The sequence below is a fragment of the Anomalospiza imberbis genome, chromosome 18 (genome assembly GCF_031753505.1).
Source record: "Anomalospiza imberbis isolate Cuckoo-Finch-1a 21T00152 chromosome 18, ASM3175350v1, whole genome shotgun sequence".
Lineage (NCBI taxonomy): Eukaryota > Metazoa > Chordata > Aves > Passeriformes > Viduidae > Anomalospiza > Anomalospiza imberbis.
Window position 1 is genome coordinate 1,779,174 of NC_089698.1, and position 50,680 is coordinate 1,829,853.

At 45.0% G+C, this 50,680-nt stretch overlaps 2 protein-coding genes across 2 annotated transcripts; one reads left to right on the forward strand and one right to left on the reverse strand.

Moving 5' to 3' along the window:
• Positions 1–855: 855 nt before the first annotated feature.
• AACS (acetoacetyl-CoA synthetase) lies at positions 856–37,423 on the reverse strand. Its single transcript, XM_068208344.1, has 18 exons — positions 37,217–37,423; positions 34,018–34,121; positions 30,831–30,951; positions 27,891–28,004; positions 21,919–22,016; positions 17,572–17,686; positions 17,004–17,085; positions 16,751–16,898; positions 12,708–12,788; positions 11,562–11,686; positions 8,843–8,907; positions 8,542–8,664; positions 7,157–7,270; positions 6,873–6,998; positions 5,289–5,358; positions 4,551–4,609; positions 3,594–3,796; positions 856–1,013 (listed from the first exon to the last, which is right to left on the reverse strand). The coding sequence occupies exons 1-18, from the start codon at positions 37,332–37,334 to the stop codon at positions 876–878; spliced, it is 2,004 nt and encodes a 667-aa protein (XP_068064445.1). The 5' UTR covers positions 37,335–37,423; the 3' UTR covers positions 856–875.
• A 5,866-nt stretch (positions 37,424–43,289) lies between these two features.
• Positions 43,290–45,698, forward strand: BRI3BP (BRI3 binding protein). Its single transcript, XM_068208345.1, has 3 exons — positions 43,290–43,568; positions 44,410–44,512; positions 45,164–45,698. Exons 1-3 carry the CDS (start codon positions 43,365–43,367, stop codon positions 45,580–45,582), a joined length of 726 nt encoding a protein of 241 aa, XP_068064446.1. The 5' UTR covers positions 43,290–43,364; the 3' UTR covers positions 45,583–45,698.
• The last annotated feature ends 4,982 nt before the right edge of the window (positions 45,699–50,680 follow it).

Below are 50,680 nucleotides of genomic sequence, written 5' to 3' on the forward strand. Positions count from 1 at the left end.
CTCTCACTTTCAACAAGACATTTAGTAAAAAAAGTTACAAAACCCATCAGCTTTCAATAAAGAAACACCCTGGAATTCCTCAGCTAAACTTTGAGCCAATAAAGGACTTCAACCAAGGAAGCAAAATGTCTTCTTCAAATGTAATTTTGTTAATCCACAGTAATGTCAGTAAATTCCATGAAATAACCTGGAGTTACCCCAGGAATAAGGAGGAGGGAATGCTCCCTTCACCTTCTGAGCCCCCAGAAGTCTCTCAGCCAACAGCTCTAAAGAATGAGAAGGCTACAGCACAAAGTGAAGCAGCAGCTACCCTCAAAGGTACCACGAGATATTCCAGGAAATGATTCCGAGTCAAGTCAAATGGGTTTAGTGCATTATGATTTGGCTTCATAAAAACATCTTAATGCACACTACACAGAGAACACTTGCATGGTTCAGGGGCAAGGGGTTTAAATCACTGTGTATTCCCCTACAAGGGTCAAACACAGGGACTGAAAAATGTTGCTGTAAATCCAGTTTTTAAAAAAGCAAATATTTTATGAAAGAAATATTCTATCTGCAACTATTGGTGCTCCCATTTGATGGGCTGCTGATGTAAATCTAACCAGAAAAGATGCATTCATATATGTAAAAATCAAAACAGGCAGATGTTTCTCCTGCCAGGCTGGAAAAGACTCCAGAATATATGGCATATTTAACCAATAAAAGGGAGCTAAGCTTTACCCAAGCCTTTCATAATGCACTTCATGAAATATTTTTTTCCTTTTAAAAGAACCACTGGTATTAAATAGAGGTTTTTCTTTACATACAGTATTGGTATATACAAAACAAATACAGAATAAAGACAGACACACAAAAAAAAAAAAAAAGTGACTTTAATAGTCTTGAAGCTCAGGAATATTCTGGTAGAGGTCCAAAGCCTCTGGGTTTGAGAAAGCTCCCCGCTGCTCAACTTCTTTCCCTGCAATTATTTGCTTCACAGCTACTTCCACTTTCTTCCCATTTACTGTATACTGAAAAACAAAACCAGCAAAGATAAAATGACTTTTTTTTTCATGTAGTGGTTTTATGAAAATATTCATGAAGCCCCCCACCAATTCCAGAACTCTCTCAAAATTTAGCAGAATGCCTTCTCTTTTGTTACACGTGAAGCACTTTCTTCTGAAAAATCACTTGAAGAGTAGGTAGAATTCAAAGAGTTTGTGTCAGTTTATTACTCCTACTGGCAATTCTGTGAGAACATGATCAAGCTCCAATATATAAAACAACAAAACCAGATCAGAATCATGGTATAAACACTAAAAATACTTGGTTTTTATGTTCTGACACATCCAATGTTCAAACAATTTTTATTTTTTTAAGGGTGGACTCAAAAAACAAAGCCCAACTGCACTGGGCTTTGGAAGAAGAAAACCAGGATTTCCTTATCTGAATTGGACAGTTTTTCTAAAAGGGTGAAGTGAAACTGAGCTTAAATGCTCCCCCTACAGCTAAGCATTTCAAAACAAACCGTAACAAATAAAATGAACTGGAACCAACAGAGGCTTCACCTGCCCTTATGAATCACATGAATTCTATTACATTGTGAGACTCAAAGGAAGGACCCTGCAGAATAAAACCCTAATTCTTCTCTTAGGATCAGAGCTGTAATTTCTGGCACAGAAGGAGGATGGGCTGCAGTGTGAATAGGAGCAGCCTAAGCCTAGCTTGGATGATCTCTGTTTTTAGAGGCACCAAGGCTTTCTGAGCCCCTTCCTGGTGCTGGTACCACTGAGATTTTGGGGGTGGCAGCTTTGAAAAGCTGACACACAAATCCCTCCTCAGTGTTTCTGCCTGCTCTGGGAACAGGACCCCACCTGCTTTACTGCTCAGTCTCCTGGGGGAGGAACCCAGGTTGGTCCTGGCCTCCAAAGCCACCGAACCTCCCGAGCTCCAGGCACCACCACTGACAGATGGTGGATCTGGAACTGGACATCATTCAGACCAAGTGAAATTATCCTCAGCACGCCCTTACAATATTGTCTGCATACAAAAAAATCCAACTTTTCTTCATTAGATCTGCTGAAGTCATGTGCAACCCTACCCTCCTGAGCCACCTTCATCTCTCTCATCAACAATCAGCAACCTCATTTTCACACCAGAAACCACATCAGCTCAGTGGCCTGCAAGGGAACTGCCCCTTTTACAAAAAGATAAGGCTGTTCCAAGTAAATTAGTTTACTTTAATCAGTAAATCCTGGGGATGATGACCAGAATGTTTATCTGGGCAGGACAGAACTAGACAGACTCGCACTGTGTTTTAAATACTAAATATCCTACTAAAACCAAGTTTTGTGCTGCTAAATCACCTGAGCACAGCTGTACTGTTTGTACAGGACACAGTGTCAGGATCAGATTGTGTTTTCAGATGAGGAGTCAAGCACATTTCCAAAAGTAGCAGAAAATAGGCAGCTTCCCTTCCAAGCAAAACTTTTAAAGAAAGATGAGAGACAGCTTTGATCACTTCACCACTGGCAGATTTACCTGAAAGGTAATTAAAATTCACTCAATTCAGTCAATGTGTGAACTAATTAACGATCTAAGCAGGCTCTCCTGAGGGGCAGCCCATCCCAAGCACCTCCCTGCTGTACATTCAGGTGATTCACACAGTTCAAGTTCAACACTCCACACAGAAGCTGAGCTGCAGCCCAGAAAATGGGAACTTCAGTGAATTTTGCACTCATGCAAAGACATTTTGAGCCAAGGACTCAAAATCTGCCAACAGCATCCTGAAACAAAACAAACTCAAGAGATCAGGACCAGACAATCCCTCTGTGGACCACACAGTACTGCTGAGCCCTACAGAACTTCCACATGGAAGCCTACACTGCCAGCAGAGGGGTACCAGGTTCAAATGATGGCTCTGAAGTCTCAAGTCTTTTGTCTGGACACACTCAAGTCTGGGGAAAACCACACTCTGCACCCCCATTCTGCTGCTCAGAGTCACTGAGGACACTGTACCATCAGAGAGGGCAATAGAACAGACATTCCAGCTGAAGAGCTCACACAAAGAGCTCCAGCAGAACAGCTTCAGCAGACTGAGCAGGAAGAACCTTCAGCTGCACACGGTTCTCCCCCTGAACAAGCACAACAATTTCATTTTAATTACTGTTATAGTTAAGACAGTGATAGAGCTACATTTAAGTGGTTAAACAGATGTAAAAGTGAAATGGTTTACAAAATGATCTTCTGAATTCAGCAAGCGCTCTCAGCTTTTCTAAGAAAGTCACTCGTAACAGGAAAACAAAAACAAAATATGCTTATGGATAGCCAGAAAAGCTCAAGTTAAATGACCTTTTTAATATTTTCTTTTAAGAGGCTGAAAAACACACTACTGAGAAAACGCAACTCATTTAAAAAACAAAAAACGCTTAGCTGAAGAGGAGATGAAAAGATGTTGCTAGGCAACATAGACAAACTATTTATAAAGCTCGAATACACTTTTGAGATGCTAAAATTTCCACGTATGTGGGTTTGAAGAGCAGTGACAACTGCTCCTTAATTACTATTCAAGGTGACAAAGAAAACAGCAGGCAGCCTTTCCCCTGACATACCGGGATGCCTTTGGTTTCCAGGATGAGGCTGGGGACGTGCCTGGCGGAGAGCGCCACGCGGATGGCGTCCTGGATGCGCTTCACCAGGCTGCGGCTGAAGGCGTGGCTGGAGGCCATCTTCAGGAACAGGATCACCCTCTCCTCGCCGTCCTTGTTGTACTGAGGGACGCAGAGGCTGTCAGACACCTCCTCAAAGGCTTCCACTGCAAATGGAATCTTTGTTAGAGCTTGGGTTTGCGGAGCGTCCTGGACGCGCGGCTTTTCTCTCGTATCGAACAAAACCATCACCTGCATGGGCAAAGGGAAACAGGCATGCTCTGCCTGGGTTAAGCTTCACCTCTGCCTGCTCTGGAGTTTTAGGTTTAAAAAAAAATCCAGGTTTAAGGACCACTGAGATCCGTAACAAAAGTTTACTGCTGCTTTTGGGACAGATAAAAGTTCTATGCAAAGCCGTTTTCTCCAGCTTTCCCCACTGCAGCACAGACAGGACACAAAGTCCTGGTGACACAAGAACAAGGAGGCAACAGGTCCTTAAGTCTCAGATGAGCACCTCTGCAGGGACAGTTTCCCCACCTGTCACAACACAGGCTTTGAAATACAAAGCACAAGCTCAAGAACTCCTTCTAATTAGCAGAAAGGTACAATAGAAACAGTGTCAAGAGCTTGCCTTGAGGGGAAGAAGAAAACCCTGGTTAGGGGAAAAAGAAAAACCTGCTCCATAAAGTGTTGCTTTTGTATATCCCAATGAGTCACCTCCCACCCTACAGACACTTCAGGAAAGCAACCAGTTTCAAGCTTACAAAATCAAGTTTTACTGATACTAACATACTCTGTACTGTCTCATTTGAAAAACAGCAAGTTTCTTCTTACTTAATCCTTCTAAACAGCTTTTTAATGCTTAAATTTCAGATTTAAGGCAACGTCATAGTCGGAAGAGGTGGAAAGTTGATTTCATACCTATGTTATAGATTTCAGAACTTCCAAATCTTACTCCATTTGGATTTAATGTACCATCACTGAAAAATCACAAAGAAAACAAAGAAACATTAAAGTGTGATTACAGCTTGATCAAGAGGAAAAATTGATGCAATTAAGCAAGTCTCTCTAGTGAGAGCAAAACCACATTAGAAACAGAATTTTAAGTGAATTTGAGTCAAAAAGGCATTTTACTCATTAGAATGAATCTGTACAGAGAACAGCAACATTATTAATTCACCCAACTTTGTTTCAAACAGCAACTTTGAAATGCAAACAGTAAATTCAGCCTGAGTTGTGATCCCGAATGTCTGTGATCACTGACACAGGCACAACTTATACCTGACCTTCTGTAAGGAAGTTTTGCTCTAAAACAAGGTGGTAGCAAAGCCAAGACCACAAAACAAATTCCCCAAGTCACCACCTTGAATGTGCTGCACTCTCAATCCAAATTCCTGTGACCATTGTGAACCATGGAGCACAAAACCATGTCCAGTACAGTCTTGTGTTCAAAAACACAAAAGTGAACCTCAAAATGAGCTCCCTTCCCTCAAATCCAGCTGCTCTGATTGATTTAAGGGTTGAAATCCACAAGATGGGATTCAATAAAATTAATATAAAGCTAACAAGGGTGACAGAATCACGTGCATTTTACTCCTAGGTGCAGACTGCAGATTTTAACACTTGTTTCCTCCAAGCACTCCCACCAGAACTCAGTACCTGCGACCCAGCATGACAATTCCTCCAGTCTTGGGGTTAATTTTGCAGTAATCACCGTGGGCCCAGACACCTGGTGGGGAATGGCAAAGGTTAAGCAGGATTTCCTCAAGCAGTCACAGCAGATATTGTGTAACTCAACTGGCATTAGCTGAGTGAAATACACAGAAATACAACTGATCTACTCCCCCCAGGCAGGGTGACAGTACTGAGTACACCAACAATCCACACCACATTCACTGTAAGAACCAGCACACCCAGGAGCAGCTCAGAAATCAGGATCAAGCCCCAGGTTATCATGTGATTGCTTGTTTGCATGACTACACAGCACTCCTTACAAAGCCAGCTGCTCTGAACACCTCATTTTGAATTACTGGAAGCATTTCCCACAGAAGTAACAACATTCCCACCTCGATTCATTGTCTTTCTTGATCCTTTTTTTTTATTATGCACAATTCTGTACAAGAAGCTTTCTGGGCTTGTGTAATAGGTATCAACAATTCCCTAGAGAGCTTTTGTGCTTACTCTTATTTGTCTTAATGCAAAATCAGGTTTGACTTTTCAGTATTATTTAGGATTGATACTGCCACAGCAGCCTGCCAAAACCAGAAGTACAACCCAATTCTATTCAAGTTTTTCTGAGGAAAAACACCAACAACCTCAGTTATTTGCACATAAGACCATTTTCCAACTTAATTGTTACCATCTCAAGCCCACTTACAAGGAAAGGCAGAAAAGGGGTCCAGACAGAACCTCAATAATTTCAGTCTTAAAACTGTCACACAGTTTGTTTTTTTTTTTCTATTTGCTGCTGTCAGGCTTACATGCAGACTGCAACTTTCACATTCCTCAGTTCTCTTGTGTGATTATCTCCTGCTGCACATCCTGACTTTTCTTATGAATCCACTCTGTACTGTTGCTATTTATTAAAAAAGAAAAGCTTCCATATTCAAAAAAACAGCAGCTGGAGATCCTGCTCTTAAAAAATCCCTGCCCTAGAGGCACCAGGGGTTTTGGCACTGCTGTGCCACATCAGGAAAAGCCCTGGATGAGCAGAGTCCTCCACAATTACTAAGAAAAGCCTCTGGTCCACAGGTGCCTGTTATTTTATCCTGTAGAAGGCTAAGGCTGCATGTCTGAGGCAGCATATATCTAATACATATTTAATCCTCATGCTAATGAGGCAGCAGGTCAGCTCTTTTCCCTTGGGAGTGACTCCTCCAGGCAGGCAGGAGCAGCCTGGCAGAGGTGCAGCAGCACTCTCTAATAGCTGATTGCTGCCTGCCCTGCTCAGCACTTCCAGCTCACACCCGTGCCAGGAGTCTGTGCCTGCACTGCAGACTGGGACAGGCAGAGCTGCCTCATGACAGCAGCAGCCAAACTGGACTCTGCAGAGGTCCTTACTGCTTGTATGTGGATCTCCAGTCAAAACAAAGCACGAGAAAACAGAGTGAGGCGTTATGGAATGTAAGACCTCACCCTGGAAACTGGGACTCAAAGCTGCACCTGTGGCTGTCACTGGGCAGCAGCAAATAAACCTGGGCCTTCCCTTACAGTCTGCACCATCCCAAGGCCTTCATGACATACCTGGGAACTTGGAAAAATAAGCCTTTCTGTATTTGCTTCCATTCTCATCGTTCCAGAAGTGTGTGGGCTGACAGGGAATGGGCTTGGTGCAAACCAGCTCTCCACTTTCACCCCAAACTGGTTTTCCTGTTGACAAAAAAAAAAAAAAGGTATTTTCCACATTTCCTTTCTGTAAATAACAGTTACGAAGCAAAGAGCATCTACACTTACTACTTGTTGTTAAAGTTAAGATCACCTAGCAACTGTATTTTCTAAGTGTGCACAGTATTTTGGATCATAGTTACCTTCATCATTCCATGCTTCTACAGCCATGCCAAGATTTCTGGCCTGAATTTCTCCTTTGTAAACAGGAACTGTAACATTGTGACCCATGAAACACGAAATTATATCTGTTCCACCTACAACAGAAGAAATCCATTTAGAAGATACAGTATTTTTTGGAAAAAGCAAACCTGTAAACTACACAGGAACATGGGAACAGCCAACTGCCAACCTTTGCCAAAGGCTTCTGATCCACACTAAGCAGCACAGAACAAACAGCATTATCTAGCATGTTGTGACTTCTGTTAAAAGGTTTTCTTCCTTACTTGATATATCTTGTTATATGTGTATGCCTTTCATGCAGAGCTATCCCTTAAGGCATAACTTTTCTCCTTTCAACAGTCTCTTTAATCTCATTTAAGGAAATTTCCATTTATAGGAGAGAGAAGACAAACAGGGCCTGCTTTACAGACTTCAGATATTTACAGAATTACTTAGAAATGTCTTCTTGTTTGTTTTCATTAGTTTAAAGTAACCAGTCAAGCTACATTTACTTAGCTTTTATACCTTATCAGCATGGGAGGAAGGGAGTCAGGCCTTCAGGATGAACAGTTATCTTAAGAAAAATAGATACTGTCAAAGTGCTTACTTAACTGGAATATTTATAGTCTTTCTAGGACTTTATGGAAGAGAATTAAGACACAAATCAATCATGTTAGCTTTTCTCAAAAATAGGCTTCTGCATTTGAGTCTATTCATGTCTGTAGTAGCAAGTTCTAGATTCAGCACTACTCTTACTGAGCCCAGAGTCTGAGATAACTTCAGTAGCAGAATAGTTACACTTTAAAAATCAAACTGAGTTAAAAAGCTCTTTGAAAAAGTCAGCCTTTGTTACAAAGCAAAATGGGGAGTGCTGTGGTGGACCTTACGTGAGCAGGAGTTGCCTCAGCCAGCACTGCTCACAACAAACTGCACAGCATGGGGGCTTGATGTTTCCCTAATTATATAATCCACAAAAAAATCCATCTGCAGCGCAGTTACTTGGCACAAAAGAACTGAAATGGGAACTCTCCAAGAGGCATTTTCTGCTAAAGTCAGCTATATGCAGAACAGTATGTTCTGTAGGTTAATAGACTCTTTGCTTGATCTCACCCTGCCACCCCTAAGGACAGCCAGTCAAAATAAATGATCATACTCACAATCCAAAACATCCACCAAAAACACTTTGGAGTGCCTGAGTTTCATTATGGCACAGTGAATTATGCAGAAAAACCTCAGCACTAAAGAGACAGCTCATTCCAGTTTAACTATAACCAATCCCAAATGATGCAAAGCTTCCCAAACAAGCAGGAAGGAACTGCACAGGCAATCAGAGAATTACTGAGATGCTGCAGCATAAAAGCCTCACCTGAAATGGATCCCAGGAGGACACTGCTTTTTATGTGTTTGTAGACATACTCATAGCTTTGAGATTTGAGAGGTGATCCTGTAGACAGGATAGTGTGGAGTGTTTGCAGATTGTGTGTTTCACCTTAAAAAGGAGAAAAGCAACACAGGTTAAGGCAGAATTTTTCCAAGTGTTTGGAACTGTTTGTCACTACAATCCAGAATAATTACATAAAGGGCTGAGACAAGATAGGGAGCCAGAACCAGGAGAGAAAAGGGAGGAGGGAGAGGGAGAAGGGATTCACCAGCTTTTTGAAGCTTACATGGTTTTAAATTTTTCTCTTCTAGCACAGCCAGCCACTTTGCACCCGTTCCAAGGATGGTGATCCTAGAGGGAAAAGAAGTTTACATGTTTTGCATATTTAAATATGCTAAGATTCTAAAGACCTGCCATTCCCACTGCAGCGAGCTGAGGCTGTTACACACTCTGTACGTGGATTAGACAAACAATGCAGCCTCTTAGAGCTTTCCAAGTGCAATGCACATCCTTTTGAACTATCAAAATCAGTCAGATCAAATGTCATCTCCGCAGCTTTGAAACTTTTAACTCTATCTTTAAATATTAAGCAAAGCTTTCCCACCTCACAAAGACAGTCATTTACATTTACAGGAATTTGTAACTGCAGAACACTCCAAAGACATCACAAAATGTTATTGTGTTTACTTTATTAATGGGCCAAAATTTCCCCAGAGTGCCTTGGTACACTCTTACACAGGAAAACTTTGCCATTTCAGGGCACAGCTTGACAAAAAATTACTTTATTTTGGGACAGCAACCAGTGGCTTTCTGGAGACACCTGTTGAGTTTCCAGTGGTGAAAGCCTGAGCTGCCCATGCCTAAATGAACAGGAAACTTGGCCCCACTGAACAATTCCATCCTGCCCTTGCAAAGTGTACTCAGAGCTCTTCAACAGAATTAAAACTTGAAACAAAGGCTCTGTTTCTTCCATCTGTCAGTGGAAGTGCCAGTTTAATGCTCCTGCTGACACTCAGGAAATCCTCTTACCTGGCTTCTGCTGATTCATTTTACATTACAGCAGTGAACTCACTCAAGAAAATGCAGAGAAAGATGAAGATAAGGGACACAGCACAGAGCATGGGCAATACCAACACCAGCAGAGCTTCAATAAGATCCTGCTAGGCTGGCTTTGACTCCAAAGGCAGGGTGGGAGGTAGGACACTCTTCCAGGCAAGGAGAAGGGGATATTTCAACACTGCCAAAAGGGGATGCCTCCCTTTGCCATGCTGGTGGAAGATTTCCCTCTCAGCTAGGGACAGGCTCCTTGCACAAACACATCAGTGCACAGAGCAATTCACCAGGCACATGGGAAGGGCACACAGAATGGTTTGGACTGGAAGGAACCTTAGAGATCATGTAGTTCCAATCCCTGGCATGAGCAGGGAACCTTCCAGCATGAGAGCCCCCAGCCACCCTCTATGCCAACCATATGAACTATTTTTACTCTTGTGTAACATCTCACTTTCCTTCCATGCCTCAAACCAGTGCTTATTTTACATTAGAATACAAAATGCTTCTCTATTTTAAGCTCTTTGACACTTCCTCTACAGCACATGTAGAGCCAAATCTCCCTTTATTTCCTTCCAAAACTGCAGAACTGCATTTAGTCACCATCCAGCAATTCCCCTGCACAGATCACTAATGGATGTCCACTTGAGTCATTCCTGCCACGCAGGATGAGATATCCTGATGATACCCTGAGAATATGCTCTCTGAAGGAAAGTGTGGTGCATCCTCAGAGAAGAAGGTAATCTTCACATGTTGGAGCCTTTTTTTTTAAAACATATTTAACATATGAGTGAGCTGGGAACAGACTGCATGGTGAAGTAGCACCCAGATGGCCACCGCTTTTAGCGCCAGATTACAAAAGTGAGACATGCAGACACATTTATCTTCACTTGCTTTTGGCATGTGGAGACAATGCTTAAAAATAAGCTGGGTTGTTTCTCTATTCTCATCTTTTTGCCTGTTTTTGTACCAGGGTTTCTTTGGGGGTGAAGCATGGCTGAAGTTTGTGGGTTTCTTTTATGCTTTTTTTTTTTTTTTTTACTGGAAGCATTTTGACTTGGCATTAAGCTTCAGTTATAATAGCCAGAGACAAAATGTCAGTCTTTTTAAATATTACATCTCACAAAAGACAGTGAAGTTTAAATTATTAATCATGCAGAGTCAGAAAGTGAATCTTTTGTCATCCACTTTCCACCACAAACAATTTTAATTATCAATTAAAAATGGCACTTGTTTTACTGGTAATAAAACTCAAATTTACTCCTTACGTGCAGCTGGCAAAATAGGAAAGTTACAAAATAATTTTTTTTAAATCGAAGTTTAACAAAGTGTACAAAGCTAAATGCAATCATAGGGTTTTACAGCTGTTTATCTGCTACCTGCCATTTCTCTAAGCTTCAAGAAAGGGTGCTGTGAGCATTTTCAGGCACAAAAAATGGCATAAAACAATTACTGAATAGCTTATCAGTATGAATTAGGCATTACAGGTTAAAAAGCAAAATATGAAAATATAAGCAGCCCTGCTGAGCCTTTCCAGTCAATTTATGTCTTTAAGTCAAAGTTCTATATTAAAATCTTAGGTTGAGCTGCTTGAAAAAAGAATTCTTATTTACTAAGTTCTGAGTGTGCTGAGAAATTACTCTTCAGATTGCTCCCAATTACTGCCTTCTGAAAAGGCTGCTCTTGAAAACTATTCAACCAAAAGTCTTTGTTTGCCTGCAATTCTAATACCTGACTCCAATTTGAAACAATCAGCTCTTTGTCTCTCCTCCTCTCTCAGAAAATGTTTTAGTACAAATTTTTAAAAGCAGTTCCACCCAGAGCTGAGCCAAAAGATAAACTGTGTCCCGCTGTGCACGAGCTCCTGCCCAAGAGAACAGCACCTTCAGTGAGGCTGCCTGGGTCAGTGTGACAGAAGCCAGTGCCACCAGCCTTTGTCTACCCTGGATACGTACCCCAGTCTGTCAGTCAGGTCCCAGAGCACATTTGGTGAAGGAATTAGAGGAGATCCATCATACAGGACCACTGAAGCTCCTGTAGCAAGTGCAGTCACCAGCCAGTTCCACATCATCCAGCCAGTCTGGAGCAGAGAAGAAACCTCCATGAGTGTGTCCCTGCCTGCAGTGCTGGCAGCCCCAGCAGTGCTGTCTGCTGGCACAGGAGCCACAGGCAGCTCTACAAGGATGCACTGCTGCAGATCTTGGCAGAAGCTGGACCCAAGCACGATCCCTGCCCTCATGCAAGAGGTGCCACCTTCCCCTCCCCTTGCCCTGCTGCTAAACCCACACCACTGATGTTGTCTGATCATATCAGCAAGAAAGGCTGAAGCTCTGCTCATGCTCTCAGCTGTCCCAGGCTGCCTCAGCTGCATGTTCCTGATGGATGTTGATCTAAGTGAGCCTTACAAACACCTGGTGAGGTGGGGATTCCATGCCTCCCTGCACACACAGCTCTACAGCACGAGCCAGGAGACAGGACAACTCAAGACAAGGCAATTACCATGATCCCTCCATGGAGATACTGCAAACTGACTAGGCATGTTAAAGTTCACAAGGGAACTCATGAGGAAAGACATCCGCCTTCTCCAACTGCTACTCACAGAAGGCTTAGCAATCATTTTTCTTTCTCACAGCATTAGGAAGAACATCTCCCACCACATAACTGAGCTCCACACAGATGAAGTTTACCCCCTTTCCTTTATCAAGTTGGAGCTGGGCAGCTTCTTTCCTCACAAACAAAACAGACATAAATTCTCATCTTGAGTGTGACCTAGCCCTGCAGCAAGGTGGAATCTGATTTGCAGGTGACATTGATGAGGCAGCTTGATCAATACACCTAAGAGACTAAAAATCAATCCTTTTTCCTCACCAGTTAGGTCAGAAACATTTAACATGGATTTGACCTTTCATCGGAAAGGTCCCTGCTGCATTTTATTATTTCACCCGATTTATTTTTTTCATAAACTCAGATGGGACAATCCCTTGCAGTAAAACAATTTAACACACAAACAAGTATACTTGTGGATTTGTATGACAAGTTGTCCCATCTTTACAGGAAAAGGATGTTACAGTGTTTCTAAAAATGCCTTAAGCCCCACTTGCCGTTGTGTAGTACATAATCACATCACTGCTGCTCATGTTGCCATGAAGAATGTGTTCCTTCAGGTGCTGTATTAGGGTACCCTGCAAAAAAGAAAGCAAAATACAAGATCACATAAATGTAAAGCAAAACTCTGACAGCACATTAAGACTTGAAAAACACCAACACGGTCAATAGCTTGCAGGAGGTACTCCAGGATTAAAGCAAGTATTCCCTTTAACTACCACTGAAGTAAATCCCAGGGCCTATCTAACAGCAGCAGCAATTGCATTCTCCATTTTCTCACATAACTTTTCAGCCTCTCTCATTAGACCTCAGCAATTCCCACTGCACATCACTTTTAATCCATGAAATAAACAACTCCCTTCCAACTCCACACAGCCATCAGAGTTGCAGAGTACTCCATGCAGACCCTAATTTTAACAGCAGGCTTTCAGCAGTCAGACTTTCCAAGAGAAGCCCTTTGACAGTTTCATTTTCAGTGTTTTTGGGCAAGGGGAGGAGTGAAGGACTGAGAGCTGCCATCAACTGCAGCAGCTGCTGAACATTAGCACCATGTGTCCAAATTATCTTATCTATTAACATCTAGGAGACAAAAGACCTGACAGTACAGATCTCTTGTAAACACTGGAGGGACTAGAAACGCGAAATGTCTCACTGCTCAGAGCATCAATATTAATCATGTCCTGAGATGTATTACTTCCTTTTGTTGGAAATGCTGCTAAAACCACCTTCCTGATCATCATTAAAGCACAACTTGCTAGGATAAATAAATTTACAGACTACTTCATTAAGTCACTTCACTGCAGTGACAAATTAATGTAGCCAATGTTAAAATAAAAAATGGGTTTTGCATTTATGCAAGGAATCATAGTGAAACTATTAAGAGCCTCATAAGCATGAAACAAGATTTACACTGAAAGAAAACAGATTACAGATAAACATTCAAAATGAAAAAGGAGAGTCATAAAAGTGGCACATGCTTTGGGAGAAAAAGCAGAAAACATTAAATAAAAATAAAAGAGTAAATCTTATTTTCACCTCACTGCTCAAATGAACCAGGTCTGAATTCACCTACTGCTGTTTGAACACCCTCAGCTGCCACAACGCTGCCATCTAGCTACAGCTGCCATCTCCTACAGCTGAAAGTCACACAAAAATCGGGATTTGGAAACACTGGGTCGTACTGAATTGGTAAGGTTGCCAAAAGAATTGCAGGTGTTTACATAATTACTGCATTTATAAAGGAAAGCCCATTGTTCCTGCAGGAGATTCCAAAAGAGCTACACAAAATAGCAAAATTAAAAGTTATATACAATTCAGATAAATATTGGTTTTCTTTTTCCTTCATTTACTTTCCACTACTTCACAGTTTTGGAGCCAGAAGGGGATTTTTGAAAATGCTTTTAGGTATAGGCTATGAACAATTCCCCTGCAAGACCTGGTACATCTCAGGCTGGAAACAAAAGGACTCTGGGAGAAGGCAGAGCTGTTCTAAACCCACAGCCCAAAACACTCTTGAGTTAATTTATAGGACTCATTTATTAACAGGACTTTTACAACCCTCCAAATAAACCCCAAGCATTTATCACTTCACAGCAGATCTGGCAGCTGATGAAACTCCCTGCTCCTCCTGGGGACCAGCGCAGGGCTGGTGAAGTGCTGCACATCTGGAGTGCCAGCAAGCAGCAGCACAGCTGTGCAGAGCCCCAGCAGGGCCTGGAGGGGCAGGGCTGGGCACTGACACAGCTCAGAGGGCCAGGGGCAGCTCCTGGGGCTGGGCTCTGAGCAGCAGAGCCCCCAGCCTGAGCAGAAACAGCCCCTGAGGGGCTTGCCTGCAGCTACACCAGCCATCCGCAGCACTGCAGAGGTTTAAGGCCTAGCCTTGCAAGTCCTTGAGATGGACAGACATGAACTGAAGAGGATTTCAGCTGGAAATTCTCTCCTTACATAGCTGGGAGCAGGGGATAACTGGAAACAGGCCTGATATGAATGAGGCAAGAAGAACCACCAGTGTTTTTAGGACTAAAGAATAACACTTCCTAACGTTGTTCTGCAGCACACCCAACTGGTGAAAACCACACAGCTTTGCTTCCAAGGATCAAAAAGCAAGCCTATTCCTCTGAGCCACCATTTAAAAAAAAAATCTCCCATGCCCTGGCTTCACTTCACTGTCATTTCACTGTGTAGCAAGAAAACAGACCAGAAACTTACTGCAGAATGAGATAAACTGAGTTGTGAAGTTAAAGTGAGCTGCCTATTGGCACCTAAAATCAGTACAGTAACAACCAGCATTGCAGCATACTATAAATAAGCAATAATTGAAATGTCTTCACCAAAATGTCATCTCTTCTTGCTGTTTTCACTACCAGAAACACATTTGGTTTAAACTAAAGCTGCAAAATAAAACAAAGACAGTAGGCTAATTCTGCTTTTCTAAAAAATCAAATCAATGCAAGTCATCCTATTAATTCCAGTGGAAACAAGATTAAGCCTAGAACAAACAGATACCCAATCAAGTGTGTAAAAGACAGCTAAGAATTTATTTGCATGGACTTTGTGTAGACTCTATTCAAGCACTGAGGTTCCTAATTCAACAATTTGCTTTTCAGCCAGAGGTGTTAGTCAACCAGAAAAAAAAAAATCACTCTGCACCACAACTAAAGAGCTGCTCAGAGGGAACAGAATCATCACCAACAACAGATCTTACTCAGCCATCCACCCAGCAAGGATGAGGAGTCTGGACCTAAACTCTAAGGTAGCTCTGTACATGATTCAGGAGAGCAGAGTCATGATTCAGGGCAAGCTAACAGGTAACATGGGAAAAGAAAACTTTGCAAAAGAAAAGTTATTTTCTGATCTACAGCTATTTTTCATCTCTACTGTTTATCACCATCACTGAACAAAACACCTGTTTTTGTTAATCCACCTCTGCAAGTATTTACCCAGTCTAAAGCCAGCACAGCTTCAAAACAGCTGTGAAACTTCAAAACCCACCTCCTGTCTTCTTCACAAGCCCTGGATTTGTGTCCCAAAGGGACCATTTGGTACTGCCTGGTATGATCTCCTACTGATTGATAACACAAAGCAGAGTGTTTACAGGCAGCAGGGGATTTGTCCGGGGGCAAATCCTCCAGTCCCTGCCATCAAAGGGTGGCAAGAACACACACACTGGGGGCACAGCAAGAAAGGATCCTGCCCTCAGGCCACCCAGCCCTGCAGGATCTCATCCTGACTTGCAGAGCAAGCAGCAGAAATGAGGGACTGGCTAAAAGCTGTGCGGCTCCATTGACACACATTGCTACAAAGGCTCCAGTCAACACATCCTGCCTGCCTCCAATGGGGAAAAACCTGCCTTCTGTTAGGGAATATAGCAGAATTAAAGCTTCAAGACTGCTGCACTCACTTCCTCTATTTTTAGAACTTTGGAACATCAACAGCAAGTGGAAAGCAAGTGAGCAAGGGTCATTCTGGCACCAATATCAGATATTATCTTCAGCCACAAGACACTGCTTCAAGCAGCTTCCATACAATGAAAACCTACACTCCAGGAGATTCCAGCTCTCTGCCTTCCTTCCCTAAAGGATTGATGAGGATGACTTACTCTAAACTGATAAACATGAAGTAATGTTCAAGGTAAAAAATTATCCAGATAAAGAAAACTGCAAGCTCCCTATGGGCCTCAAGCTAACGGTGTCCAAAAATCAGTTGCAAACACCCAATTCAAGTTATTTGGCTTTTCTTCTTCAAATATCAATCCAGCCACTTCTACTGGTGCTTTTGTGAATAACACTTGCTCCCAGGAATCACCTGGAATCTGAAAGATCTCCACACTGATTTCTAAGCCAAAGTATTTTATATCCTTACCAATCCACATTTGCTTTCAAACAGGCACTAACACATAAAAAGGTTCACTGTCAAGTTACTGAAAAACTGTCAGCAATCAATTCTTCCTTAAAATACATCACAGAGTGATGCTGTTAAAGGAAAAATGTAAGCCAAGCAGTTAAGCAGAGCCAGTGCAGCTCCAGGAAGGAGGACATACCCCTGCTGAGTGAACCATGCATTTTGGTGCCCCTGTGGTGCCTGAGGAATACATGATAAACAGAGGATGGCTGAAAGGCAGCTGCTCAAACTCCAGCTGGGGAGCCTGGTCTCCTTTCCCAGTGGCAAGGAAGTCTTCTAAAAAGACACTGCATAAGAAGGAGTGGAAAAAAAGGAACATTTCAAAACTTTCTGAAAGCATTACCCCAGCCCATGTGTAAGATCACCTCTGCACCCAGCAGTGCTCCCATTACCTGTTTGGAATCTTAGAAATATCTATGGTTTCTCTTGAAGATACATATGGAATCACCACCACTTTCTTTAGGTCTGGAAGCCCTGGAAGAAGGAAGAAAATTGTTTCCTACGTTCAGTTACATAAGCAAAGGTCTTTTCTGCCTGATTGAATCATACAGTGTAATGCACTAAGTAACAGAAATAATTCTGATGCACTGAGTACTGAAACCCCAGAGGACTGAATTGTTACCCAAGATGTAATTTCCTCAATGCTGCCAGCCTTTTATGTGTAAATCTGCAAGCTTTAGTGCTGTAATACCTCCCCATTTGTCTTCAGCAGCACTTTGCTTGAGTTTAAAAACACCATCATCAGTCCCTGCTCCCACTGTTGGCTAATTTCTGAAGATCTATTAAAGTTAAGCAAGCAGAAGACTGTTAAAATTACAAAAAAGAACATGCAGCTTTTACCCAAATCTGCTCTGAAAGCCTCAGTGGCCACTGTGACACTGTAAAGAAGAAAGGACAGCAACAAGCAGTGGCAAGGCAGGCTCTGAGTGCTCACAGACCAGGTGGGATGCAGTGAAATACCTTTTACCACCCTCAGCAGCTTTTCCAAGTGGTTGTGCTCTTTGCCATTGTATATAACAGCTTCAACAGAGAAGATGAGCTTAGGCTGAATTTGGGAAAATCTGTCCAGTACACCCTAGGGATAAAGAGAAAAATGTGTTAAAAATTGAAATTAAGTGCTACAGTAGGAAACTTCAGTGGGAGCAAAATGCAAATTTCAAAACAAGCAAGGAGTAAGGACAAGAATTAACAGGGGAGTTGTTAAAAGACTGCTTGCTTGTCTTTCACTCACACAGGATCTCTGAAGCACAACAGGTTTGTAACAATCTATTTCATGACCCCCCAACCAGATCAACCCATGACAAAACCCCCACGGATCACTCAGGGAAGGGCCAAGCTCACAAAGTCCTAAACAGCTAAAAAATCACCTGGCAGGTCAGATTAGACTCCTGTAAAGAGGAGAAGCAGCTGTGATGTGAGCAGGAATTGGGCACTTGACGTCCGGACTCCTGGCCGCACCTGCAGGAGGAGCTCCATGTGCCCCCAGCTGCTCTGCCAGAGCACCAGGGGGAACAAAACCCATCCTGGAGGACATCACTGATGTGCTGAGGGGCCCCCACATGAACTGGCAGCTTTGTTCTGCCACCATTAACAAAGGAAACCTCACCACTGCTTTTTAGCAAAATAAATCGATGTTGAACACACACAGACTACCAACAGAAGATACCACAGCTCCTTTAGTATCTCTGCAGCACAACACATTCAAATGCTAAATTTTCAGGTGTCTCCTCCAGCTTACACTGTGTTCAGGAATTTACCACAGCTATCATCCTATTTGAGATTAAAACCCTTCTGGCATTTACTGTTTTCCATGTACACTGCATGCAGCAGCCTACCAGAAATGGATCTTTTTGTATTCAACAGCAAGAAGCAAATCCTTTCAACAAAAGCTCTCAGCACACTAATGTTCAAACCTCTCTAGCTCCATTACTTGGAGCATTAAGAAGTACAAGATTACACAATACTGTAAAATTGTCAGCTAAGTGTTCAAGAACAATCTCCTAAATCATGTTGCAGAAATCAGACTTGAGTCATCTGTTTATTCTTCTCAGCATTTTTTATTTTTCTGTTTTCTATTTTGCCCTCTACACTGCAGCCAAAATGAGAAACAAATTATTACCAAATCTGAAGATGAAAGCAAAAACATCACAATCAGCTCAGCTCTGTTACACTCCTTTCCAAGCTGGGCTGCTCAGCATTGCAAAAAAATCTGCTGCAAAAGGATTGTCCTGACAATTTCTCCATGCTGTCTCCTCAGGAAACCACAGGTAAGGGATATGGCTAAATATAGATGTATTAACTGAGAATGGCACTTAACAGCTTTCCCTCCTATCAAACATGTATTTTCTTTCCCTTGTTCACATTATTAGAAAATACAGTGACAGTGCACTGACATTCAGGTTTATCAATTACTTTAAAACAAAACCTCACCTGAATCTATTCTGGTGACAGAAGTAGTTTTCAAGAAGCCCCTAGTGTGTTACCTAACAAACTCAGAAATGGAGATTTAATGAATACATTACAGTTACTCCCTAAGGGAGTATGAAGTCAAATGTCCTGCTTCTTTGGTAAACTGTCTACCTCCTCCTTTGCTCCATTTTCGAGGACCAGACCAAGCAGCCACACAACTGCTGTGTGCATTTGTACATGTGTACATACCCTCATGCTGAGTGCAGGGCACACACACCCCGTTTCCATGCTTCCTGATGCTTAAAAATTAAGAGCAATGAGCACTAAGGGTACTCTAAAGAGAAGAATCAAATCTGAAGTGTGAATCAGAAGCAGAGATGGCTCCAGCTCTCAGGGTCCTACCAGATCTGTTAACACACCCAGTTAGATTCATTAGCACTGGCAGCATCAAATCCCACGGGGCAGCCTGATATGATACAAAGGCAATACAAACAGATGGAACACGTAATTGCTACACTGGAACTTCAATCCAACCAGATGGCTCAGCAAGGAATTCCTTCCACAAAAAGCTCAGGTGTAGCAGACATGGCTCATTCTATTCCATGAGCCTCCAGTTCAGTCCAAAAAATTGTGCAGGGCCCCCACAAATGGAGCTGCACTGAGCTCACCACAAGCTCCTCACCCAGTTCTGGGAGCAGAGCTTCTTCATGAACTCACAAATCTCTCGGGGTCTGGGTGTCGAGGTGACCCCGAGAGTGTAAAAGTCCTCATTTCCCAGCACATGCAGCCAGAGAATGAGTCTGAATGCACAGGATCAGCTTCTCAAGGTTGTTTATTTTCCCTCATCTAGAACATTCTCTCTCTGCCCTGCTGAGCTCTGTCCAGCAGGTCGGCCATGGCATTCTGTCTGTCCTCAGGGTGGTGTTCACATTTTATACCAAAAACTCCGTGTGCCATGTTTACAATAACGTGCCAATGTCTGTCATTTATGTTGGACAGTGTGTCTGTACCTTAAACCAACAGAAAAGTGTCACCATCACAGCAAGACATGGAGGGCAAGGAGAAGGAGAAGAAGGCCAGGATGCACCCAAATCCCCTCATCTTGTACCCCTGAACCCCATTCTAAAAACCCCAAAATTCTACTTTTCCACCCTGTGTCAATTCACCTACCACACTACTCAAACCCTTGTGGTTTGTAATTCCTCACACAGAGTTGGCAGCTTTTCCTATGGGCTAGAATTGAAGCCACAGGTGTTTTTGACCTTGTGCCAAGGTCCCCGAGCCCCCTGCCAGGGTCTGGAGGCAGCCAGGGCAGCCAGAAGGATGTCCTGGGCTCCCACACAAATCCAACCATTTCTCATGCACAGGCCACCACTTTGCCATTAATTTCTGGGGATGGCTAACAGGGGGCAGGGAGCTGAAGCAGCAGCTGCCAAGAGTGGCGTGGTGCGTGGGAGGCAGCTCAGTGGCTCTCTGACAGCAGACTTCCTCAAGGCTTGAAGCCTTTGGAGGGATGGCATTCAGAGCCTGCAGTGTGTAGGCAGCTCTGAGGAATGACATTTCTGAGCTCCACAAAACACACACACACACACAATTGGACTTCAAACGTTGAAAATGCTACACTATTCCTCCAAGCACAAAAATCCTGGTGTATATTAACAGGGCTAATGCAACTTCACAAAAGGAGGAATAGCTTTTCCTCAGGGTGGAAGCCAATGTCTCTGAGGGCCTCTGCTGATCTCCCTCATGATTTTAGGATTTGAATTCATGCCAATACACGATGCCAAAGGAAAATAAATTATATTGATGGCACTGCAGCTCCAAGGCCAAGTTTCATTAAAAAGCTATCACAAAAAACTAAAAGCTGGGCACTGAAAACAACAGTACACTAACATGGACAGAAAACATACCAGTCCTTTGTAATTCAAGTAAAGTGAGCAATCTTCCCCCAGACAAGAGATCGAATCACATTGCACAAAATACTCCATACCATCATTTTCTGAGCAAGCAGAAAATATTTGTAGAACAGATTGATCATTACAGGCTGTAATGATTTTTTAAATCATTTTTTCCCAATAATACCCCCTCAAGTGTAAGAACATGGAATGCTGCTGCCCTCTAGTGCTAATCCAGGCATGATTATTCCATACATTTCCCAGACACTGGAGTTAAACACTGAAATTGAGGGGTTTACCTAAAAACATTGTTCTCTGCACTGTGCAATTCAAAACCACTACATTTTTTTTCTTTTAGATAGAAGAAAGGTTTAATACCCCCCTTAGAAGTGATTTAGATGTGTTGTTGATGTCTGCTAAAAACTTTCCAAACCCAGCAGAATACATTCCCAAAGTTTCCAGGGTACATCTGTTTGGACATCATAATTTCACACACTGCATTTATTTCTACACTAAAAAGAGTTAATCAGGTTAGTGATATTAGTATGAAATTCCTCACTGCTGGCAAATAAAGCCTTGTGGAAAAGGCCAACCAGGGTGGTGCTGAGTTTACCCTGACAGGAAGCAAAGGATGGGAGTACTTGGGCAAAGAAATTGGAGTGCGGAAATTGGAGCGTGGCTAAGCCTGGGGCAGATTTGGGAAGAAGAGCCAAGCTCAGACAACTCTGCTGGCACTGCTGCTCATTTGCACATTTAATATGACAAAAGCTCACCAAGATCATGGAGTGCACATGAAAATATGCCAACAGAGAGCAGCTAAAGCCACTCCAATCACCCAGCTGAAGAGCAGTAGTGACAACTGAAAGCGAGAGGATCTGGAAAAGCTCCTGGCTGTGCCAGGAGGTGGCAGCAAGGCTGAAGGGAACAGAAGCCATCTGCCACCTGAACTCATCACCCTGGGACACAGCCAGGGCGGCTCTGCACAGGCACTGAGGCTACTCACGTTAATGCCAAAGTCTGGGGATGTGGAACTCCAGATGGCACCAATGCTTGCAGCAGCCAGCATTGCTTCCACTGCGTGGATGCTGTTGGGTAAGTAACCTAGGGCAGAGGTGGAATGGTTAGAGATGGAACAACACTAAAAAATGCATTATATGTACAGTAAATAGGTTTTAAAAATGCAAAATCCTAGACTGAAGCACCCTTTGAAGTTTTCCACACAATCAATGTCATACCTTGAAGCCAAATCAGTTACACGAGGAATTAGTAATAAATCTATTTATAAGAATATTTGTATCGGGGGCTTTATCTACATTACTCCCAATTCACAAATGCTCCTGCTTAATTAATAAGCCTTTCAGGATAAGAGGGCAGCACAGGGAAAAGAGTAACTGGGAGAGAAAATTAGTGCATTGATTAGGGTATACAGAGACTAAGAATACAGCAGCATGCAGGGGCATAGAACAAGACTGCAGGGACAGCCATCAGAGAAAGAACCAGCATCTGTAAGGAAAGATAATAAATAGCTCAAGAGCAGAGATTCAGCTTCACAAAGCTAAATGTTGTCTGGTAGACATGGCCAGAATCTTAAACACAAACAAGTAAAACCAGTGTCTCAGCTGATAAGGGAATAACAGTGTGGGACAAGCCCTGGAACATTCCCACATAAATGTGGCTCTTCAGGTTTCTCTCATTAGCTTGCAGCAAGATTTCAAGATTTAAATTCAATTTGTCACGGCATACAGAATAAATTAATGTCAAGAAAGTCAGATTTTAGTTTCAGTGAGCTCAATTTGAGCAACTCTCCAGAAGGTGCTGGGTGGCTGAGTCTGACTAGAATCCAGCCCACAAATGAAAAAGTGCAACTGGAATTTACAAACTACACTGAGGTGGATCAAAGATCTGGAGTTTCAGATCACTTTTCTTAAGCAACCAAAAAGATGGCGAAGTACTTGAAAAAAGCAGAGGATGGGCCTAATTGCAGTACTCTGACATCTAAATAGAATTCTACATTTGAAAGCAAAAGTTAAATGGCAATAAAAATGCTCTCAGCAGCAGGGGTGGGCACTGAGAATGGACTGCAGGTGCACCACAAGTATCTACAGACAGCAAACACTCACCAGTGCAAGGCACTCCTCAAAGAAGGATATTTATGGATGCACATTTCAGGACAGGAACTAAGAACACAGATCTTAACAGCAATTTCTGCTATGTTAATATTACCAAGTAGGAGGGTGCCAAGATGGATTTTTGTGAGGTTTTTCTACATTGTTTGGGAAAAAAAAATCCATATTTTTTCAACTTTGTAAAGAGTGAACTTTAAGTCTTAAACAGAGATTTTTTTCCTCATTCAAAAATCAGTGAAATCAGCTTCTTAACCAGCAGGGCCACTGCAGCTACTGAAAGCTGCTTTTGGGAGTAGTAACTTTTAAAACAGCATTATGACTTAAGCCCAACAGTTTCTGGAAAACACACAACTGTGAATAAAAGCTTCCTGCCATGTTAAGATATAAATTGCTCCCTAGAACTGCCTACAGCTTATAGTGGTTTGTTCCATGAAGTTCTTAAGCACATAAAGTGCAGCAAAAACTCATGCCCATAAAAGCATTATTTATTTTGCTATTTTCCCCTTTGGGTCAAGCTTTATACAACACACACTATCCCAAAGTCTCTGTGATTTTTCTTGTAAGACAAATATTCCTCCCTAAATAATTTGAAATATATGGACCAGAACAGCCCAAAATGTCATTTTGTGTGACGAAAGCAGTTCTTTAATTGATGCCAAGTATTTCCACTGAGCTTTTCTTGGATGGGATCATCAGGGGGCCAGAGTGCAAGGAAAACAGAGATCTCTCCCTGTGCTTCGGAGCAGTTGTTACTTTGCCACAGCTTACAAGCTTCAGTTCTCTTCTAAGCAATTCTCCTCTTCACACAAAAGCCCTCAAGGCAAGATCACAGGTCTCTGCTGATTATTGTGAGCCAGACAATGAAATCATTGCTTTCACCTGTCAGCTGGCTGTGAGGTGGTGGTTGAGTTTTGGAGGATACCAGCCAGAAGTGCCCAGAGGTACAAACCATGCACAGCAACTGACTGCATTTCTGTGCCTTCTCCCAGTCCCACAAGCCTTGCTGCTCTCTGGGCTCTCACAGATTTGTCCCAGCACCACCACAAATAAAAATATGGGTCTGCTCTGGCTGGAGATGCTACAAACACAGCAGACCAAGAATTCACACTCCTTTTCTCTCAACAGCTCAATGACACAAACTACATCTCCTGCCAGTCTTTCAGATTAAAACTGGATTCTCATTTAGAAGGAAGTTAATTTTTTCTTCCTCCCACACCTGAGATTCTCCAGCTGATCACAACAACTGCCATGCATGTCAAGCCCCCTGCATTTCTCTGTGCCCCTCGAGATACCAGCACACCCCTCAGGGCACTAAGTGGGCTGACACGGGTCCCCAGTGTCTAAAACTGGAGAAACAGGAATGTTGCAGACAAAGAGGATGAAAAAGGCAGCTTCTCCAGCTGGATTAACATCAGGCAGGAATCACACAGCAGTGACCACTGTGCAAAAGCTCTGTATTATAGGGGAATAATGGTACTGCTGGTTTAAATATTTATCATGTTTGCTCATGTATTTAACTAGAGCCTCCATGTTCCTTGAGATAATATTTCAGCTAAGGATCAAGACTAGGATTTGTCAGCATGGGGAAGGCTACAGAAGGTATTTCTCTATCTCTGCATCTTCCCTTACCCCTTTTTGAAGGTGGTAAGAAAGGTGGAAACTACCTTCTGTTACCAGAAAGAAAAGGATCTTCCTCCTTTGGGTGAACTAGAAAGCAACTGAATAAAGGGCTCAAAACTCAGGAGCTGGGAACTCATCAAGCAGGAATATCAGAGTATAACACACAAGGGTCCCAGCAGCACTCCTCCTGACTTATAAAAATGTATACAGTCTCCATAAAAACAGAATTGAAAGCTTTATCTGACATAAAACCTGTGAAATCTCTAAGCAGGACAAGTGGCATTTTTAAAACACTGCCTGGATTTTTTTAAGAGGCACTTACAGCCTGATCTGCTCAGGACTAAGTGCCTCAGCATTTTCTGTCAGTTGCTATTTGCTTAATCTAGCACACACCAAGATTACACTTACATGTGTTTGTTTACACTGCAGCACTTTACCAACAGAATAGGTAAAATCTGTAATCCAAAAATTTGATATAATTATGCTGAAAACTACGGCAAAAGTCTGATTACTCAGTGCTGAGAACACATTCTGTGCAAGCACCTAATGCCTTCATAAAGTTTAATAAAGGTTTCCTCTTGGAAAAAGAGGCTCCCAAACATTCAGTTTTGTGCATGGAGAAAAACAAAAATCAACAACTGAACTGGGGCCCTGCATCCACGGTTTTGTCTGAGCCTTGAAAGAATACATCAGGAAGAAGAAAAATAGGGAGCAGCAACTAAAATACCTTCTCAATGTCTTATATTACTGAACTACACCAGCTCTCAAACTGAGCAGAACTCAGAGAGCAGACTCCTATTTTCCCTTTTCAGCATTTCCTACTCCTGTAGGACTTGCAAGTGGCCACCCTGCCTAACATTCCTGTGGCCTGAAACTATTAGTACCCTCTAATCTTCTTACAAAGCTAGCTTTAAAACCCACGTAAGCAACCAGGGCTAATAGAGTTGCTAGAGATAAAATAGCAGCTTTAGACAATGTAATTCACTGATGTTTTGTTGAGGATGGTTTGTAACCGATTGTTTGTAACTGCTGACTTGTAACAGAGCAAAGCTGGCTACAGGGATAGAGCAGAAGCAACCCAGAGAGAAGAAACATTCTCCCAGTTGTGTTTTGTTCTTATTCTAGTCATCGTTATTTTCCAGAGGGCCACTGGGATACCAGGAGTACCTCACATGGGGATCTGGGCAGATTGCAGTAGGCATTCCATGCCTCTTCCAACTGTTCAAGCATCACTGACAGTAGTGCAAGACATCTTCAGAGGAAGAAATACATTTCACAACACATCTGCTTCAATTATGTTCACTGTTAAGTGCTCTCAGTGATGGAAGGGGAAGAATGGAATGAAATCAAGCTGAAAAAAAGTGCTGACACCACTGCCTGTCCACCCACACTCACCCACCTCCAGCTCCAACATGCTATTACTGTCATGATGCAACCATAAATTGTACTGAACAAACTAGGGGGTATGTTAAGTGTAATGAGAAGTTAAAGCAGCCTTGTCTTAGAGGCAGCAAAGCGTGCAGATGAAACTCTCAGGAAGACAACAGTAAAAGCCTCACGTGTAATTCTAACAGCTCAGCTTTCAAGAGAAAGTGTCAACAAAGGGTGTCAGAACCTGTCAGGCTGACTACTTGTTAGGCAGCTGTAATGAAGTTCAGAGAGTATCTCCTTTCCATTTAAAACCTGATTTTTCAGAAGCAGTAGAAGCATGCCCTGTGTTACTACTATGAAGCACAGCAAGAATTGCCTCTCCCTCTGCCATCTGCTCTAAATTTTGGGACAAATTGCATGCCCATGGATTCTGCAAGTTTTGGAGAACCTGATTTTTGATACCACAAGTGGGTGTAGGACTCCAGCTTCCCCACCCAACACTTAATGTCTCTTGCCCAACTCAGTTTGGGAAGCTTCAGCCTCTGCAGTGTTACACTTGAGCTCTTCCAATGCCTGCCAATATCCTCTGGCATAGCAGAGAACCATAGGAAAGAAACTGAGACCCCCATAGAAGTATCTAAAGAGACTTTATTAATACTTTTTTTTTAAGTATCAACTATGCTTTTTAATTTGAGAGGTAAGCCAGCCACCAAAACAAGAAAAATTCAAAAATCAGCCAGCCTGCAGTGCTAAACACAACAGTCATTAACTAAAAGGAACTGTTACGAAAATTATAATAGCATTATTAACAGCACAGGCTACAGCTGTATTTCAAAACCATGTTTTCTCCAGCTGCAGAGTACATTTTCCCTACTGCTGCTGCTCAAGAAATGGTCAGATATAAACATGACAATCTTCAGGTTGAAAATTGAGATAAAATTTGAGCATCTCCATCTTTATTCAGACAAACCTTCTCAACTTCACTGTATGGTTCATACCTAATTAAGGATTTAGCTCTAATTCTAATGTTAAAAACCAAGCCACCAACTGTGATAATTTCATGTTTCCAGTTCCAGAGCATACTCATACCACATGCAAGAAAAGAGCTCTACTGAGTAGATTTACATTTCCAGGTCATAGCTGTGGGTTTAAAATTTAGTTTAAGACATGATCAAGTTTGTAGCATGCAGAAAACAAACCAAGAGTGTCATCACTGTGGGTTTGCACCATGTAAGAATTTACAGACACTTATTTAGGATAATGGCCAGGTGTTGCTCAAAGAACATGGGATTCCAGCAGCACAATGACACAAACACCAGAACGGCCAGGTAGAACTAACTGCTCCTGAGCCAAGGAGCTTCAAGGATATTGCAGTTCTGACTTGCACTACATTGACAAATTGAAGAGTATCACAAGGTACACAAAACAGAGGCGAAGCAGCTCAGCTGGAAGATTAAACCCAGCAATTTAGAAATAAATATAACTCCCTTCCAAGCCTGGACTGCACACTGGACAAGCTGTTCACAAGACAAAAACCTGTTTAAATAGGAAACCACACATGACAGTCTCTTGACAGGAAATACTGCGGCTGAAGATGTGAGCTGCTAAAAGGATCCAGGGTTCTAACTCTCATCTTTTCCCCCTTCAGGGCTAGAGAACCTGCAGGCTAATCCAGGTTCCTTCTCTCTAGAAATGTATTTCCTACAAATGTAAATACAGCAGCACAAGACCCTTTTCTTTAGAAAGTTTATGTGAAATTTTGTGGGAAACACTATTTCACAGGCATGTTTCTGTAACTGACTACTCACTTGCACATTTCAAAGTAAAATCCCACCTCCTGTCCCTTAAAATTACTCACCAACAACTCTGTCTCCTACTTTTACTCCCATCTTCCTCATGGCTGCAGCATACAAAGCTACAGCTTGTCTCAGTTCTTCAAAAGTAACTTTGAGGATTTCTTCTTTGCCTTCCCCTGAGGAAAGAAAATTAAAGCAATCGGTCAGAAATCAGGCATTGCAACCTGAGTCTAGTACAAATAACTAATCCTAGTAGAAAGCAATTCTAAGAGAACACTAATATTTATATTTTCACTTTTGAGTTCTCTTATGCTGTACCAAAACCTCTTATTTTTAATGGAATCAAGTATTAATCAGTAGTATTTGTTCAGCAGGCATGAGAGCATTTCTGAAGATAAACAGCTCTACAGAAACACGAACTATTCACTGAACAAAGGTGTGCTCTCTCAAGGAGGATTCATGGTAAATAGATTGCACTCACCTAGGCTAATTTCTAACATGGTAAGAACCTCATTTTCCCTTTTTGCTCAGTTTTCTCATCAGGTCTAGGAAGCAGCACAAGCTGCCAAGTTCAGGTTTTCTTACAGCAAGTCAGTGACTAGAAAATCATGCACATCCAGGCCTGACTTTTGATGTGCTTTTGGAACATCTGCCTCTCCCAACGTAGCACAAAGCCAACAAACTAAACTGGACTCAACTCACCTCTGAAAGGATCTGCAGGGTGTTTTCCCTATTGTACTGAATGTCAAGTGTTTTATAAGCTCTTAATCACTCGTGAAACAAAACAAACCAACCAACCTAAGTGTTATGAAAGCAAAACTCTGTCACCTTGAAGTGCCTTCCTGTAGCTCCTCAGTGTGACTGCTGTCCTATTTCCACCAGCCAGCACTTCCCAGGACGACACACGCGCCAAGGATGCCACAGGAAAGGTGAGCTGCACACCCTGCTCCTTTCAGAACAGCTGCCCTCAGACTGATTGCCTTAAGCAGGGAATGGCATTTTTTACTCTTTTGCCTTCTTAGACCTTCACAGCAGTAAATCTGGACTTACACAGAGCAAGGGGGCAGGCCATGCCCAAGTCCCTGCTCCATGCAGTTCATAAACTGAGCAGGGACTGCCAACAGAGCCTGGGTTCCCACAGAGCAGCAGGAAATGAGACACTGATCTTGCTCCATGATTAAAGCCCCAGGAGAAGGGAATCACAAAAAAGACTCACTATGGGAGCCAGTGACAAGTGGAATTGCTTAGGAAAGTTACATTTACATTCCTATGCCCTGTGACGTCCACACAGCCCCCAAAGAATCAGCCCCAGTGAACACAAACCTGACCCAGGCCCCAGACCACCACTCTGACCTAGCAGCAGGGAGTTATCAAGAAATACTCTGACTTAAGAGGTCTTAAGAAGATTAAACACAGCAGAAGGTCACGAAAGAGATGCAGGTGGAAGTCTGCTCACACAGAGGAGCCAACTGCTCATTCCAGCATTCATACTACAATCAACTAGGAAATAGTTTTGCTCCTTTTGCTATCACCACCTGTGATTACGTGACTGTCTCTGATACACCCCATGACTCCCTAACAAAAAGACCTACTGAACAATAACCACATGTCAAACCAAGCAATTCACTGAATTGCTAATAATTCCTGTGGTATTTTGAGTGACAATATTTAACTCCACTTTCCCAAGTCATATGTTTAGCTTTTAACATCAACAAATCAATCACATCAATTCTACATACATTCAGAACTGACTTAATAACCAATGTTTGGCTTTCAGGTGCTCCACAAGATGCACTCAGCTACAGTGACTTTTTTTTCCACTAAATAATAGATAAGAAGCTTTTCTAATGATCTCAAAACCTGTAAGTGATGACTCCAATTACTTTAAAGCCAGCTTTTGGCTACAAGCTTCATTTCCATCAGACTTGACCAGATCAATTCTTACTCCAACAAAATGGGCCACAGATTTCACCATTCTCTTTGAACTGGTAGTTGATGTTAATATATATGAGAGCAATACTCCAGTACTTCTAACCAGTGAGATGTAACTGATAAGTATCTCTCCAGCAATAAGCTTGCAGAACATGATTGTCTCACAGAGCTGTTTAAAAACAATTTATTTGTAGCTCAAAAACTGATTTCCATGTCACTAAAATCAAACTAAGATTTTTAGCACCTACACAATCAATGCAGAGTCCTGTACCATTTTCTCTACTGAGGAGCTGCAAGGCTTCATTGTTCACTGATAAGCTATTAAGAAGCATCACTGCTGGGTCAGTCTCATGGCAAGGATTAGGTCCAGCAAAAGGGAAGCCCCAAATGCAGCTCCCTAAGGAAGCACTCACACACCTGCACAGAAGTTAATCCCACCCAACCGAGATTAGAACTTGGTTTAAAAGTTACCAAAGTCAGCAGACAACAAAGTCTCTTCTATGTCTTAATATGACCATCCTTATGAGGGTACACAGATTTTACTAGGCTCAAATCTTAGCTTAACAAAAATTAGGACTGAGATTTAGCGCTCCAGGAAAGTAAAACACCAAGTCTTCCAAGCATGTAACTTGTTTCTGTGGTGCCAAAAGCAGAGTTAATTCCTGTCTAAACCCTATGTAGCTCTCAGTATTACTAAAATAAAAGGCATAGGAAGAGAAATTATTAAGCTACAGTGCTAAAAGACTTCCTGAAGGCAAGCAGTAGGTGTTAAAGACAAATGTGAAATAATACCTCAAACACTGAATGATGTTAAGCACAGCATGACCTCCACTACCTCAATGTAGCTGAGCACATTTTAAGAAAACTTCATTTAACTTGCAAAGGATTTTCCACATCTATATTCCCAGAGCATGTTTTGCTGGACTTTTTTTGTAGAGCTGTATCACAGACTGTGCAGTGTTGCTGACTTTATCACCCTTTTTCCTCCTCATCCAAACCAGTTTATTTCCATTTTCATAAGGCCTAGTCCTGAGAGCAGCAAAGAAACACAAGGCATTAATTTCCCTTACTTGCTGCATAGAGTGCAATCTTGTCGTTGTCCTTGTGCTTCAGGAGATTCTCTGCGTAGTTCAGCCGGCTGCCCTTGAACCACTCAGGGATGTCTGCGATACTTTTGGATGTATCCACCACCTGAAAGAAACACACCCTTCGTTCCTGGAGAAATCAAATACAATTGCTTTTTCACAGCATTGTACAGAAGTCAGCTCATCAGATCCAAGCTCTTTGCAGACTTTATTAGGCAAGAATCACTTCTCCCAGCTTCCAATGGCAAAAAGGCACTGATCCTGTAATTAGAGGCCTGGAAAGTTTAATTATTTATCAACTCTCTCGTGCAAATACATCATCACAACAAAACCAGGGAAAGTTCCTTGCTGACAGCTCTACCTTTGGACCAGCCTTTAATACACAAGTAAAACAAACCATTGTGGCTACACCCAGAGCAGGAGGTGCACACAGACCTCAGGAACACTGGGGGTTTGCCCCTGGGAACAGCCCAGACAGGGACTGAGCTACAGCACATGTGAACCCTGTGCCAGGCCATACAGGCCAGCCTCCCTCTTTGGAAGGTGTGAGCATCCACCCTTCCCCACCACCAGTCACAGGCCACAGAGACCAACAGCCAAGCTCACACAATGGTAATTCAAAATAGTTAATTGCAGACTCAAATGTAACTGAAGGGCTTCAGCTTTTTATTCAAGTTCTCTGTTTTTTATGATTTACAGGATCCAACAACCTCATAAACATGTATTCAGTAACTCCCCACTTAGTCCTAAGACATGCAAAGAATTGAATGCAATGAAAAATAATCAAAAATAGAGTCAGCTGAAAAAACTTCCCCCATCTTGAACTGATTAAGCCTCAAAGTATTGAACTACCCCTTCATAAGTCACAGTTAAGATTAATAACACTGATAGGTAATGAGTCCCTTAGCATTAGCCAGAGGTCTAAATTCCCTCCAAAATGTCCCTCTGCTTAGTGATTCAGCTGCTCAGCAGCACATTTCTTTGGAAATCTTTAAACAGAAATGTTATTTTAGAGTTATGTTTTTGAAAGCTTCAGTTTATACCCTAAGGTTCTCTCTCATGGATTGCACATACATTACAGAAACAGCATTCCTTCAGCCCAAGTGAAAGGCTCTTCTGAAAGCCAAGCAAGCCCCAAAACACATCCCAGAAAACCAATGGTTTTATGCTTTGAGAGGAGTGTATGTATGTACTGGAGGCAATATTAAAATTAACTTTTAAGTTAAAACTCATATGGAAGTGCACTACTGCATTAATTTATTTCAAATGTATTTTCTAAAAAAGGGAGCTCAGGTTTCTTTGCTCCTAACAATTGGCAAGAACTGAGTTATAACATCAATATCAACTCAGGCTGCACAAATTATTTTTATACTAACATACATTACTGCAGCAATTAGAAGCTGCTCTTAAAACTGACTCATTTCTGACTTCCTCAGCTTGAAGAAAAGTGAGCAGACCGTTTCCAACATTTTCCAGGACAAGATCCAAAATAACTGTTTTTTTTCTGAATTGGAAAAATGTCCTTCACAGAGCTTCTAAGAGCTCCACGAGCACAAGGAGCTGGACTCACACCCCGGTATTTTCTGCCCAGGTAACACCTGTGACTCCTAGTTAAGCTCAGTCCTGGGCAGTGGTACTTTGTTAGATGAAGAACCTGATCCCTCCCTCAGAGGCCCCTCCACAGGACTAACAGGTGTCAGGGGCTTCTCATAGCAAAAGCAGAAATTCAGACACATCCTTCATTCAAAACCAGCTGCCTCTAAGTTGACATTCCAGTGCCAGTGCTGCCCTGCCAGCACAGCTCTGCACACTGAAGTTCCTCTGTTCATGTCACAGGTGACACAGATGTCAACTGCTACACAGCGACATCAGCACATCTACATCCCATACTGAGGACTTCTACTAGGATTAAATAAAATCCTGGCTGTTTTTATTCTGTGTACACAAGGTTTTATTGTTCTTAGAATGACCAAAGTCATTTTAAGAAATGGAATTAGAAGCTGTTTCACTGCTTGGGAACAAAAGAGTCAACTCTGTTTCATTAAAAATTTTATTTACCTCAAAACATAATGCTTACTTCCAGCAGACAGCCAGGATCAATCTGTGAGACACTTCAAATCAAACTTTCCAGCCCTCTAGCTACCAGACACCAGCTCAGTTACTCTGACAGTTCCCAGAGCTTGAACTAGCATCTAGAGAAAATGTAAAGTTTAAGTGTTGATAGGGCTTAGACCACACACTTCAAAGCAGGCTAGTTCTTACACTCTTGCTGCATTCACTCTTCTGAGAGGTGGGTCACATTAAATAAGACACCAGAGCACACAGTCCCAAGGCAGGAAGAACTACTTGATCTATCTCACCAGTACAGAAATCAGTAAAACAGGAAGAGTCAAAAGAAACTTACCAGTCCCCTCTGCAAGACTGCCAGTGCTCTGAGGGTTCTGGAACAGATGGACTCCAGGCATTAAGACAAGCCCAGTCCTCCCTACTAAATCCCAGGAAGGTTCCACTACATCAAGCTGTTCAGGTAATTAGCCCAACATCTCCCTCAGATGGAAAACCACCGGGTGATGTTGATATCCTACACCTGGATTATGCAAGGGCTCCACTGGCAAGATCTGCAGAGTCACCTTTCTTCCAAAGGAGCTCTGTGGCACTGTCTGGTATTCCACCCACGCTTGTGTTCAACCACCACCATTCCCTCAGAGATATTTCAAGCCTGCACCTGACTGCAGGAGCCTCCATAACCAGTTCTACAAAGCCAGAGTGTAGCATGCGTGCTTATTCGGTAAACTGACTCAGGAAAGGCAAACATGAACTTGACAGAATGCCAGCATTTACAAAACCAGGGTGATATTTCACCAGCACAAGCCTAGAGCAGAAGGCAGTGCAGTGGCAGACTCCCCACGAGCTGCCAGGAATGACAAGGTGTGCAAGAGCACAAGAACACTACAGCAGAACTGTTTAGGACAACAAAACTCGAGGGTTTCATCGTCCTAAAGTGTACCAGCAACAGAACACCACCATCCACCACACCAGGAAATTCAGGACTAGGCCAATTCCTTGTATCCAGGAACTTCCCAGAGTTCTAAGAGGAGGTCAAAAGGCTGATTTACCATCAGTTTATTTCCCCTTTGTGCTGCACTTGCTGCAAGATAAGCACTGAACTTACCTCGTCGTAGAGGCGAGAGCAGACGATGTTACTGTACTTCCAGAACTCTGCCCAGAAGTCTGAGTAGGACTCCACTGACCACTGGTATAAATCATCATAGTTGGCTGGAAGTAATAGATATGTGTCAGCATTATGCAGAGAATTACAACACAAACTACAATTAGGGATACCCCGGATAAAGAAAATTTGCGGTCAAAACTATTAGGAGGATAAATCTGACCACAGAGTGGATCACTTCTGCTCGAAGCAAGTGACTGTAGAACCAACAGAGTCCACCTGCACACCTGAACAGATGGCATCACTTCACCTGACTGTTCTGAGCCATTTGCCACCTCAGAGACGGTGACCTTTCCTAATAACTCCCCGCAGGATCTACCCACACTCCCCTCCCATCAGTGCAACTGAAGATTAAACAAGTCCTGCTTGTTGACACTTCCTATCTATCAACAGGACACTTTCACACAGCAAAAGATAAACAAGGCTTCCTGACAAGGGACATTTGCTGTAAGGTCCCAGCCTGGGGTCAAAGGCCTCTGATAGCTCAGGCACACAGAGATTAGAGGCACTCTTTGTCCAACTGTGGCATCAAGTGTCACAGGAAGTACATCTGATTTTCGGTGAATGAGGTCTGACAATCTGCAGCTCACCTTTTCATGCTGAAACAGCATGAATAAAGTTGAACAATATGTTTTCTAGCTAAATATTAAAACCACGGCCTGTCATTAAAAACATGCAAATAAGCAGCTGAAGTCTTACCTGATTGTGAGACACATGAAGTCACCTGAAGCATGCATAGCAAAGCCCAAAATTCAAACTGAATGCTGAAATTTAGTGTACAACAGTTCTAGGTATGAATAACTGAAGCCGATTCCCATTGCAAGCTTGGAAGTGACATTTCCTCATCGTGTCCACAATACCTGAAGCTATGCCAGCAACCAATTAAATGTTCCTGCCATCAGTGACAGTAAGTTTCCTGCTCTGCCAACTGTTCCCTATTTGATGCTTTCAGCTAAACCACTCAGAGGCATTTTCACCAATTATCTCTGGTTTTTCAGCCTGTTATCCAGCCAATTGCTACAAAAGTCATCTTTGCAATCCCTTCTCTACAAGAACATCTTCCAGCTTTTTAAAAGAAAAATATTCAAAACCATCTCTGCACTGTTACTCACACTTAGCCACTGCTCAGCTGTTTCTCCCACCCAGTCTGTCCTTTCCATCCAAGTGAGATTATCCCCTAGGTATTATTGATAAATGAGGCAAAGACTCTTCTCCATAACACAGATTTTATCCACACATTGCCCAAATCCTAGCCTCTACACACCCTTTTTACACTCCAAAGTTACTCATCACTACCCTCTACTCCACACTTCAGCTGCACAGAGATGGGACTTGACACAAGAAGAAATCAATTTCCCACCTCCTCCTTCAAAACCCAATTGCACCACCTGTTCCAAATCATTTGATACGTGCAAGAAGCTACAGGTCACTATTAATTTGGTTTCTTACAGCACAAACAGTTTGTTCCGGTTTGTCTATACAGTTTGTTCCAAATAAGCTTCAGCATGCATGCCCTTCAGGGCAAGGGCCTGTTACTCAGCAATCAAACACTGTGTTTTGTTTCTATATTTCCAGGGCCAGCAGAACCATTGTCGAAGGCACTCTATTGCCCTCAGCTCTCCTCAGACTCCACATCTTAATGTTGGAGAGCATCCATTCTTTGTTGTGAATACCACTCACGCCAACAAGCACCAGTGTAAGCCTAATGGAAGCTGACAAAGGTTTCTAAATATACACAGGAGTCCACCTTCCAATAGAGAAAGCCACTTCCAAGTGGGATGAAAAGAGTTCTGGTTGTTTCAGCCATAAATGCAGGCAGCCCATCTGAAACTGCATTTGCTCTGGATTTTATGTGTACAAATTTCATCATGCCACTCAGGAGTTGCCTAAAGCCCTGGATTAACTTGCTTCCCATCCAGCAGGAGAGTTAAGACACTACACACCTGGATTCCAATGGGAAAGCACCAGCAATCAAAATAATGAGCTGGCTTACCCACACAGTAATCAAGGTAAGGAAATGTCTCCTAGACATGGACTGCCAGAAGCACTACTGGCACTGCTGCCACTCCAGAACATGTCTGCTCACACCACTGACACACACACTAGACTGAAACTTCCAAGCCACATGCCAAAACTACTCCCTTCACCCTCCATCAGACAAATGACTACAGGAAAGCTACACAAACAACTTATATAGGCCCCAAATACTTAGTGAGGACAACATAAAACGAACTAGTCAGAACTGAAGGGTTTGACGTCCACACGCACTGAAGCTTACCCAGCCCATGATGTAGCTGAGCCCACAGAGCCAGCACCACTGCCTCCTGACAGCCTGGAAACATGGAAACCTACAGCCAGCAGTTATGGGAAAAAACAACACTCTGAGTTGGAAACACCTCAGGACATCAAACCCCTGCTCAAAGCAGGCCTCATTTCAGACACAACAGGTTATTTCTAAGATGAAGAACCACACACATCTTCACAGCCACACAGGTATTTCTGAACAAGCACAAAGCAGGGATGGCAGCTCGAGAGCCGTGGAATACGCACAGCAACCTCCACCACTGAACAAGCTCAGGCATCACCGTTCACCTCCCAGTGTAGCTGACTGTTATAAGACACGTTCTCTTCATGCTGAAATGACCATAACTCCACTGTCACACGCCTCTCCTGCTGAAGGATCACGCTAAGGCTTACACTCACCCCAGCCATGGCGACAGTGATCCCGCCTTCCCACATCCCTTTAAAACACGAAGTCAGCCCGGTGCCGCTGCTGGCCCCAGACCGCCCCGCACAGCGGGAGCCTCCGCAGGTAGCGCTGCCTGGGCTGACATCCAGCCGCAGCAGCAGGCGCAGATAAGGCTGTTTGCCCTTCCCATCCGTGCATGCCTCCACTCCAGCGGATGCTGCCCCGGAGGCCTCTGGCTGGGGCTCGAGCAGAGCATCCCGCCCGCAGCTCTGTGCCCACATGCCCGGGGGGTGCCCGGGCACCCACGGGGACCGAGACCTGAGCAGCACACGGACGGGCCTCACACCTGCCGCGGGCCCGCGGTGAAGCCACCCAGGGGAGGCAGCGCCTGCCGGCCCCTACAGCCCGAGCGCGGCCCCGGGAAGCGCCCGCCTGCCCCCGCCCAGCGCTCACCCAGGCGGAGCCCACAGCTGCTAGCCACGGCGGCGCGGAACCGGTCCATGTGGGTGTTGCGCTTCGTGTCAGGCTCCCACATCACCTGCGACTCCATGATCTCGGGCTCCCGGGACATGGCGGCGGCAGCGGAGCGAGGCGAGCACCGTCCGTCCCGCAGGCACCGTCACGGCCCGAACCGCACCGCTGCCACCGCGCCCCGGCGCTGAGTGCGGGCCCTCCGCCCTGCGCACGCTTTAAAGGCGGCTCCCATCGCATCACTCCGTAACCCTCCGCCGCGGAGAAAAGTGCGGGGCGGTGCGCCCCGCCCCGCCCGCCGAGGGGGCGGTGGGACCGCGGGGACCGCGGGGGGGCGGCCCGGGCAGAGCGGGGTCAGCCGCGCCCGCGGCCCCGGGAGGGCGCGGGCGGTGCGGGATGAATGGGGGAGCGGCCGCCCGGACAGCCGAGAGCGGCCGCGCGGTCCCTGTCACCTCTAAAGGTCACCAGACGCCGCGTCGGCACCGGCAGGAGCCATCGCTTCGCGCTTTTCACCGGATCGCCGCAAAATCACCGCCGCTCTGTTTAGTTATTTTTCCCACAAGGAGGCATGAAGAAGTACCAACAAGTGTCTTTGACCCAAAAATGAGGCAAGAAACGTTTTTCTCCGTGGCCTCGCCATCCCAGCTGCGCTTGTGTAACGCTCCCAGCCTACACAGCTTGCACCTTGGATTAAAATTTAGTATTGCTGCTCTGCTTTCTAAATGTGGGCTTTGCGAGTGACCATCGAGATTTTGCAGCAACCGATTTCAGCCGGGAGTTGGTTGGAATAAAGCACTTAACGTGCAATTCATTGCTAGTCCGTGATCTTTAAGGGTCTTTTAGAAGCTAAGCAACTCCACGATTCCTGGTGTACCCATGCTGCTTATGTAACTTATTTTCAAGGTCATGGTTTTGCTTCTAATTCATGGAAACCTCAAAAATGGGAATTTGATGGGACATTATTCAGACGTGCTGTATATGAAAGGAAAGAAAGTGTAGCAGATTGTATACTTGCTCTACATGCCATTCAGAATTTTGTGCTACCAGAGTACAACTCCTTTATTAAATTTGAAGGCGATGGAAATGTGATTTAAACAATCCACAATTTTGATTTGCCTCAAGACAGACCTTAAATCTGATGTATTTTTAAATAACTCTCCCCAGAGCCTAAGGGACGCGGGGAGGCGGAATGGGAACACATTATCTGCCCGATGTGCCTCCCTCGCCTTGGCAGCGCTTGGAGGTCAGTGGAAGTGTGAAATCCATGGCTGGACACCTGCCAAGCACAGAGATAAGGGAGAAGGCAGGATGGGAGCTCCAGTGTCCAGGTGCCAGAGGGTTCGATGGCCTTGGGATCTGCAGCCTGTGGTGGGGGAACTGCCTGGAGAATCCATCTTCCTGCAATCTGCAGAAGAGATAACTTATATTGGTTGCCCGCATGTCATGTACCAGTGGGTGCACCCACACAGGTTTAAAGCTTTATTAGTGTCATAAACACTTCACAACCCAAAAGGGGCAGGGGGGTTCTGCCTCAGACCCCCAGGCAGCCCCTCCGCACTATTCACCCCCAGTGCTGAGCGGCCTGCCCTGCTCTGGGGTGAGCTTAGGGCCAGGTGTGGGGCAGGTCGAGGATTACACCTGAGCAAACACCCGGTGGACGCCGTCTCTGGTTGCGGCGCTCCTTGCGGGACTGGAAGCAAAGCTGTAATCTGTCATTTTCACTGAGGGGTCGCAGCTCAGGACGGTGGGGCCGCCTACTGACCCCTGTGCTCTGCTGAGGCCACACCACGAGTCCTGTGCCCAGTTCTGGGCCCCTCCGTTCAGGGAGGGTGTTAAGAGCGTGTCCGGGGAAGGGAATGGAGCTGGAGAAGGATCTGGAGCCCCAGGAGCGGCTGAGGGAGCTGGGAAAGGGGCTCAGCCTGGAGAAAAGGAGGCTCGGGGGGCCCTTCTGGCTCTGCACAACTCCTGACAGAAGGGGACAGCCGGGAAGGGTCAGGCTCTGTTCCCAGGGAACAAGTGATAGCACAGAGCCTTAAGCTGCGCCAGGAGAGAGGGTTAGGTTGGACATTAAGAATTTCTTCCCAGAAAGAACACTTAAGATATTGGGATGTACTTCCCAGGGAGGTGGTGGAATCACGCCGTTTAAGGAAAGGTCTGCCACGGCACTGCGGGCTCTGGTTTGGATGACAAGGCGGTGTTGGGCGGCAGGCCGGCCCCGACGCTCGCAGCAGCGCTCCCCACGCGGCCGTGCCGTGACCCCGCCGCCGCCGCCGCCGCCGCCGCCGCCGCCGCCGCCGCCGCCGCCGCCGCCGCCGCCGCCGCCGCGCCCCTCAGGGCCGGGCGGGCCCGCGCTGCGGACGGATCCCGCGCGGCGCACGGCGGCCGGCACGCCGCCGCACCTGATTGGCTGCGGCGCGCCTGGCCCCACATCAGCCCAGAGCCCGCTCTCCTCGCGGCTGGCCCGACGGGGGAAGAGCCGACGCCAGCAGGGACCAATCGGCGCAGAGGTTTCTTAAGCTCCTCTGCCTGCCGACCAATGAGCGGCCGGATCGGCGGGAGGTGTGCCCAATCAGAGGCGCGCTCTCATGGAGCTCGGCGGGAGGGGCAGGGGCCCTCCGCGGCTCCCCTCAGCGCCGAGGCGATGGCGGGATTGCCCGTTTTAGGGTAAAAAAGCTCAGTCACTGAATCGATTCGGCTGGGAAAGGCGCCTGAGGTCATCGAGTCCAACCTATGACTCAACACCACCCTGTCAGTCACAGCACGGCGGTGAGCGCCTCGTGCAAGCTTTCCTGAAACACCTCCAGGGCCGGTCATTCCCCCACCTTCCCCAGCAGCCCGTTCCAGTGTCCCAAGCACCCTTTCTGCCAAGTGCTTCCTCCTAAAAGCAGCTGCAAAACCGTCGCTTTCTCCTACCCAAAGCAACCTGCACTCCTAAAAAGAAAATGAGCAGCTAAATCACCTGAGAAGGGACCCAAAAATCCTCTCGCTGAGCTGAAAAAGGTGTAATTTAGAAAGGACTGCCCCGGTGCCAGCTCAGGGAGGAAGGGGATTGATGGATTTACTGATAAAACTGGGCTTTTAGGAAAGCCTGACAGCACTTTCTCCCTTATTAGCAGCAGTTTTAATATCGTATCCTTTCTTCAGAGGGGGTTGTGCATCCACGTTCCCTGCCTTCATTCCAGTTTTCCCTTATCCAAAACAGTTTTTCCCTCTTTCAAAAGTGACTTTAGAAAAATCAGAAGTAAAAGAAGGAAAATTAAACAAATCTTTAATGAGAAAATGGTCGTTAACAGGACTGCAGTGACTACTGCAATTAGTTTGGAGACTAGATTAGGATAGCCAGAGGAAAATAGCCTGATAAGATTAACTGGAATTGTCCATTTCCTAATCTTTTTAAGCCTTGCCTTATGCCTGCTAATAGTAATAATAGGGTAGAAATGAAATCATGTTTTCTGCCTCAGATTAGATTAGGGGCCGTTCAAAAGATGCTTCAGAGCTGGTGAGCAGCAATAACGCTGCTGATGGCACTACCCCGCTGTGGGCCCTGAGGTAACCTGGAGTCACCTGCAAGACTAAACCGACTGACGAAATGCCAGAACCTATGAGATAAAAGTTTTGTAATAATACCTCAGGGCAATCTCTGCAATACGCCAAGGCCTGACCATGATCCCTTGAACCAACAGCTGGATTGAGATTTCTAAAGATTTTTGATTTTTTTTTTTTTTTTAAGTCCTACATACAGAGCATCAGCCAGCTGGTTAATGAGTCTGGGTAAGAATATGAAATTCCTGGCTCATTTGAGGTTTGTGATCTCTGCAAGCTCTATATGCTGTCAGGAGTACAAGTAACCAGAATCAAAATCAAATGTGTTTGGAGAAAGAGAAAAAGAAAGAAAAGGAAAAGGAAAAGGAAAAGGAAAAGGAAAAGGAAAAGGAAAAGGAAAAGGAAAAGGAAAAGGAAAAAGAAAAAAGAAACATTGCCACATTGCAAGAAAAACCTCATGGGGAGGACATTAAGGAAAAAAGGCCTAAAATGACAAATGGTCATAAAGAGATCAGCTATGACAGGTTGAGGCTGTGAGATGAAGCAAAGACAGAAATACAAGGGTCAGTGAGATTAAGAACTGTAACATCAGCTGGTTTTCTTTAAGGCCATGACACTTTTTTGAGTATAATGATAAAAAATAAAAAGAGATCTGCCAAAACTCAGACTCCCAGAAGCCCCCAATTTTTTCTAAACACTGTTCAAATTGTTGTTAAATCCCTGTCTCTGAGTAAGACAACTTACACAGTTTTTAGTGCAGATGAAGAAATAGAGAAGCACACCCATGCCTCCTCTGTACAGTGAGACCCTCACCAGAGGACCTTTCTAGAAACCTCCCAGCTCTCCTCACTAAGAAGTTGAGTGTGGCTGAGATCTGTGTTTCATGCCATGATGCAATGTATTCTTTGAGCAGACGCTGTTTGGTTTATTTAAACGAGGAGGGTGAAATACCAAGTAATTTCATAAGAGCTGGGTACTTGGAGAGGCAAACACACCTGAAATGGGCTCGTCGAGACAGGTCAGGATATCAATGAAATACCAGGAAAAGTTTCCCAAATTGTCCTGACCTCGTGCAAAGGGCAGGCACTACCACAGGCCTCTGGAACTCTGTGAGCAACAGATGGGAAGAAATAACAGGCACTTTGGAGAAGGGATTTTGACGGGATTCCCCCATAGAAATTCACTCAGAGAAATAGGAACGTTCCCAAATTTGCACAAACAACCCACTGAACCGTAAGCAGCACGAGGGAAGGCCATGTCAGCTTAAAGCAAATCAAAGAATCATACCAGGCACAGAAAGCAACACTCATGACAGCTAATTATCATCAAGGTTTTTTTTGTATCATGAGGCTCTTAACATGAAAGAAATGCCCCAGAAGGTGACATTCAGCGTGTGCTCAGAGTATAAGCACAACATGGAATTGAGGGCAGATAACCAGAAACCTCCTAAGAACTTCCAAAATACCTCCAAAAATCAGCTACCAACCTGTTCTGGAAGAGCATGAGGCTTCAGACTGTACACAGGTAAGAACAGATCAGCAAATCTTAAATGAAAGCACCCTTTATAAATATATAAAGCATCTACATCCTGCTGAAATCAAATCCTAAGTACCTTCCTGGATGTGGGCCCAACCCTTCCAGGGCCAAATAAAAACAATGCTGAGATGTCTAAGCTGTTCTGCTAAATGTGAAAACAAGTGCTTTGGCCAGAATAAAACTGGGAAAAAGGCCATAGCAGAGATGTCTGTATTCTAAATGTCTACTCAGCGACCACAGTTTAAATATCAAGAACATGGAGTATAAAATCAGCTCCCGCAGCCTCTCCTCATAAGAGATGCTCCAAACCCCAAATCATCTTTGTGGCCTCTGCTGGACCCTGTCCAGCAGCTCCTTATCTCTCCTGCACTCAGCAGCCCCGAGCTGGGCACGATGCCTTGAGAAGGCTGCCCTAGAACAGAGACTAGACGGAGTTACAGAATAAAGCAGGGATTTATTAAAAGGATCTCCTCAGTGGATCCACCTTGGGCAGCACAAGAGCCCAGCCAGGGCTACACCCAAAAGTGGTCACAAAAAAGACGACCGCTCACGGGGTTTCACACTTTTGTAAGTTCTGCTCCATTTGCACATTGGAGTTCATTGTCCAGCTGTAGCGTTAGCTCATGCAGACCCATCCTTCTTGTTCTTCTCTCTTCAGTCCATGTTGCTTATGCTCTTGGGCCTGAGATTTGGATCATTTGTCCTTGGTCCCCAGCTAGAGAAGGAATTGCTTTGCCTACCTACCCTGTGAAGAGAGCTCGCTAACACGACGAACTACACCCTAAATCAGCAGAGAATCTGAACAGCAGAAAAGCTGCACCCTGAGGCACCATGCTCAGCGCTCCGGACGCGGTCTGTCCGCGGCGGAGCAGAGGGGTAGGCCGCCCCGCGGCCGCTCTCCCGGCGCTCCCCGGGGCCCTTTCCCAGCGCCGCCGCTTTTCCCGTCATTTCCCCCGGCCCGCGCCGTCCCGGAGCCCCGCCCGTGCGGCCGCAGTTGCGGCGCGCGGCCGGCGGGCGGCGCTGCGGCGGCGGCGGGCGCGGCGGGGCGGCCATGGCGGCGGCGCGGCGGGTGCAGCTCCGGGCGCTGCTGCTGCTGCTGCTGCTGCTGCTGCTGCTCGGCGCGGCGGGGCCCGGCGCTCGGGCCGCGCGGAGCCGCGGGGCCGACCGCCAGAACAGCCTCCGCCGCGCCGCCAGCGGCCTCTACCAGGGCGTCAGCGGCCTCTTCGGCGAGGACAACGTGCGGGCCCTGCAGAAGGTGAGGTTGCTGCTCGCCCCCCTCCTCCCCTCCGTCTCCTTGGCTTCTTCTCCCTCCGCCTCGGTGTTCCGACGGTGAACGGGCGGCTCTGGGGCCGCAGCCCCGCGCCCCCGTCGTCCCCCGGTGCGGGGCTCGGTGCCGGACGGGCCGGGGCCTCGTCCCGGTGCGAGGCGGCGGAACGCTGCTGTGGGGAGAAAAACGGGAGGCCAGGCTTGCAGCAAACCGGGGGAAATAGCAGCTAAATGCTTAAATGTAGGTGCTGCGAGGTGGGGGAGACGGCCAGGGCCGCTCGCCGGCGGTGCGGAGCCCTCCGGCTGAAATCCGGTCTGCCTGCATGGGCAGAGCATCCTGTGCTCGTGGGGCCAGCAAAACTCGCAGGAAGGCAGGCGTGCGGGGCTGTGCATTCCTCCGTGCCTGCTTTCCTCAGGCAGGGATAAATTCGGTTGGATTGACCTCTGAGTACACCTGAGACGTTTGCGTGTGATGCTGGGGACATCTCTCAGTTGCTTGATAAAACTAATTCTTTGGTTTGCTTTGCCAGATGTTGGTAATAGTGTTTTCTCTAATCTTCAAAACGATAGTAAAGCAAATAAAGTGCATTTTTAAATCTTACCAACGTATACATTTACATTCCAAAATACCTACAGTAACGATAATTGCAACGCATAAATTCATGATTCACAGAGTTTAAAAAAATTCAGATTTACCATTTTTCCCGTGGGGACTACGAAATAATCTGCAATTCTTGCTTAATGAATTATAATTCTACTCATGACGAATAAGTCTCAAAGTGTTACTTTAGGAATTGAGGATTTTTTTAATTTTCAATTTTATTTCTCAGTTTTTCTCAAGGTTGACAGAGAGGTTTGTGAATGGGGTGGATGTATTAATGGACACATTCTGGAGAATATGGACTGATTTGTTAGATGTTCTTGGAATTGATGGTAAGTGTGATGCCTGCTCACCCTTGAACTATCTCAGCCTGTATCAGTGTTTACAAGCAAATGGGGAAACAGTTACATTTTATCATGCTGCTTAAACATCCATCAGTGGTGTCTCTCTGCTTCACATGGCTGTGATTTTCCTATTAGTATCTTCAAACAAGAAGACTGAACCCCACCATTCCATTTCTGTATGTGTATCTACAGGATGTGTAGAGAATGAATTATCAGTCACGGTTGGTTCCTTGGTGTCATCATTAAATGGATTCACACAGCCAGGAACAATGCAGGGAAATCAATGAGGACTAGAGGAAAGAAAAATGCAGTTGAGAGCCTTTAGAATGTAGCTTTTACAAAGCAGGATCTGTAGCCCCAGTATGAATTTTGACCTTAGGCTCTACAGTGCTTTGTCTTTAAAGAGCCTTTAGCACCTTTCCTGGATGGAGTTCAGTTGAATCGCTGGAGCTGAGCCAGTGATTTGAAGAAGGTTCATCCAGAAGTAGGTGAACCAGCTTTACCCTTTACTGTAGAAAACACAGCCGTGACCCCACTGCTGTGGGGGGTTGACCCTTTGGAGATGTGCTCGTGTGTTTGCCCCGTGCCACCTTCGGCCCACGCGCATTAACATCCTGCACATTTCCCTTTGTTTTCCAGCCTCCAACCTGACTCATTATTTCAGCCCGGCAGCGATTGCCAACAACCCGACCCGCGCCCTCCTGCTGATCGGTGCCATTTTACTGGCCTACTGGTTTTTATCTCTCTTCCTTGGATTCTTCTTCTATCTCCTGCACATGCTGTTTGGCCGCTTCTTCTGGATCGCCAGGGTGGCCCTGTTCACCCTGTCCTGTGTGTACATCCTGCAGAAGTACGAGGGCGACCCGGAGCACGCCGTGCTGCCCCTCTGCTTCGTCGTGGCCGTCTACTTCATGACGGGGCCGGTTGGGTTTTACTGGAGAAGAAACAGCAACAGCAGCCTGGAGGAGAAGATGGACCACCTGGATAGTCAGATCAGACTGCTGAACATCCGCCTTTCCAGGGTGATCGAGAACCTGGACAGGGGCAGCGAGCAGTGAACCCGCCCCTTCTGACCACTCTACACCAGCTCTGGAAAAACCCTAAGCACTGTCTCATCCGAAGTTACAAAGCAACAAAACATCACATGGTAAAAAGTGTGCGAAGTTATAACTTTCCATCATGTCTAAGACTTAATTTATCTAGGTTAAACACTCAGCCGTTAGACTTCTAGGAGAAAGAAAAAACATTTACAAAATTCAGCTGTATATTCAGAGTTTTATCCAGTACTAGAATTTTCTCAGTAGATAAACGCTTACTTTTACAAGCATTTAAAAACATCTTTTGTAAAGTTTTTATAAAAGCAAATTGAGTAGTCTTTCAGATATTGAAATTGAGTTAAACATATGCAAATTTGACACTTTAACAGTTAAAAAGAAAAAAAAAATCTCAAGCTACCAAGCACTTCCATTGAGAAGTAACTGCTGTGGGTCCATATTTTTTCTTCCGAGTTGTGAATGTTTTTGTGTTTTTGTTGGCTTATTCCATTGCCTTGAAGTTGCCTTTCATAGAGTATCAGATGAGGAATTTTCTGGTATCCGGGCCAAAAAATTCACACCATAGCTTTTAACAGGAGGTGGGGAATGAGGGAGAAGGAAGATCTGAAGTCCTTAAATGCCAGTCCAGTGTGAGGAAGCACACGTGTGGCATTTTATCATTGCATTTCATCCCGAGAACTTTAATTTGTTAGTGTCTGGAAGGAAATTTGCTTTAATACATTGGCACAGAAGGAAGATGTAGCGTGACAAATTGTAATTCATATTCGATCTGCACAGTGAAGCATTTTCCAAGCTTAAGTACATAGACTAAAACATGGTTTTTAATCTCAGGACCCACTTACCTTCTCAGAAAAGGCAGCAGATGAAACACGTGCAAATGTATTGTTGCTTAAAGCTTTCTCAGGACCAATCAGCGGCAATAAATTACCTTCAGGAAGATCTGGATTTTTTTCTAAAATTACAGTAGTTTTATAGGAGCTTTTTGCTTGAAGTCTATGTCCTCATTAGGTTTTGGGAAAAGCGAGTCACCTTTAAGAGGAGGGTGTAGGAAACGGTTCTCTTTCAAAGCCGTGGAGCTTTGGAGTAATTTTATTTTGCAGGATTTCTGTATTTCTTAGAGCTAACGAGCTTGGTAGGGCATCACTGGCTGTGCTGGTTTACTGAAACAAAGGTAACCTCAGGGAAGGAAGTCTGGAATGTGTTTTCACCTGGAAACAGCAGCATCCAAGGACACAGACGTGAGGAGGGAAGGGAAGCACCTACCCCTAGTGATGAGCACAGTTCTGATACCACGAGGGGTAGGATGGAGCACAGCTGGAGCATTCCATATTCCATAGGGTCCAAACGAACAACTACATCAAAAAGCGCAACAAAAATTGGTCTGGGAGGGGGCCTGGCTACAAAGCAAGGGGACGAGGAGGAGGAGGAGTTTCCCCAGGTGTGCCTGCCGGTGCCAGCTCTGGTGGGACAGGCTGGGGCAGCTGAGCACAGCTTGTTCTTCCACTGGGCAAAGCTTCTGGATGTGATGCTTAACTGAATGTAACTGTGGGGCGAATTTATTTTTCTCTTTATGCTGAAGTTTAATGTTCTTCAAATATGTGTATTACTTACTTGCCTAACCTCTTTGGGTCTGTGTGTGGCATTTCCATGGGGGTTATTTTTAAATCCATGTTTATGGCCTTTACTCCTGGTGATCACTTCGGTTCAACACGGTTGAAGTTCATATGCACTTGGCACGGTTGGAATGCATTTTAATTTTTTATGTCACCTGTAAATCCCCCCCGCACCCCATTTATTAGCAAGTACATGGTTTAGAGTTGTTAAATAACTGGTTATCACAGCTTCAAATCTTTCCTGTGATCAGATAGGGACTATGCCCACAAATAGTCCATTTTGTCAAGCTGGAAATGTAAATGACAGTAAATTCCTTTTTTCAGCTCATTTTCCATATTATTACAGAGTCTTCCCTGTAGACTCAGTTCTCCCTACTCTTGTGCACAGAGGACTGGGCTGAAACGCCAACCTGGAAATTAGGAATTGACTAGTAAAGCTTGTCAGGTCTTGATGTATTTTGCCAAATTTGAGACCTGAGGACCAAAGTTTGCAAACCTTGCTCCTGTGAGTGGCTCCATCGCCTTCTTAGGACAATGTGCATGGGTCAGTTTGCATAGATTGTATTTTGTGTAATCCATATTTAACGTTAAAGTTAAAAATACTGAACATTTATATATTAAGAGTTGTCTATGATAAAGATTTCTTTGAAAGTATTATATAAATGTTAATTTGGATTATAGTTTCTCCCTGTCTCACTCTAATAATTTATCTTAGTTTTGTAAAATCAGCCCTCCTATATTGATACTCTTTATTTCAATCACCCTGCTGCTTGAAAAATGGTATTTTTATATTTACTTGCATCCCATGTATAGCAAAATGTTATGTGAAAAGCAGTATATATAAAATTGGGTATTTTTAATCAGTATTTTTCCCAGCACTCAGTTTTCACATTAGTCAAATTCAGAAGTAATGATTTTTTTAAAGCACAATCTAATCTTATATATATATATATATATATATATATAAATATATACTTTAAAAATGCTCTGTATTTTTAAACATGCACTGTAGTGAAAGCGCTTTTGGGGACATGAATGTGGTATTGTATTTAATCTCTTTCAACTTTTGTAAATACCTTTTACAAGTGTTTTCCATACTGGGCCATCTAGTTTATCCATGGAGGTTTTTGCTGTTTTTTAGAAACCCATGCCAGGGGCTGCACTGCTTTTGTATCCCACAGAGCATCTCAGAGACAGGCAGGGCTCTGTGTCACCTGTGGGCAAACTGAGCCTGGCAGGTGACACCTGCAGGGGTGGCACTGGACAACCCTGAGCAGTGACACCTGTCCCAGGTGGGGATGGCACTGGACAGCCCTGAGCAGTGACACCTGTCACAGGTGGGGATGGCACTGGACAGCCCTCAGCAGTGACACCTGTCCCAGGTGGGGATGGCACTGGACAACCCTCAGCAGTGACACCTGTCCCAGGTGGGGATGGCACTGGACAGCCCTCAGCAGTGACACCTGTCCCAGGTGGGGATGGCACTGGACAGCCCTCAGCAGTGACACTTGTCCCAGGCGGGGATGGCACTGGACAACCCTCAGCAGTGACACCTGTCCCAGGTGGGGATGGCACTGGACAGCCCTCAGCAGTGACACCTGTCCCAGGTGGGGATGGCACTGGACAGCCCTCAGCAGTGACACTTGTCCCAGGCGGGGATGGCACTGGACAACCCTGAGCAGTGACACCTGTCCCAGGTGGGGATGGCACTGGACAACCCTGAGCAGTGACACCTGTCCCAGGTGGGGATGGCACTGGACAACCCTCAGCAGTGACACCTGTCCCAGGCGGGGATGGCACTGGACAACCCTGAGCAGTGACACCTGTCCCAGGTGGGGATGGCACTGGACAACCCTGAGCAGTGACACCTGTCCCAGGTGGGGATGGCACTGGACAGCCCTCAGCAGTGACACCTGTCCCAGGTGGGGATGGCACTGGACAACCCTGAGCAGTGACACCTGTCCCAGGTGGGGATGGCACTGGACAACCCTGAGCAGTGACACCTGTCCCAGGTGGGGATGGCACTGGACAACCCTGAGCAGTGACACCTGTCCCAGGTGGGGATGGCACTGGACAACCCTGGTAGCTTCAGCTTTTTGCCATGACTTCATGGAGCTCTGCCACAGCCACGCCCGCGGTGCCCAGCTGGGAGCTGCTGCTGGGGCACAGGTGACACAGGGACAGCCCCACCTGGCTGCTCCTGCAGGACAGATCCTGCTCCTGGACCTTCCTGCGGCCGCTGGAGAACCCGTCCCTGTGTGAGCAGCTGGCACAAGTGCTGAGGTTGGGCTCTGGCTGCCCGAGATCGGGAACTCGCCAGGGTTCTGAGGGCTTTCACCTGCCTGCTCTGGGAGCCAGCTCCAGAATCCTGCAGTGCTCTTCCTGCTCTGGGAGCCAGCCTCTGAGATCCTGCCGTGCTCTTCCCGTTCCTGAAGGTTTCCACCTGCCTGCTCTGGGAGCCAGCCTCTGAGATCCTGCAGTGCTCTTCCCATTCCTGAAGGTTTCCACCTGCCTGCTCTGGGAGCCAGCCTCTGAGATCCTGCCGTGCTCTTCCCATTCCTGAAGGTTTCCACCTGCCTGCTCTGGGAGCCAGCCTCTGAGATCCTGCAGTGCTCTTCCCGTTCCTGAAGGTTTCCACCTGCCTGCTCTGGGAGCCAGCCTCTGAGATCCTGCAGTGCTCTTCCCGTTCCTGAAGGTTTCCACCTGCCTGCTCTGGGAGCCAGCCTCTGAGATCCTGCAGTGCTCTTCCCATTCCTGAAGGTTTCCACTGCCTGCTCTGGGAGCCAGCCTCTGAGATCCTGCAGTGCTCTTCCCGTTCCTGAAGGTTTCCACTGCCTGCTCTGGGAGCCAGCCTCTGAGATCCTGCCGTGCTCTTCCCACCCTCGCAGGGCGGCTCCTCTGGACGCACACAGCTGTAGGTCCCCGATGTGTCCTGTGGAATGTGACGCTTCCCCAGTGGTTTTGGGTGTCAGAGTGCAGTGTACAAACCTGGTGTGGCTCAGTGCTGTACTTCTAGCGCCTCCTTCACTTCGTGGTTTGCTTCTCAAGACTCATTGCATCGTCAGTGTGGAAAATAGACCAGTATCAACCTTAGCTCTTCGGTGGTGTAGAAGTGTTTCGGTGTGGTTTGCCTCACATACTGATCCGTATTTGGCAGCTAATGGCGTTAAGTGACCATGAGTTCTCTTTGTCTGGGTTGGAAAATAAAAGGTTTTATTGTATCCGCATGTATTTTAAACTTTTTGGATAATTCCATTGACCTGTGACGACAGCACATGTAAAAACCGATCTTTTCCTTTTATTCAGAAGTTATATTTGCTGTGGTAGCACTTGTTGTTGGCACTGATGGTAGTGATTTCACATCCTGTTTTGTACATCAGGTTTCATGATTACAGTGCTTAAGTTTGTACAATTGTTTATGTAAAAATGATTTGGTCTGAAGAGATGCCGTGTGTTCACTTCTGATCCTAGACACATACGAGATCCTA

What these genes read in the sequence shown, in the direction of transcription:
- BRI3BP (XM_068208345.1), top strand. Translation starts at nt 43,365, where the DNA reads ATGGCGGCGGCGCGGCGGGTGCAGCTCCGGGCGCTGCTGCTGCTGCTG. An exon ending in ACGTGCGGGCCCTGCAGAAG is followed by an intron (nt 43,569 to 44,409) that starts GTGAGGTTGCTG and finishes TTTATTTCTCAG; the next exon opens with TTTTTCTCAAGGTTGACAGA. An exon ending in AGATGTTCTTGGAATTGATG is followed by an intron (nt 44,513 to 45,163) that starts GTAAGTGTGATG and finishes TTTGTTTTCCAG; the next exon opens with CCTCCAACCTGACTCATTAT.
- AACS (XM_068208344.1), bottom strand. Translation starts at nt 37,334, where the DNA reads ATGTCCCGGGAGCCCGAGATCATGGAGTCGCAGGTGATGTGGGAGCCT. An exon ending in GCATGGTTCACTCAGCAGGG is followed by an intron (nt 12,789 to 16,750) that starts GTATGTCCTCCT and finishes TCTTTTTTGCAG; the next exon opens with GGTACCCTAATACAGCACCT. An exon ending in GACCTGACTGACAGACTGGG is followed by an intron (nt 8,908 to 11,561) that starts GTACGTATCCAG and finishes TTTTCCCTCTAG; the next exon opens with GATCACCATCCTTGGAACGG.